Raw genomic sequence first — 72,089 nt, 5'->3', positions numbered from 1 at the left:
GATCCAACCAATCCATCCTAAAGGAAATCTATCCTGAATATTCATTGGAAGGACTGATGCTGAAGCTGAAACTCCAATACTTTGGCCATCTGATGCAAAGAATTGACTCATTTGGAAAGACACTGATGCTTGGAAAAACTGAAAGCGGGAGGAGAAGGGGACGACAGAGGATGAGATTGTTGGATGGCATCACCAACTCAATGGACATGAGTTTGAGTAAACTGCAGGAGTTGGTGATGAACAGGAAGGACTGGTGTGCTGCAGTCCATGAGGTCTCAAAGAGTCAGACACAACTGAGTGACTGAACTGAAATGAACTAAACTGATGAAAGGTGGGGGAAAAAAACATGTTCAGGGAACCGCAAGTCAAGGATGATAGTTATAGTAAAAGACATAGTGACCATCTCCCCCTCCCAGTGAGATTTGTCCTTTCACATTTTAGCTTCTGAGGTCATCTATCACCATGAGAGGATCCGATAACCAAAAAGTCACATGCAGAAGTGCATCCAGGAAGAGAAGTGAAGGCAGAGCTCGACTGAAACGATGCCTCAGGTTATCACGCTTGGAAGCACATTTGCTGGCAGGTCATGAAAGTTGGTGAAAAGATATGTATGTTTAGTTTCTCAGTCATGTCCGACTCTCTGTAGCCCTTTGGACTGTAGCCCATTCAGGCTCCTCCATTCATGGGATTTTTCAGGCAAGAATGCTGGAGTGGGTTGCCACTTCCTTCTCCAGGGGATCTTCCCAACCCAAGGATTAAATCTGCATCTTCTGCGTCTCCTACATAGCAGGTGGATTCTTTACCATCCATCAGGCCATCAGGGAAGCTCTGAAAGTGAAAAGATACACGTGGTGTCATTCAGGTCATTTGTGCAGGACAGACAGCCTAGGCTGGGAGTAAGCTGCTAGTGTACATGTGTATATTCTGCTTTCTGGCCACTCTTCCTTTCCCTTTTTTTTTTTCAAGTACTTGTTGAATTGAACACCCACCATGTGAGTAGCCCTGAAGGGAATGATTGTGAGAGAGGTTGTGGGGACTTGTTCACCAAACAACCTGATTACTAGGATGAATTTTTAACCATCCTGGAGATTTTACATTGTGTTCTTTCCAAAGGTGGTAGTGAGGCTGATAGGGAAGTTTAAGCTAGATTACCCAAATCTCTCTGATATTTTGATAAACATTATAGTTCTAAGAAGGTCTTTCTTTCAAGACAGATTACACAAACCCTTCTGGGCATGTAGAGAAATATCAGCAAAATGAGTCATCATTAATGCTTCTCATCATCAGAAAAATCATGGCCAATAATCCTATAAGGGATGGAATGTTACAGGGTATGGTGGAGCAGAGGGACATTTTGCAAAAAGATAGTAAATTTTGTCCCCAAATTCTATAAGTCTAAATACAACTGTGAATATATTTTCATAGCAGTTTGTGTTTCCCTCCAGGAATCAGCAAGGGATGATCCTCCTGCTTTATCTTAAAAGAAACTGAGTGCTGAGATGAATTCACTGCTTTCTGAAAAAGACATGAAAAACCCAGGTGGCAGCTTGTGGTTCTATCAATGTTCTGCCATGACTCCTCTCCAGGTCTATATTTAGCGTGATCTGATTGAGTGAGATCACATGCTCAGAATAAACTAAGCCCAGAATATCAGCTATGATTTACTTCCAGAGGCAGTAATAAATCTCCCTCTTGAAATTGTGTTTGTTTGCTGCTGGCTAGGTTCCTGCTCCACTTGTATTATGCCTCAAAGCTATAAATATATAAAATTTTAAATGGACAAGAGATCTATCTGATAGATATTTGCCCCACTGATTGCATCCTGTAGGCACAGATTAATTTCTTTAAAATATTATTATTTATGACCATTTCTTCAGGGATCCATCTATACAGTTAAAAAAAATACCAACTTCTGGTAATCACCTACCTCACAGTGGATTTCTTACTAAGAGAAATAAAGTCTGAATTTCTCTCAGCTATTGAAAATCGCAATTTCACCACCACAACAGGAAAATAACCCTAGTAGGCAAAGATATTTGAGCCAAGCTAGACTTGGAAGCATAGTGCCTTGGTCTTGGGATTAGGTCACAGAAAGTTAGCTCCTTATCCATTTATGGTGACTGAATTTGAGCTGGGTGGAGTTTGTGGGCACATCTTAGAAGAGACAAGGTGGATATTTGCATTCCAGTGATCATAGTCTGACATATCCCAGGTGAGGCTGTGTGGTGCCCTTCTGAAGACAATAGGGTCCTTTGCTGCCTGGGTGAGCATGTTCACCTCATAATTCAGGAAGGGCAAAACAGGAGATGGTCATGTAGAGCCTGGACTGGATGCAGCCAAGTCATTTCACTGGGCTCCTGGAGTTGAAGTTTTATGCCTACTCAAAATCAGGCAGCTGTTTCTTCCCAGGCAGACCAGCAGACTCCACATTTAACTTGGGTACTCTCACTCCCACTCCGGAATGAGGAGAAAAGTCAAACAAAACCAGTCCAGAATTGACACACGTAAAAGAAATAACAGAAAAGAACATTAAAATAGCTAATACATATATTTTCCTCCTGATTTCAAAGTTGAGACTTGAAAAATATATTTTAAAAGCACTCAATTCAAGTTTTTTGACAGGAAAACAATAATTTCTGAGAGGAAAAAATAAACTAGATGAAACTAACCAAAGATTAGACATTGCAGGGGAAAAGATTAGTGATTTTAAAGACATGGCAATAGAAACTATCCAAACTCAAATTGTAAAAAAATAATAATTTTTTTAAAAAATGAAATCCAAAAGTATCAGTAAGTTGTGGGACAACTTCCAAAGGCCCAACATACATTTAATTGGAGGCCCTGAAGAAGACATGACTGGGGGAACAGAAAAAAATGTTTGAAGAAATGGTGGACATTTTTTTTCAAACTTGATGAAAATCCACAGATGCTTACAGACACAATGAAATCCAAGCACAAGAAACATGAAGAAAATCAAACCAAGATACATCATAATTAAATTACTTGAAACTATTGTCAAGAATAAAACCTTCAGTCAGAAGGGGAAAAACAATATGTACAGAAGGAAAAGGTAAGCATAAAAGCAAATTTATCACCGAAAACTATGCAGATAAGAACACAGTAAAATAACATCATGAAAGTATTGAAGGGGGGAAATATCTGTTAATCTAGAACTCAATATCTATCAAAAATGTCTTTAATTTGATTTTTGGGAAGACCTTTGTTATGGCTGTGTGCTCTCCACCTCTGCTGGATCAGGAAGCTGGGGACACGCCCTCAGATGCCGCAACTGGTCCCTAACTGTAGCCCCTCCACTGCCCTGTGGCCTTTTAAATGATTGAATAATGATGAAAGTGGGTCCAAAGTGACTTCTCTGCTGAAGCAGAATATTCTTATTACCTTCCATTAAGTCAATTTAGTATTCCGGAACAGGCAGAGCGAGCGAAACACAGAAAACTGAAGAGAAGAAAACCTCACTTTGGAACTTTATCCATGACTGTTCTTAAGCTCTGCCATTCTACTTGTTTTCATTTTGCTGTGAATTTATAAATAGTGAAGAAACATTTGGGAGCTTTATACCAAGAAATTTTCCTTGAAAGCTGCTATTCTTGGAGGAAATCATATCAAGTTCCTGTCTATTTTTTTTTAACAAGGTTTCTTATGGCCTTAGATTTTGAAGGATATAAACTCATACCTACAGACTATTTTTAGCAGCCAGGTAAGAATAATGAGATTTGTAAATTAAGAGCTTTGTAATGTGGATGGATGTTTTGCTACCAGAGTTGACTACTCAGAAGATCGTTTATAGCCCTTCAATGTTTTATTTTTGATCTATCACTTCAATGACATTATTTGACCAAAAAGATCAAAAAGGTCTTTCTAAGCTATGACCTTGCTATGAACAATATTTGCATTCACTGTTCAAATGTCTATGTATTATATATCTAAGCAACATCATACTGCCATCACTCAAGGAAGTTGAAAGAGCTGAATATTGATATAGCTCTTTCCCCTTCCCCCCATTTTTTAAATGTAACAAATACTTTGTATGTTCCCCTCTATCTCCCCTTTTCCCTTCCCCTTTGGGAAACATGTCAGGAACTAGATAGTTTAAGATGAGCAGTTGAGAGGACTGAGAGATTGATCCACACAGAGCCTGGCTTCTTTGTGCTTCATCGTAAGGCATTCTGCTGGCCAGCCTAATTAAGTACCCTCTTAACAAGAGAACCTCATGGAAATCCAGCTGGCAACTCAAAGAAGTTCAGGAAGCAGTACCACAGAGATTATACTCTGGGATCCTGGCCATGAGGTTGGAGGCCTCACCTTGTTGAAAAGAGACACTGTATTTAAATAGTGTAGCATGACTTTGTTCCTGCTTGGCTAAATTTCTCAACACCACAGTCAGCTAAGTCCCCTATAGTGACTTTCAAAAAACATGGAGAGCACCTACCCCAAGGAGATGGTAGATTTGGAGTAAACTGTCATAGACATAATTTCTCTGATGGCTTTTCAACAATGGACCTCTTTGAATGACAGGCGATTCTTGGCACCAGCCCTCCCTGTTCCGCCATGATTCTGTGGACTCTGGTGTCTCTAAGGGAGCATATGCTGGAATCACAGGGAACCTATCTGGTTGGCATGGCTCTTCACAAGGTCATGATGGTATGAGCCAGCATAATGGGCATGGCACAGGAAACCATCGCCACTGGAATGGCAACTTCCACTCCCAGAAAGGCTGTGCCTTTCAGGAAAAGCCACCTACAGATATTAGAGAAGAGAAGAAAGAAGATAAGGTGGAAAAGTTGCAATTTGAAGAGGAAGACTTCCCTTCTTTGAATCCAGAAGCTGGCAAACAGAATCAGCCATGCAGACCTATTGGGACCCCCTTCTGGAGTGTGGAGAAAACCCACCTAGTGCCAAGCAACCCTCCAAAATGCTAATCACCAAAAAAGTTTCCAAAGAAGATCCTGCTGCTGCCTTCTCTGCTGCATTCACCAGGATCTCATCATGCAAATGGAAACAAATTGTCAACCATGGTTTCAAGTGTCTATAAGAACCTGTTCCTAAGCATGTACCACCACTATCCAAGGCCAGTGCTTGGAAAGCTAACAGAATGGAACACAAGTCAGGACCCCTTTCCTCTAGCCAAGAGTCTGCTTTTACCAGTCCAATCTGTTATCAAACCAGTGGTACTGGCTGGTGGTGTAGTTTTAAGCTCTCCCAAAGAGGACCCCACCAGCACCACTCCTCCAATTGAGATCAGCTCCTCTCGTCTGACCAAGTTGACCCGCTGAACTACTGACAGGAAGAACGAGTTCCTGAAGACTCTGAAGGATGACCGGAATGGGGACTTCTCAGAGGGCAGCGAGTGTGCGAAGTTGGAAGATTCGGAGGACGATAGCACATCTGAACCAAAGGAAAACGGACAGGAAGGCTATCATCAGAACTGGCTTGCTCTCCCTGTAGAAGAGGAAGCGGGGGGGGGGTCCTCTCTCACTCTTTGGAAGCAGAGCGCAGGTTACTGAAAGCAATAGGATGGCAGGAGTATCCTGAAAATGATGAGAATTGTCTTCCCCTCACAGAGGATGAGCTCAGAGAGTTCCACATGAAGACAGAGCAGCTGAGAAGAAACGGCTTTGGGAAGAATGACTTCTTGCAGAGTCGAAGTTCCAACCTATTCTCCTCTTAGAGGAGCACTTTCAGAGCAGAGTTGGGAGGACTCAGATGCAGAGACAAGTAGCCGTGAGACATCTGATGACAATGTCTGGGAGTAGGTATATAAATGCTCACAGTTAAATCTGACCTAGTAAAGTCAGCTTGTGTGTTTATGGATTATACAGAAGAAATCGTTCTTTTCCTTTCCTTATGTTATTGGTGAATTCTTCATGCACAGGAGAAATAACCATATCCCAAAGAGAGAGTGAGCAATTGGCTTGTTTAGCTTTTGTTGTTGTTCTTCCCTGTTATCTGCTTAATAGAGAGAACTTTGTGTGGTGGGAAAGATTTTTAAGACACACACACATACACACAGTATATATGGGGCGATGCACAGGTGGGCACTGGCAGTGCAGAGAGGAGACGCTGGTCTGCGCAGCAGTTTCTACTACCAGCCCTTGGGGCACTCACCCCTGTGCTCAAGCAACCGCTGTCAATGACGAAGTGACTGCTGAAGTTATAACTGTATTAAATTAATGCTAATAATTTGGATATTTTTTTAAGGGAAAAAAATGTTATGAGGGCACACTGATTTTGCAAATGCCACATATTTAGGAGAAGAGGTAGTGGACTGCTTCCAAGGCTTACACCAATAAAAGAAACTTTCCTGCCACTGCATATTGCTCCAAAGGTAGACACTTCATAAAACGACCAATTTCTCTAAATGCTAGGCTAGTAACATTCAGAGAAACTATTACAGATATTACAGGCTTTGGAGGAAACTTAGAACAGCAGAAAAGTATGCCACCATATCTAAAGATGTTGAAGCTTCAACATAACCTCTGCTGCTTAAAGCTAGACACAGATGCCTTTTACTATATAGGATAGAAAAGGTGTTAAGAGTCCCTCTTAGTTTGAGAAGCTCATGACACTGATTTGTCCATCTAGTACAAATGCCATGAAAAAATAACTGTTAGATCTAAATTTTGCTAACCTCACTTTCCCTTCTCCTCCCTATTCACTTATGTGCAAGGCAACGTTGTTTTATATCAAAACAAATACATTGTTAACCCATTGTTGTCTCAGTGGTAGTGACGAATATTTGAGTTAGATCATGCAAATTCAGGTCCAACAAGAATACATCATCAACATGGATATTTTATTTTATTTCTGGCTGCTCAGGTAAGGTTAGCCCTTAACCAAGCATATGTGTTTTTTCCCTTTTTTTTTTCTTTCTAGGTACAACTGTAAAATATTTGGATATAGGAAGTGTTGTGTTATTCTTGCAGCCTTGATATTCAGGGTAGGTTGTAGAATATAAATTTTTGTGAGATTTCAAAAATTAAGATTACTTTGATAACATTATTTACAGATTTTAAAGATGTGGTTATCACAGGTCTGTTGAGAGGGAAAACTACTGCATAAAATAACTAACTTGGAATAAGTATTTTGCATCAGTTTGGGGGAAAGAAAAGCTTTAATTTCAAAAAGCAAAATTCAATGTACTTCAAACTTCCAAAGGCTCAAAGAATTTCTTATAAGTAGACCTCGAACCCAGGTCCCCCCCCATTGGAGGTGGATTCTTTACCATCTGAACCAATACGGAAGCCCACCAGTAGACTCATACATCAAGAAATGTTAAGGGGTTGTCTCTGCAAGCAGATAGGTGATCAAATCAGATGAAAACAGGATAAAGGAACAAAGCACCAGAAATTGTTTCTGCATGAGTGAAAATATATGGTTTCTTCTTATTGTTTAAACCCTTTTAAAAGATATTTGCTTCTATAAAAATGAAAACCACAGATTTTGAGATTTGTAGTAAGCATTAGAAACTGTATGGTGACAAATCTATAAAGCATAGGAGGGGAGGAATAAAAGCATACTACTGTCGCTTTCTTATATTATATATGTGGTGGTCTAACATCACTTGAAAGTAGACCATGACAAGTATACCAGAAACCCAAAATAACCACTAAAACAACAAAATAAGGTATTTTTCTTTAATTATCCAACTAAAAGAAAAGACATAAATTGCCAGTATCAAAGATGAGAGAAGTGACATCATCACATTCCACATATATTAAAAAGAATTAGAAGGGAAACTGTGAACAACTTTCTGTTAATAAATTTGATAACTGAAATGAATAAGTTCCTTAAAATTCACAAGCCGCCAAAGTCATTTAAAAATAAAGAGATAACCTGACAGAAATAAAATAAATAAAAGCAATATAGTCAATACAAAACTCAGTATTCTGAGTAGGTTCAGAGACTTCGATTCTCTGCAGTTTGCTCAGAATTACACAACATGATGACTGGTTTCTGCATTAGCTTACTGTTTAATTTAAATCTTGAAAGCAATCCCACTGTCATGAAAGTTGGTCAAGGCACTTCCATGCGAAGAAATTCAATTTGTGGTTAAAACAATTTCCACAAAGGAAACTCCAGAAAATTAAACACAAAGGAGTATATCCTAACCTATTCTATCAGGCCCGCTACCCTAATTCCAAAATCAGATAAGAATATTACAAGAAAGTAAAACTAAACCAACATTCTACATTAGTATGAATGTGAAAATTCTAAATAAAATTTTAGCAAATCAGGGACTTACGTGGTGGTCCAATGGCTAAAAATCTGCCTTGTAATGCAAGGAATAAGGATTTGATTGCTGGTTGAGAAACTACGAGCCCACATGTCACAGAGCAACTAAGCTTGGGTACTGCAACTACTGAGTCCAGGATGCTCCAGAACCTGTGTGCCACAATTGGAGAATCTGTGTGTCTCAACAAAAGATCCCACATGACACAACAAAGATTTCATGTGCAGCAACTAAGATCCAGTGTAGTCAAATAAACAAATTTTTTTTTAATGTAGCAAATCAAAGTCAATCATGTATGAAAGGGAAAATACATTATATCAATTTGGGTTTACAAGGAAAGCAAGGTTGGTTTAACATTTTAAAAATCAATGCAAATGAACATAGTTATAAACTTTCAAATGTAAAAGATTAAATATAAAAAACTAAATAATTACTTCCAAAGATACAGAAAAAGCACTCAACAAAATTTCACATATATTTCTCTTTTTTGCCACAGAAATAACTTACTGGAAAATCCATCAAGAAATTATTTTTCCTCTATGAAAATGCTCAATACAATAAATGGGATCCAGGAAGCAATATGACCAATAAAATAGAGTCTGAGGTCTTATAGACTTTAATACTATTTTGATAACAGATGATATTCACCTGCGCAAATGAACCAAATTGTTACTCAGCCAAATAGCCATAAAAATTTATTTATTTTCTTTCCATTAAGGTAAAAAGTAGGCTTTCCATATCTATGCCATCAGGTCTACCTCAATATGTGATAAAATACTGAGCAAATGCATACCAAATAGATAGCTTCTGTGTTATTACCAGGCACTGAGTGAGTCAAACATCAGTTAGCAGCAGCTTGGGACACAGGGCTCACAGGTGGCCTGAGTGAAGGTTGTGAGGTTGATGGTTTCCAGGTCTGGGGTGGGCTGGGTAGAGTTGAGCATGAAGCAGGTGGGCACACAGGGTTGAGGAATGTGGCAGGGTTTGGGCAGCTGTCACAGCAGGTTGTGTCCAGTAACCAAACCATATGTGAGCAGGTGCTGGGCAGGCAGACTCATGCCCAGAATTTGTCAGAGGAGCAGATGGTAGTGGCGGGGCTGGTGGGAACCCTGCAGCAGCGGGGAGCACAGCAAGCCATGGCATTGGGAACCTGGTTTGCTTTTGGTTTCTTGGAGTGAAAGATGAAATATCTAGGATGAAATGTCTCATCTCACTTTGGGGCTCTTTATACATCCCCTTCATCAGGTGTTGGTCCACCAAAAGGCTTCCTCTTGTTTTTATTTATGCCACCATTTTCCACTGAAATTCTCTAATCAATTTGGCATTTACTTGTCCATTAAGAGTACCTGCCCTTATTAAAGTAATTATGCTTTTGACTCGTTGATTTATCACTTTTTGTCATAAGATGATCACATTTTATATTCACAGGGTCCTGGAATGCCAAATCTTACAAGAATTATGGATAATTAGTCCAAAAGACAATTCAGCTATAGTTTCAGAGGCTAAATTCTTCTCATTTTTCTCTTCTTAGTTTTAAATAATGTGCATAATTGATATAATTTTTAATGACTAATTTTAGAATATGCAACTCAAATGATTAATTGGATCAACAAAGGCATGGCTAGCTACAGATGAATGTTGCATATGACTATATGCATCTCAGATGTATTTGCCTTATTTACTGATGATATAATTCAATTTCTTTTGAGCAAGCAAGGTGACAGCCAGAATGAAATAAGATGAAACACTTTTCACTATTTTTTAAGCTCACATCTATTTCTAATTTTAAAAAAACTCAGAAAACTACAGCCATAAAGGTACTTATTCAATCTGATAAAAACACCTACAGAAAACCTAGAGCTAATGTAATACTTAGTGGTAATGATTGAATGCATTTCCCCTATGATTCAAGAACAAGACAAGGATGTCTGCTCTCATGATGTCTAGTCAGCACTGTACTGGAGGTTCTGGCAGTGTAAGCAGGAAAGCAAAAGAGATAAAAGACATTTAGATTGAAAAGGAAGAAATAAAATTGCTTTATTGATTTATGATCATCCCTGTATACTATACAGAGTGAAGTAAGTCAGAAAGAGAAAGACAAATACTGTATATTACCGCATATATATGGAATTTAGAAAGACAGTGCCAACAATCCTACCTGCAGGGCAGTAAGGAGACACAGATGTAAAGAACAGACTTTTGGACTCAGTGGGAGAAAGTGAGGGTGGGATGATTTGAGAGAATAGCATTGAAACATGTACATTGCCATAAGTAAAATAGATGCATGAAGCAGGCACCCAAAGCTGGTGCTCTGGGACAACCTAGAGGAATAGAATGGAAGGGAAGAGGTTCAGGATGGGGGGATACATGTATACCTGTGGCTGATTCATGTCAATATATGGCAAAAAAAATCACAATATTGTGAATTAATTATCCTCCAATTAAGATAACTTAATGAATAAAAAATCTTGATAAAATCTATTTTTAAAAAATTGCTAGAATTAATAAGTGAATTTAGTAAGCTGCAGGATTTGAGGTCAACATACAGCTGTTAATTCTATTCCAATATACTAGCAATGAACAGTAAGAAGCTGGAATTATTAAGATAATGTGTATGGGTGTGGGTGTATGTGCACGCATGCGTGCACACAGTTTGTCATTCAGTCATGTCTGACTCTTTGAGACTCCATGGCTATGGCCAACTAGGATCCTATCCACGGAATTTTCCAGGCAAAAATACTGGAGCAGGTTGCCATTCCCCACTCCAGGAAATCTTCCTGACCCAGGGATCTAACCTAGATCTCTTTCAACTCCTGCATTGGCAGGTGGATTCTTTACCACCATACCACCTGGGAAGCCCATTAAGATAATACCATTTATAACAGCATCAAAAAATACAAAATACTTAGGGATAAATTTGACAAAAATGTGTCAGACTTACAACTTACAACTATGAAACTTAACTCACAACTATGAAATACTGATGAAAGAAATTAAAGAATACCTAAATAAGTTGAGAGATATACCTTATTCATGGATCAGAAGGCTCAATATTACTAAGATGTCAGTTCTCTCCCAATTGTTCTGTAGATTCAAAGAAATCCCAACAAAATTCCCAACAGCTTTGGTTGGATAGAAATTGACAGACTAATTCTAAAATTTATATGGAAATGCAAATTACCTGAAATGGTCAAAGCGAACTGTGAAAAAAGAACAAAAGCTGGAGGTCCGACACTATCTGATCTCAAGGTTTCTTTTCTATTAAGCTGTAGTAATCAAGATTGTATGGAACTGATATCAAGATAGAAATATAGACTAATGAACATAGTAAAGAACCCCAAAACAGACCCACACATTTATGGACAACTGATTTTTTTTGCAAAGATGTAAATGCAGTTCTGTGGGAAAGAATAGCCTTTTTCAACAAATAGTGCAGAAATAATTAGATATCTTATGTAACAAGATTTAAACTTTCATCCATACTCCATACCATATACAAAAATCAACTCAATGGTTCATGGACCTAAGTGTAAAATGAGTTTTCTAGAGCAGCATCTGGGATGCAGGAATTTGAGAGAGGAATGATTGTACAGCCTGGTGGAAATTCACAAACAGATTTTCCAAGGCCTTTCAAAAGGTCATCATCATGGCCTGAAAGGCATTAGACCATTTTTATCGTTGCCAAGGGGCAGTAGATTGTGGATCCAGTAAAGAAGATTTATAGGGTTTCTGTTTCCCCAAACCCCTAAAAAAAGAAAAGCAAAAAACAGGAAACTAATCCACTATTAAAAGAAACCACAAAAAAATAATAAATTGACTGACATTTTACTACACTACATTTTCTCCTATAAAACATGGGACATTCTGATGTATCTTCAGAAGTTTAAACAGAAGTTTTCCGGGTTGTAGATTCAAGAAATTCAAGCAGTATAGTCAAAGCAAAGAAAACTCATTATTCAGTCTGTCTGACTCTTTGCAGCTCTGGAGTTTGCCTGGGAAGTCAGAACACAATGACTGGATTCTGCATTAACTTTCCATTCTATTCAAATCTTGAAAGCAAGCCCCCTTAGGTGGAGAGGAGCCAGAGCGTACTCAGGTTGTGTGTGTGTGTGTGTGTGTGTGTGTAAGTTGCTTCAGTCGTGTCTGAGTGACCCCATGGACTGTAGCCCACCAGGCTCCTCTGTCCACGGATTCTCCAGGCAAGAACACTGGAGTGGGTTGCCATGCCCTCCTCCAGGGGACCTTCCCGACCCAGGAATGGAACTGGGGTCTCCTGCATTTCAAGCAGATTTTTTACCAGCTGAGCTATTACTGAGCAAATATTAGCCTCCTCAAGGAGCAGCAGGGAGGGACAGTTTCCAGTTTCCCACCAGGAGCATGAGCACGGGCCACAGCTCTGCACCTTCCAGCAGTCACTCTCAGCAACTAAAGGCTGCACCCCCCAGCCCCACAAGCACCTTACCTTCCTACAGGCCATCTGAGCCCACTTCCTTGCTCTGTTGATGATGAAACTGTAATTAAAACATGTTTAGGGACTTTCCCGGTGGCCCAGTTGTTTAGAATCCACCTGCCAATGCAGGGGACTGTGGTTTCATCCCTGATCTTTGAAGATTCCACATGCCATGGGCAACTAAAGCTGTGTGCCACAACAACTGAAGCTTGCATGCCACAACTACCGAGCTCATGTGCCTAGAGCTGTGCTCCACAACAAGAGAAGTCATCACAATGAGAAGCCTGTTCATCACAACTAGAGAGTAGCTCCCGCTCACCGCAACTAGAGAAAGTCCTAGCAGCAACCAAGACCCAGCACAGCCGAAATAAAACATTTAAATTTAAAAATAAATAAAATAAAACAACATGTCTGAGCATCAGAATTTAACAAGGTGTATCAAGGTGGTTCTGGAGAAGACCCTTGAGAGTCCCTTGGACAGCAAGGAGATCAAACCGGTCAATTCAAAAGGAAATCAACCCTGAATATTTATTAGAAGGAGTGATACTGAAGCTGAAGCTCCAATATTTTGGCCACCTGATTCAAAGAGCCAACTCTTTGGAAAAGACCCAGGTGCTAGAAAAGATTGAAGGCAAAAGGAGATGGGAGCAGCAGAGGATAAGATGGTTCGATAGCATCACTGACTCAATGGACATGAATCTGAGCAAACTCTGAGAGACAGTGACAGGGAAGCCTGGCATGCTGCAGGCCTTGGAGCTGCAAAGAGTTGGACATGACTTAGCAGGTGAACACACACATCAAGGACATGAAAAGTTCTTTAAATCTTCTGACCTAATCATCCCACCTCTAGGAATATACTCAAAGGAAATCAAGTGAAAAAGAGACAAAACTGTATGTCTGCAGATGTTACAATAGTGTTATTTCTAATGATCAAGAAGTGGAAACAGTCTAAAAATCCAACAGCAAACTATGTCTGAGCCTTGTGGCTCAGCTGGTAAAGAATCTGCAAAGAATCTGCCTGCAATGTTGGGGACCTGGGTTCGATCCTTGGGTTGGGAAGAGACCCTGAAGAAGGGAAAGGCTACCCACTACAGTATTCTGGCCTGGAGAATTCCTTGGACTGTATAGTCTATGGGGTAGCAAAGAGTTGGACACGACTGAGCGACTTTCACTTCAAACTATGCCTCCGCAGTAGAGTATTACACAGCTGTTAAAAAACAGTTGTAAGAAGGGGCAGGGTTTTGACAGTGCAAATTGATGGGGAAGGGCTTTGACAGCGCAAACGCTAGAGGAAACTGAAGGAAAAGCAGACTGTTTATGGCAGTGGACATGGGAAAGCGGTTTTGATTTTATTTCCTGCACTTTGCAAAATTTTTCTCCTGGGGTGTTCTTAACCTGGAGTTATGGGCCCCCTGCTGGTAGAAGATCTCTAGGAATCCCCAAACCTGTATCCCAGTATTGTGTGTACGTGCTGTTTTTCCACTTAGGAAGCAAACTCCTGAAATGATGAAGTATATGGTTCTGACCACCAGGAAAGTTGAGTCATTTTTTGAAAAGAAAACAAAGAGCATGAGGCTCTAAATATTCTCCTCCCCTACACAGAGTCCACTTCCTGGGGCAAAGGAAAACCATGTGCTGCCTGCCAATCCCACCTCCCGGAGCCTCTGGGGATCCCAGTGCTCGAGGGATCTGACAGCAGTGGCTGAAGAAGCTGGTGGTGGGGCTGGAGGGTGGGAAGGAAGACCCACTTTCCCTTTTATATATACACTCTTCACTCAAAGGCCTTATCTTTTTGGGGTGTTTTGGCAGGGGTGTGGGGGGAGTTGTCGTTTTTTAGGTATTTTTTTCAAAAGGCAGGAAATTTTCTGGCTCACTCCCCATCTGCCTGGACAGACATGTCAAAAGATGCAGGAACATGTACATCCACCCCTGATGCAGATTCTTCCAGTCTGGGCCTGCAAAATTCTCTGCACTTCTTCCTGCTTTGCAGAATCACGGCATAAAAGTTGTCATGGCTGATTCATGTCAATGTATGACAAAAACCACTACAATATTGTAAAGTAATTAGCCTCCAACTAATAAAAATAAATGAAAAAAAATTAAATTAAATTTAAAAAAAGGACAACGTATTCCTTGTGACTCAAAAAAAAAGTTGTCACCAATCTTGTCTTCTTGGACTTTTCATCACTTACTCTCAGAATGCCCCAGGCAGAGGGTATTTTGTGTCTCACTCATGTGCTACAAATAATCACAGAAAGGCCCCCCACCACTTCTGCACAGCTGAGGGCTCTTGGCCTGGGGAGCTGAACGGCCAGCCAGATCAAAGCCACGGGAGTCGCCCAGGGGACACACAGCCCCCAGCATCAGTCAACAGACTCAGCAGGATGCCCGATGGGTCTTTCTTACTTTCTTTTTCCTCTGTTCTAGGTCTTTGTTGATTTCCCTACTTGAGGAGAGGGGGGCTACTCTTTGTTGAGGTACACAGCTCTAGACGCGCAGGTGTCAGTAGCTCTGGCTTGCAGACCCTAGAGCGCAGGGTCAGAAGTTGTGGCGCACAGGCAGCTGCCCTGCGGCATGTGGGATCTTCCCCGACCAGGGATCGAACCCACGTCCCCTACAGTGGCAGGCGGATTCTCATCCACTGTGCCACCAGGGAAGTCCTCAGTGGGTCATTATTACTATGGCTTTCAACTTTTTGACCCCAGAATGCCTACATACCTGAGTTTCCCTGGGTGCACCTCCGTTCCTGGAGAGAAATTATACAGGCATATGGAGAGAGGTCCCACATGCACCATATTGTCCGGGGCCACTGTCACTCCACACACTGCTGCCCAGAGGGGTCACAGGCTCCAAACGCAGCATCTCAGTTCTTCTCCAAACACCCAAGTGCTGTGTTACATCCACCATTAAACACATCAGCTGGGCGTGGGGGGACTCCAGGCCTCCTGACAGCCAACCTCCTTGCTCTCCAGAAGCCAGGTTTATGGAGGGTTGATGGGACAGCTTTACATTATAAGAGCACACACCTCTATCTGTTTGACCTGTTTACTAACCAACACTGGTATTCCCTGCTCTACAAAACGGCTCACACTCCCCCCTCAGGCCAGCAGTTGAGTCCTGGGAGGGAATATCTTGGGAAACACTGAACTGCTGACCTTTCCCATGGTTTCAGGGCCTCACTTGTATTTTTACCAACTCCAGATCATGGTCCTGACCCCCTTGGGGTTAGAACTCCTTCCTAAATCAACAAAATCACTTTGAAACATACCCCCAAGTGCCAGTACCATCATCGCCATTTCCCGCTTACTTGAGTCACAGTCAATTTTTAAATTGTATTAGAAGGCTCTGGGCAGTAACGCTCTCTTCAAGCATCAGCCACGTTACGGTGGAGAGTTGCTTCCGCTGGCAGGGGACGCTGGCCCCAAGGTGCCTGAACGAGGGAGGGCAGCCAGCGTGAGGAAGCAGTTTCCTCCGGAAAGCCTAAACTTTACTTAACATGAAAGTATATAAATTTTATATGCAATATATAATTTTGAAATCACTAAGAGTATAGCTGCATCATATTCTTGTGATTCTTGTGAAGACATAGTAAGTAAAAAGGAAGAATCCAGAAGCTAAAATCCCATGGGCACAGAACAGGCTTGGTCCACAGATGCTGGTTCACACACAACAGGGACATCATGGCCTCATCCTCTGCCTGCAATCAAGGAAGCTATTTTGCTGCTAATGCTAAGACATATCCTAAGTTCAGAATCATGAAAGAATCAACAAAATCCTCTTGCAGGAACCCATGAAGTTGATATGGAGCCCTCCCTTGGCCCACTGCATGTACTAGCCCTTGGAGATCTCTGAGAGTTGGCAGTCAGAACTGCCCATGGGGCCCAAAGGTTTGGTAGAGAATTACTTTCTTTGTTGAATTACTTTCACATAGCTGGTAATCAGCATGCCCAGACCTATTGTTCGTGGCAGATTTGTTCTATGTGTGTCCTGACTGGGACAGCCTGGGTGAGACTGCAGGGGCACAAACCTGCCAGAAGTGAAATGGACGTGTACTGAATCCATAGTGTGTGTGTGTGTGTGTGTGTGTGTGTGTGTGTGTGTGTGTGTGTGTTCTGGGGCAACACGACCTAAGTCCAAAGCAAGAGACCCATGTTCCTAGGGTTGTTACCAAACCAAACTTGCATCTGCCACTGACACAAAGGTTGTGGTTAAGGAAACTACAGTGTTTATTTCAAGGCACCAAGCAAGAAGAACAGGTAGCAAATGCTCAAAGGACCCAACAGACAGAACAGGGAGCCCTTGGAGCCAATGTATGGCTTAAGTTATGGTTGTGACTCAAGCAGACTTATGACTGCTCTATCTTTTTTTCTGCATTCCTTTGTTTCTCTAATCATCAGCTGCTACGGCTTGTTTTCTGTCTCCACTCATAGATGGCCTAAGAGGCCACAGTATATTCCCATGGTCTTTTTCCTAATCATCAGGAAGCAAAGGGCTTGGGGCTGGGGTGGGGGGTGGGGGGGTTCTGTCACCGGGAACCTCATTGGATGGTTTAAATAAGACTCTTCCTAGGTCTGCTTGGTTTCAGGGTGACATCCCCTTGCCTATAGGCTGGCCACCCTCCCACCAGTCCCCAGAGCAATAGAAAAGTCCCTTCAGTGTCCCTTCACAAATACCTTATAACATGAGGGAAATTTCTGGAGTGATGGAGATGTTCTGTAACTCAATGATGCTTGAGTTATACACGTATAGGTCTTTGTCAAAACTCATAGGAAGGTGTAGATAAGATTTGTGAAGGAGAAAAAGTGACAGCTGTAAAGTACATGTATGTTTGATGAAGTGCTGGGGTAGAATGACTGGATGTCTGCAACTTTCTTTGAAAAGGTTCAAAATATGTGGCAGATCACCACAATCCCACTCCTAGGTATATACCTAAAACAAAGGAAAGCAGGGACTTGAATAGATATTTGCCCACCCACGTTCATATCAGCATTACTTATAATAGTCAGAAGGTGTAAGCAACCCAAATGATCGTTAGCAGAGGAATGGATAACAAAATGTGGCATATACTTGCAATGGAATATTCAGTTCAGTTCAGTCGCTCAGTCATGTCCGACTCTTTGCGACCCCATGAATCACAGCACGCCAGGCCTCCCTATTCATCACCAACTCCCAGAGTCTACCCAAACCCATGCCCATCACGTCGGTGATGCCATCCAGCCATCTCATTCTCTGTCATCCCCTTCTCCTCCTGTCCCCAATCCCACCCAGCATAAAGGTCTTTTCCAATGAGTCAACTCTTCACATGAAGTGGCCAAAGTGTTGGAGTTTCAGCTTTAGCATCAGTCCTTCCAATGAACACCCAAGACTGATCTCCTTTAGGATGGACTGGTTGGATCTCCTTGCAGTCCAAAGGACTCACAAGAGTCTTCTCCAACACCATAGTTCAAAAGCATCAATTTTTCGGCACTCAGCTTTCTTCACAGTCCAACTCTCACATCCATACATGACCACTAGAAAAACCATAGCCTTGACTAGATGGACCTTTGTTGGCAAAGTAATGTCTCTGCTTCTAAATATGCTCTCTAGATTGGTCATAACTTTCCTTCCAAGGAGTAAGCATCTTTTAATTTCATGGCTGCAGTCACCATCTGCAGTGATTTTGAAGCCCCCCAAAATAAAGTCTGGCACTGTTTCCACTGTCTCCCCATCTATTTCCCATGAGGTGATGAGACCAGATGCCATGATCTTAGTTTTCTGAATGTTAAGTTTTAAGCCAACTTTTTCACTCTCATCTTTCACTTTTATCAAGAGGCTTTTTAGTTCCTCTTCACTTTCTGCCATAAGGGTGGTGTCATCTGCATGTCTGAGGTTATTGATATTTCTCCCTGCAATCTTGATTCCAGCTTGTGCTTCATCCAGCCCAGCATTTCTCATGATGTACTCTGCATATAGTTAAATAAGTAGAGTGACAATATACAGCTTTTAAGTACTCCTTTTCCTATTTGGAACCAGTCTGTTGTTCCATGTCCAGTTCTAACTGTTGCTCCTGACCTGCATACAGGTTTCTTAAAAGGCAGGTCAGGTGGTCTGGTATTCCCATCTCTTTCAGAATTTTCCACAGTTTTATTGTGACCCACACAGTCAAAGGCTTTGGCATAGTCAATAAAGCAGAAATAGATGTTTTTCTGGAACTCTCTTGCTTTTTCAATGATCCAGTGGATATTGGCAATTTGATCTCTGGTTCCTCTGCCTTTTCTAAAACCAGCTTGAACATCTTGAAGTTCACGGTTCATGTATTGCTGAAGCCTGGCTTGGAGAATTTTGAGCATTACTTTACTAGCGTGTGAGATATTACATCACCTTAAAAAGGAAAGAAACCATATCACATGCTAGCAACATGGATGAACTCTGAGGACATTATTCTGAGTGAAATCAGCCAGTCACAAAAGGACTACAAGGGACTCATATAAAGGAACTTGAGTAGTCAAATCATAGACACAGAAAGTAACACAGTGCTTAGTAGGGGGGAGAGGGAATGCAGAGTTAGTGTTTAATGGGAACAGAGTTTCTGACCGGGAAAATGAAAAAGTTCTGGAGATGGAGGGTGGTAATGTTTGCAAGGCAACATGAATGTACTTGATGCCACTAAACTGTACATTAGAAAATGGTTAATGTGGTAAGTTTTGTATTATGTATTGTTGTTTCTGTTGTTGTCTAGTTGTTAAGTCATGTCTGACTCTTTTTCGACCCCATGGACTGTAGCCTGCCAGACTCCTCTGTCCATGGGATTTCCCAGGCAAGAACACTGAAGTGGGTTGTCATTTCCTTCTCCAGGGGGTCTTCTTGACCTAGGAATCAAACCTGCATCTCTTGCATTGGCAGGCAGATTCTTTACCACTGAACCACCAGGGAAGCCCCTTTTATTATGTGTATTTTGTCACAATCTAAAATTTTAAGCATCCAAATAAAGTGTAGAGCTTATTTAATTAAAAGTATAAAACAGATCAATATAGAGATGGATGGCTAGATATGCAAAACAAAAACAAAAGAAGTTCAGTGTTTTTGTAGAATCCAGTGGTAGGTGTCTGTCCCTCACTATCTCCTAGAGCTTGCTCAAACGCTTGCCCATTGAGTCACTGATACCGTCCAACCACCTTGTCCTCTGTCAACTCCTTCTCTTTCCCATCAGGGTCTTTTCCAGTGAGTTGGCTCTTCATATCAGTTGGCCAGCGTATTGGAGCTTCAGCTTCAGAATCAGTCCTTCCAATGAATATTCAGGATTGATTTCCTTTAGGATTGACTGATGTGATCTTGCAGTCCAAGGGATTCTCAAGAGTCTTCTCCAACACCACAGTCAAAAGCATCAATTCTCTAGCACTCAACCTTCTTTGTGGTCCAACACTCACAATCCTGCACCACGTCTTATTTCTGGCATGCGGTATCTTTAGTTGCATGTGGGATCTAGTTCCCCAACTGGGATCGAACCCAGGCCACCTGCATTGGGAGCACAGAGTCTTAGCCAGTGGACCACCAAGGAAGTCCCAAACGGGACAGAGGGGGCTCATTTGACCATCATTCCCAAGGGCACTATAGCAGTAACTTGATGAAGAGCCTTCTTTCCTACACTTCACCAAGACCTATCACTTTATAGAAAGGGCCCTAGACTATCAGCACACTTAGCACGACTTCCCATCCTTTGCCCATAACAAACACTCATAATGGAACCCAGAACTGCATCCAACCATGTCTCAGCGTCATTTTAGCACAGAGCTGTAAGCTATCACTAGTGATCAATCCACACAGGCTGTCAAAAATAGAAACTATAGCTGTCCTAAGGTCCAGACACTGGGTTCCAGAAGAGACAGGAAGCCAATAAAACATGCTCTAAGAGGTAAACGGGTCAAGCAAGCTTCCACCAGTGCTGAAGCAAGGGGCCACCGCTGCTCTGGGCAGTGGGGTTAGAGACACAGAAGGTAGCTTTTGGAGCAAAGGAAGGAGAGAATTAATGTTTAATTTTCAGGTATACCTAACATTTTGGGAAGCAACCACATTTAGTTGGCAGTTTTTCAGCAAAGAACTTGCCTTCATCCCTAAGCTATTGCAGAAGTGAAGGAATGAGATCCTAAAGAAAGCATATCTGGGACAGAGCAGACATGACCTAAACAGTGAAGGGCTCTCACTCTCCACAACTCATCATGTTTGGTCATGAGCTCAGGGAACCCCAACAAACATGAATCAGGTCAGCTACTGCCCTGAAATAGCTTGGTGCCCCATAGCTATCCAAGCACAGAGACTGCAGCAGAAGGCTCTGAAGTCAGATGCCTCTGCTGTGTGACCCACAGAAGTCACTAAACCTCTCTGAGCTTCAGTGTCCCGTCTGTGAAATGGTGAGTATGTGTCACATGGCTATTACGAAGACTGTATGAGTGATCTTTGGAAATGCTAATTAAGTACCTGGTATACAGTGGTGTTTAATAATGTTGGGTGGTGTTGGTTGGTTAGTGGCAATGGAAGTAGATTTGTATTAGTAGCCACAAGAAGCCTGTCACTATCCTCCTCCTTCCCTGTAACCTAAGTGGCAAGTGAGGTACGGAACAGGTCTTTCTTCCTGCATCTCTTTGTATGAAGCCACAGAGATCTCCCCCACTACTACCATGCTGGGCCCAGGAGGCTCCTCTTCACTCCCAGAATCTGTCCCTCCTCAGAATGCAGTGTCCCTTTTTTGAGGGGCATGTGACTCAAGTACTCCAAAGCTATCCAAGCTCCTCTAAAGAAGTCAGCATGGCTGGATAAGGCATGAGGTCTTGTCCAACCAGGTCACACACTTTTATTTCACCCTCAGGTGAGTGTGTAAAGACACCTGAGAATTTCTACTTTAAAAGCATCCTACAAATAGATAGCTGCTGGGAAATTGCTATACAACACAGAGAGCCAAGCCTAGTGCTCTCTGATGACCTGGGGTGGGGAGGGGAAGTAGGCTCAAGAGGTAGGGGATATATGTCTAACTGTGGCTGATTTGTGTTGTTGTATGGCAGAAATAAACATAGCATTTTAAAGCAATTATCCTCCAATAAAAATAAATTTTAAAAATGTTTTAATAAATAAAAGCATCCTGCATTTTCCACTAAAGCCAGAACTGTTTCTCATCTTTGAAAGTGGAGGTCACCCTCACTGGCTTGGCCCAGGCTGCAGGTCTTCACAATACAGACGGTGTCTCCAGCTGTCCCCCATTACCACCTTTCTCCTTTCTCCACTGTCCCCCATCCCCACACACCCCCTTCTATTCCCTGGAGGTGCCATTAGGAGGGAACCGCCCAGAAATCTGGGATCCACACAGGAAAGTTATCGCAGACAATTTACTCCCGTTGACACGGAGAACTGACCTCTCAGGGAGAAGCTCCCAATGTTGGCGACCCACAAGGAGGCACTTGGTGAGACATCTAGTCTCCTGTGGCTTCAGACACTCAGCGTGCCCACCTCCTTGGATCACCTGCAACCCCTGCTTGGCAAGAACCGAAAAAAAGCATGACCCAGGATCACTGGAGACCTGTGCCCCCACATTCACCCAGGACGTGTAGACCAGGCCTGGCTGCCTTCATCTGTGAGCTTGGAGATCCTGTTTCCTTCCAAGAAGCTTCAGGGAGAGGTCTGTCTATCTGGGATACATGCAGAAGACACAAGAAATAATGTCTGGGGAAAATCATCTTACAATTTCTTCTAGTGAGAGAAGAGACTGTTCTCTGCCTGGGTTTTAAATGCATTTGTGAAGCGTCCTTCTGAAGGTGGCTTGTGTTTCACGGGTCAGAGAATGGATTTTTTAAACTCAAAATTAGAACTAATTTGATGCCATTATACAAACCAAGTGTTTCTTTCCCTCTGTCTCTCCCTCCAACACTGGACTGGGACCTGACACCTGCCTGGCAGCCAGGCTCAATCACTGGGAGGGCGGGAAGGACCTGCTCAGGAGAGCCTCCTCATACCCCACCCTCCTGGGCCGCTCTGTTCTCCTTGCCTGGCTCCGGGCTCCCCTCTCCACCGCAGATCCACAAAGGGTGTGCACACCCCTCACCCAGATGCACCCGCATGCCCCGGTCCCTCCATGCACCAGGTCACCGTGTGCTGTGACCCAGCAGGGCTGCGCCCCACCCTGGTCAGGTGGCCAGCAAAACTGAGAACAGAAACACGAGCTGCTGCAATTCTTCAGGTTGGTTCAGAAATGGACACGTCATTCCAATTTAAAAGGGGGAAAGCAATAATCACAAAGAGTGGGTAGCAACACTCTCTTAACAAAAATAGCAGAAAAAAAGCTGCTGAGAAAATAACAAAATACTGTTTTTTATAAAAGGCAAAGATATGCTGGATGTCATGATAGGCAGGCATCATCTAGGTAGAGCCCTTCAGCACTGTGAAGACTGACCATTCTGAATCATCATGCACTGGCTCCGTATTGAAGCAATCAGGCGACTGGTTGCATAAACAGGGTGGAACCAGAAACATCCGTGAATCTGTAAGTTTAGAATTAAGGCTTACATATAACACTGTGTGGTGAGGTTCTTATGTCATCTTATGTTGGTAAAGATCCTAATGTCTAAAAAATTCTGAAGAAAAATTATTTTCAACTTGGAATTATAAACTCAGCAAAACACTAGTCATAAGTAAAAATAGACTAAAGACATTTTCATTCATATAATGAATCTCAAAATTGATTTTTCTTGCACCTTCCTTAGGGAACTACTAGAGATAATCTCTGGCAAATTTAGGAAGACAGGGAAGTAAAGAAACAATGTGTCCAACCCCAAGAGTTGGGGGAAGCTCCAGGTTGGAAAATGTGCCCTGGGCCTAGACGGCAAACAGTTCAGATTTAGTGGGTTATAGAAGTATTTGGAAGGTAAGACTCATGGGGGAAAAGGAGAACAAATGATAAAAAAATTATACCTTTGGGACAATATAAAAATATGTGAGTAGGAAATTAAACAAGTAGAAAAAATGAAACAATTACAAACTTCAGGAGAAACAAAAACTCTCACAAGAAAGGAAATATTCACCTGGAGCCTCAAAGAACAATACATAGCTATACTAGTAACGTAAATATTGATTATTAATCCACCTCTCCTAGACGATGTCACAGAAGACATGGAAGAAAAACCTCTCCTTGGAGAAAGCCCATTGACAATGCCTAAAACTTATCAAATCAAGAAATATTGAGGGACTTCCCTGCTGGCCCAGTGGTTAAGAGTCTGCCTTCCAATGCAGGGGATGTGGTTCGATCCCTGATCAGGGAACTAAGATCCCACAGGCCACTGGGCAACTAAGCTTGCACAGTGTAACTACTGAGCTTGTGATCTAGAGCCCAGGCACTACACCAAAAGGTCTCAGACACCACAAGGCATTTCTGTGCTGCATCTGAGACCCAATGCAGCAAATAAATAAAATGCAAAAATTTTTTTAATGAAAGAAATAATGGTAAAGTATATTGTCTGGAAGCATGGAGGTGAGGGCCAGAAGAAACAGCTAAATAGAAGTTTAAAAGTGACTGACCTCTGAAGAATGGGGCTGGGGTACAGAGAAGGTGACCAAGAGGTCTATTATTTTTATCTTGAGACTATCGGTTCTGTTTAACACTTTCAATCACAAGTATGTTTTACATTAATAAATGTTTATTCATTTCAATAAATAAATATTCTTAATGATGAACAATATGAAATATGTCTGCGAAAGAGCAGAAAGAGGAAGGGCAGCAATTAGGGGTAAAGGCAATAAATTACCTTTACAGAGGCCAGAGGGCAGGACCTCCAGAAGACAAGTGAAGACAAACTCTTGGAGACAGGCACAAACCCAGGTAGGAGGGAGAAGGTGAGGGCTGATAACGACACCTGGAAAGGTTTATATCAATCTTGGTAATGATTCAAAATGAAATGTCTTGACTTCACTCTTTTATACTTTTCTAGCCAATGCTGGGAAATATTTTTTCCTAGTATTCCTAGACACCTGATAGAGAGGAGAATTTGTAATGCACTGCTGCTGCTGCCGCCACATTTATGCACAGGACTGTGATAATGTTCAAGGAAACCTTCAAGCAACAAAAACCCAAGAAATGAAATTCCTAGCCATGAGAATAACATGGCCACTGGAGAAAACTGTGCATGCAACTATTAAGTATTTTCTTGGGTTCAAAACGATGTTAATACAACTTCTCAGAAAAAAAAAAAAAGAAAACTACCTAGGATAATTGCACAGAATTGACTAATTTTCCAAGACAGTGGCAGAATTTTCTTCTTTGTCTAGGTTTTAAGTGATGCTCCAAAAACTTAAGGAACTAGTTTGTCAGTGAAAGTCTTTGTTGATATGTTAGGTTGTTTCTCTATTTCCAGCGTGCATACACTTGAGAAAGGATAGAGCTATGGAATATACACATGAATGAAAAGTGAAAGTCGCTTAGTTGTGTCTGACTCTTTGCGACCCCATGGACTATACAATCTATCAAATTCTCCAAAATACTGGAGTGGGTAGCCTTTCCCTTCTCCAGGGGACCTTCCCAACCCAGGGATTGAACTGGGGTCTCCTGCATTGCAGGTGGATTCTTTACCAGCTGAGCTACCAGGGAAGCCCCATAAAATGAAGAGCGAATTGCTTTCTCATTATTTTGTTAACAATTTGGTGCTTAATGCCCTATAAGCAGTGATGTTTGTTTCTCACTTATGGGAAATGGCTTGCAAACATGGCTGATAATTTGTCTCCGTGTTCACACCCTCAGGCAGCCTCCTCCCACACTGACTTTGGGTAGAGCCATCAGTGGAAAGATAGCAAATGTGATGCAAACAGACTTGACTGAGTTGCATCCGTTTGGCATCCCCGAATTCCCATGGGAACGAATTCAAGTGAGCCTGCTGGGGGATTAGCCGCCACAAGGAACAGAACCACAGTGCCCGGATGCCCGCCTGCCCTCTGACCACAGATACAACCACTGAGTTGGCCCCACAGTCTCTTAGACTTGTAAACAGTAGAAAATAACTGCTGCTTTATACCTCTAAATTTTGGGATGCTTCTTGTGCAGCAAAAGCTAACACTGCAATTACCTTGCTTAAACTGCTCCTCTAATGAGCAGTTCAATCTTCACCTCCCTCCCCAAAAAAACAGTCCGTTTCCTTTTAGAAAGATATAGCTACAGAGTCACAAAGAGCAAAACTCTCACAACTCAAATATTCTTCCGGAATCCAGGTGAGGGAATGACAGAACCAGTGAGTGAGAGCTCAAAGGGAGCTCTTGATTAACAGGAAAAGACGTCAGGGCCTCCTATACGGACATATGCCAAACACCAATGTCCTCCACAGGTTAACGTTTGCTGACACCAACCACAACCATTGTCATCCTGATCATGGTTAGGAATCACCTGTAAAAAAAAAAAAATAGCACCTTCTCAACTGTAAGGAAGACTCTTGAGAGTCCCTTGGACTGCAAGGAGAACAAACCAGTCAATCCTAAAGGAAATCAATCCTGAATACTCATTGGAGGTACTGATGCTGAGGCTGAAGCTCCAGTACTTTGGCCAACTGATACAAAGAGCTGACTCATTGGGAAAGATTGACCTGATTCTGGGAAAGATTGGGGGTAGGAGGAGAAGGGGATGACAAAGAATAAGATGGTAGGATGGCATCACCTACTCAATGGACATGAGTTTGAGCAAGCTCCAGGAGAGAGTGAAGGACAGGGAAGCCTGGTGTGCTGCAGTCCATGGGGTCACAAAGAGTCAGATTTGACTGAGTGACTGAATAAAAACAACAACTGAAGAGAAAAGCTTATGTGTCACCAGGTGCTATGTGCAATGAAGTCCGTTCAAAATATGCTTTTATCAGTTTGGAAACAAGGCATTCACAAATAAATGAAATAATAGAAGAGCTGAAAGTTAAGTCGCTCAGTCATGTCTGACTCTTTGCAACCCCATGGACTGTAGCCCACCAGGCTCCTCCGTCCACGGGATTCTCCAGGCCAGAATACTAGAGTGGGTTGCCATTTCCTTCTCCAGGGGATCTTCCCAACCCAGGGATCGAACCCAGGTCTCCCGCATTGCAGGCAGATGCTTTAACTTCTGAGCCATCAGGGAAGCCCAAATAGAAGAGTCACCAAATTTAAAATCACCAACACTCACTATTAAGTTTAAAAAAAAATGAGTGACACTATTGATTTGGCCAAAAAGCTCATGTTTTTTCCATAAAATGTACAGAAAACTCCAACAAACGTTTTGGCCAAACCAACATTTGCTTGTATTGTCTTTGACTCCCCCCGACTCTGGAGCTCATTGATTAGGAACTGATCACAAGCCGCATCCCGCCCAGGCCTCACCCACTTCCTCGCTGCTCCAGTTGCCATCCTCCCCTCCCTACAGGGCTTGAAGACAGAAGGTTTTCCAGAAGGGATGGGCAGTGGCAGGCCTGGAAAACTAAACTGTCAGATGGTATAAGTCAGTGCATTTAAAGGCCAGTGTTGGGCTTGTGCAAATTACAAATGTGCAGATAACCTCAACGAAGAAAGCCTGGCAAGCCCACCTTAACAGGTGATCCGAGTTGGCACCAGTGATGTGACTTCGACATCGTGGGACTCACAACGTGATGCACGGGGGAGGATACTGTCTTGTATGATATTCTCACCCAAAATGTATGACATGAGTTGAATTGTGAGAAGACATCAGACAAACCCAAATTGAGGGACATGTGACAAATCCCAGCCATTGCTCTTCAAAAGTCTAAAGGTTATGAAAGACAAAGAAAGGCAGAGGAACATTCCAGACTAAACATTCCAGACATGTGCCCAAGGACACATGATGACTAAATATAACACGTGAGACTAGGCTGGATGCCAGCCCAGAAAAAGACATTTACAGAGCCATGGGTGATGTCTGAATGAGGTTCATGAACTTGTCTCACAGTGCTGCATAAGGGCAGAGTCCCTGGTTTGACCATTGTCAGGGACTAATCAGTTCTCAGTTGTATCTGATTCCTTGCAGCCCCATGGACTGTAGCTCCTCTGTCAGTAGAATTTTCCAGGCAAGAATACAGGAGTGGTTTTCCAATTCCTACGCTAGGGGATCTTCCTGACCCAGGGATTGAACCCACGTCTCTTGCATCTCCTGCACTGGCAGGCAGACTCTTTACGACTGAGCCGCCTGGGAAGCCCCACACAACTCACACAAAGATGCTAACACTAGGGGAGCAGATGGAAATTCTCTGCTCTCTTTAGGCAACTTTGAGTCCAAAGTCAATTCAAAATAACGTTTTTAAAATTTTTAAATAAAATCTCTCCAAATTTTAATAAGAAGAAAGGAGAGAGGAGAAGGGAGGGGAGGAGTAACAGAAGGAGGAGGGGAGGAGGAAATGGAGGAAAGAGAGCCATGTTCAGCTGCATTTCATCCAATGAAGCAAAGTGAAGGAAGACCAGCTGACTCCCCAAGGTGTCCGAGTGCTGAGCTATGGAAAGGCAGCGTCAGTGAGGGTGGAGATAGGAGGGGACAGAGACACCTGTGTGTGTCCCCCAGCTTTGCCTTCCGACAGGGACGAATGTATCACAATTGCCTACTTGCCCAAATCTCGATGATCCTAACCCCCTCCCCACATACGTAGTAAGAAATCCAGTCTTTGGTCCCCAGGCCCCCTCTTTCCTTCCTCAGTTCCTGGGCGGGGATGTAGAGACTGTCCTGCCGAAGCAGACTTGGATTGCCCACCCACTGTTCTCTGGGCCTAGCTCCGTGTACACAGGCCCTCTGCCCTGCCCACCATTGTCCCGACAGTCTGGATGAAGCTCCCTGGGGAGGTCCCCTCAAAGCCCTGGATACATTGGGTTCCCTCCATGGATGCCAGATTACAAAGCTGACCCTCTGGACTGGCTCCTGGCCCTGAAGCAGAGGTGATCTGTATGTGCCTCTCTGAGATGGAGGTGGCTGCCCCTGCAGGGGCCACCAGGGGGCAGTGTGAACACATCGCAGGCCAGCCCTGCTACATCCTCAGGTCACGCCTCCAGACTCTCCACACTGGAAGCCGGCACACCCCGAAGGAACAGCACCGACGTGCTGGCCAGTGGTGGGCCTGCAGTTTGGGTTTCAGTTCAGTCGCTCAGTCGTGTCCGACTCTTCACGACCCATGGACTGCAACACGCCAGGCCTCCCTGTCCATCACCAACTCCCAGAGTTTACTCAAACTCATGCCCATTGAGTCGGGGATGCCATCCAACCATCTCATCCTCTCGTCCCCTTCTCCTCTGGCCTTCAGTCTTTCCACACTGCAGGTTATTTCGATTCTCCTTCTGTCCTCTTTTGTATTTTCCATATTTTCTATCATTAGTAAATAACCTTCACAACCAAATCAATTTCAGGCTAGGTCAATAGAGGTCCATTTCTTATTTTTGCATCATGCATACGCACATGTTTCAAATTCACACGTTCCCCATACAAAGACCCTGAGTGGGGCCGTGGGCACTACAGACGTCCCCCCCAAGGGGAGCTGCACCCCTGAAGCGCTGTGCCCTGCTGTCCTGGGCCAGCTGGATCCAGGAGCCCTTCCCGTGGCCAAGGTTGCTCTGTCCCCACGTGCCCAGTTACCCTGTAGATGAATCCCATTTCTTCTTATAATTTAAAACACCTGCCCTTTGCATTCTTGAGGATTTTTCTGGAGACTATTCTACCCAGCTTTCCTTCAGAGTAATCAGTTCCCAAATTCTTAGTTATTTTCTGAGTCTTCCCAATTTCCCGACTTCCACCTCAGCTGTGAAGACAAGGCTGAAGGCTGAGCCCCATGTGGACTGGACGGGCCGTGGTGGCCATGCTGGGATGCCCCGAGGCTCTCACAGCGGTCTCCTGTGCGGCAGCCGGCCCTGCACTCAGGGTCACCGGGTCCCCTCAGGCCCTGTGTCCTCCTCGGAGGCCTCACACCAAGAGGCGCCCCCAGTGTCCTTGTGGGGCATCTGTGCCCCTGTCCAGGTAGGCACCAAAACACCCCCACACCCGCTGGCCTCGTGGGCTCTCAGGGCTGGGAAGGAGCAGGAGGTTCATCCACCCTTTCTGGTCTGGAGCCCCGGTGCCCCACAGTGCCCCCCAAGATCACCTGCATACCCCATCCTCACGCAGGAGATGACAGCTTCACCCCGGACACCAGGTATGAGCTCAGACCCACGTCACTGAGTGTACAACCAGCCTTCTCCTCACACACAGGCAGGGGTGGGGTCCCCTGCGCTTTCAAAGGCAAAACCGTCTCATTTCCCCTCCGAAATAACACAGTGCTGATACAGAGACGGTGCTCAGGCTGACTTAAACTCTAACTTAGACCTTGAAGCTGCAGTAAGCCATGAAGTGTGGGGGAAAGCCATTAACAGGGGAAGTAAGCACAAAGGGAAAGAACCTTAGAGTCCGTTCTCCATCCTAAGGCCAAGAACTGCTCAGAAATCCATGCAGTTCAGTCTCTCACTTCTAGAGCGGGGATCCCGGTGAGCCTGAGTACTGGGGCTCTTCACAGGAAGCCACTGTTGAGGACCCTGACAGGCACGCCCCGTTACGGGTGCAGCTGTCTATGTATTTCAACATGTTTCCGCACAACTGTCTCCTCCTCTCCTCCCCTCCCCGCTTCCCCATCCTTCCCTCTTTCTGTCCCCATTTGCTCTCCCTCACACCCCTCTGCATCCATCCTTCTCTCCTACCTCCCTCTGTCTCTCCTGGTCCAGGCTCCTGGTCCCCAGGCTCTGGTCCACCTTCCCGCCCTCCTGCCCACCACCACCACCACCCCCCGAGTAACATCTCAGCTGCCTCTGGACTATGCAGTGTGGGTCACGCAGCCCCTACCTCAGCATCTGCCCATTAGGTCTCGGCCACAAGCCTGAATGCAGACTCATTTCAGGTGGGAAGCTGGAACCCCGCCCACTACTATGTGAGGGGACGGTTGACCCTTCTTTGCTGAAACTCTTTCCATGTGCCCAGGTCAAGAGGAAGCCATTCATGGAGACACTCTGGCAGGGTCATGACAGGATGCAGTCCTGAGGAGGCCCGCAACCCCAGACGCCTGCATCTAGGCAGCCTCAGAAATAGAGCAGAGGCCACCCTGCCTCCCACAGCCCAGGCGCTCCAAGTCGCCCACAGTCCCACAAAGAACAGAACTCTGCCTGTTTCTCATTTCTGGGGGATGCCCCCACACCACCAAGAAGTCATGAGTTGAATGGAATCCTCCAAGGGCACCTGGGACTTCTCCACACACTCCAGCCAGCAGCCTCCAAAAGGAGAAAGGAGGAGCCAGCCGCTGAAGAAGGTATGAAAGCTGAGACCAGGTACACCCCAGCCCCACCTGTGGTACCCTCTCCGGAGGGCCGAGTGGGCATCGATAGCATCCCTGGCCAGGGGGTTCGGGTGCTACCTAGGCCAGCAGTGGGAGGGCTCATGCTTCGCCTCTTCTTCCTTCCTCACTCCCTCGCCGGAATCACGAGAATGAAAGGGGAACTTACCAGCAAATCTTTCGGTAATCTTTTTTAAGCTTCAAATTTTTAAAAATCAATGAAGGAATTCTACAACGAAAAAAAAAATGGTTTCAAGTAAGTCATCTGACATGAGTCAGGCGTGACCCAGAACACCAATAAAATCTCTGTCTTTGGGGTCTTGCCCTCAGGTGAAGACATCTGCGCTTAAACTACCCAGCCCCTGTCAGGACCTCCACTCCAGTTTGCAGAACACATGGGGCGTCTCACCCAGCCTTTGCAGGAACTCTTTCAAGTCCAGAAAACACCCCCACCAGCCTGACAATTTCTATCCATTCAGATTAGCCAAAAACTCTTCTTCTCAGGGACTCCGCCCTGAATAACTGTTTAAGGAAACCACTATCCCTCACACCCTATTTCCTTTATTTCACTCAACATGATGGGCAACTGTTGGGCTTACTTACTGCTTATTATTGTACAATCACTACCTCTCCGCTATGAGCTGCCAATTGAGGGCTTTTTCTCTCCCCTTAGACCTCCAGCAAATCAGATAAATAATGACAATTTTTTTTTTATTTTTTAGTTTAGTTTTGTTTTTAACAGCCTTATTAAGATACAATACACATACTATATGATTCACCCACTTAAGTATACAGATCCATGGATTTTAGTATATTCACAAAGACCCAATTTTTAGAGAATTCTGTCACCCCCAAGAGAAACCTTGTATCCATTGGCAATCACATCTCAATTTCCCCACATTCCCTTTCCCTATCCCTGTCTTAATAAACCACTTTATTTCTGTCTCTACAGATGTCAAATTCTGAACATTTTACTGTAAATGAAATCATACAGTATAGTCTTTGACTGGTGATCTTCACTGAGCATGTTTTTAAGGTTCATACATGTCTTATCATGTGTCAGTACAGCAATCCTTTTAACTGTTGAATAATATTCTGATGTGCACATATATTAATACCACATTTAATGGTCTGATCATCAGCTGATGGGCCTTTGGGTTGCTTCCAAGGGCTGGCTTTTACGAATAATGCTGCTATGAACATTTGTGCACAGGCTTTTCCATGGACATGTTTCACTTCTCCTAGGTGTGTACATATAAGTGGAATTGCTGGACCATGTGGTAAACCTATGTTAACTTTTTAAAGAAACTATAAGCTGTTATTCAAAGAGGCTGCATCACTTTACACCCCAGCGGCACTGTGAGCTTTCCAGTGTCCGCAACCCTCCCCAACCTTGCTGCTAACCACCATCATCTATTACAGCTGACCTGGTGGCTGTGATTTACAGTCCTCCAGTGATGAGTCACATGGTGCCTTTCCATGTACTAACTGACCCTTCGTCTATCTTCTTTGGGCTTCCCTGGTAGCTCTGTGGTAAAGAACCCACCTGCCAATGCAGGAAACTTGGATTCGATCCCTGTGTTGAGAAGGTCTGCTAGAGCAGGAAATGGCAACCCACTCCAGTATCCTTACCTGGAGGATTCCATGGACAGAGGAGTCTGGCAGGCTATGGTCCATGGAGTAGCAAAAGAATCATTCCTGACTTAGCAACTAAACAACAACAGTGTATCTTCTTTGGAAAAATGTCTCTACAGATCTTTTGTTGTTTTCATTGGGATAAAATATTCTCAAGGTAAAATGTACCACCTTCGCAAGTTTTAAGGGTACAGCTCAGCAGTGTTAAGGATGTTCACATTGTCCTGCAATGATCTCCAGAACTTTTTCATACCCATTAAACAACAAAACCCCATTTCTCCTTTCTCCGGGCATGGCAGCCTTCATGCCACATCCCCTTTCCAGGAGTTTGACCCCTTGCTCGTGAGTATGCTAACTACAATTCCCTGAGTAGCATGATCCTGGGTAAACCACTTCCATTTTACTATGGAACGTTTCTGGGCATTGACCTCTTTATAGGAGCATTTCTCAGACATTACCCAAGACATCAAGGGTATTTCATACATCAAGACTAAGTCCTTCAGTCATAAGGGCAGTTTCAGTTCATGCCCGGTAGCAAGCTAGTCATTGCCCCTCAGATGGCAACTCTCTAGTGCAAAGTCCCACTAGATATCACTGGTGGCACAAGTGGGCTTTTGTCATAAGCCCCAGCCTACACCCCATACAAGGCTACTCAATCCACAGAGAATTGTTCACATCAGCACTGTTCTACACTGTTTGAAATTAACAACCTGTGATGACTCAAGCCATCTTATTAATTCCCATTGACATATCCAATTAGTACTGATAGAAGGACAGATGTACCCACCTTCTGTTTTATAATTCTAGGGAGAGGCAATATCCATCCCCATCACACATTCAGATGAAGAGATATAGACATTTCATAAAGAGCCCATGCAGACAAGCTACACTTTGTCCAAATCTTCATCTTAATCCATCAACCTTTGCATTCCTGACTACCAAACTTCACCAACAGGATTTGGCTTTACGATACCAGGCAGGGGAAGTGTTCCCCAGCTAGACATGATGTCCATGCCCAGAAAACACTCAGGTGAAGGAGATACAACTTCTTCACATAAAGCCTATTAAACAGTTAAACATTCCTGTTTTGTTTTGTTTTGTTTTTCTTTTCTCTTTCTTTTTTTTTTTTTTTTTTTTTTTTTTTTTTTGCCTTGCTGCACAGCTTACAGGATCTTATTTCCCTAACCAGGGTTCAAAACTGGGACCCCGGCAGTCAGAGCACTGAGACCTAACCACTGATGGCAAGGGAAGTCCATATTCATATGCATTTCGCTTTGGGTACCAGCAGGAGACTGAACCAAGAGACTCTGGCCTTTTTGTCACTCTCTTGATTCAATTACAGAACCATCACCACAGGTTAACCTGGTGGTTCAGACAGTAAGAATCCGCCTGCAATGCAGGAGACCTGGGTTTGATCCCTGGGTTGGGAAGATTCCCTAGAGAAGGGCATGGCAACCTACTCCAGTATTCTTGCCTGGAGAATCCCATGGACAGAGGAGCCTGGCAGGCTACAGTCCTTGGGGTTGCAGAATCAGACACAACTGAGCAACTTTCACTTTCACCACAAGTGACAGCTGACATGGTTTTTTTCTGTTGCCATTTTTGGCTTGGACCTTTCCAAATTCCTCCAAACTGGAGTATATAAAGCAGTTTTGTTTAGGGAACCAGCAGGGGCTCTCATTGGTTCAGTCACCCTCCAAGAGTGCTGCAGAAGATCTTCATTTAGACCACCAATAGCTGTTTTATTCACCCCATTTCTTCATAACTGTTCCAGGATTTCCACTCCATGGCACAAGTCCTGTGGCTCACCCCTCATCTATGCCCCTTCCTTTGGCCATCAGCCTCACCTTCCTTGTCATGTGCTATTTCAGCACACCTTTTTCCCTTGGAAATTGCTCTGAGACTAGATGCAATAATCTGAGTTGGGTCTGCATCTGAATCCCCAGCATATCCTCCACTGAGGGCCCTAAGACAAGAGGCTGCGGTTTCCCAGCCATAAACTAAGCTTAGCCTTTTCATTTTTAGTTCTTGCATAGAACAATAACCAAGGGGTTGTATCTTTTGGTCTTTTCATATTATTTTGCATTTCCTTACAGATCCACTGAGCCAACTCCCCAGAATTTGGATTCATCATCTCTAAATTCCACTGGGAACTTCTACCTCCAGAAACTTACATCACCACAGCAGCTGCTCCCTACCACAGGCAGAGACCCCCCCAGCCACTCAGGAATCAAAATTTCTCTTCCCCACCCTCCTATCCTCTCTCCCCCAAAACCATATTTTTCAGTGATTTGAATCATGCTAGCTAATTCCACTTTTTCTGAGCTTTAACCCTTCTGTCACCATCCCACCTGGTACACCACAATTTGATTCCAACACTAAACAACCAGGCTCCAAAATCCCACTACATGTCCCTGGGTGGCACAGACCCCACAGATTAGAAGGCATGGTTCTCAACAAGACTACCCCTTACTTCAGAATTCCCCAGGCCACCTAGCAGTTCAGTTCAGTTCAGTTCAGTCGCTCAGTCATGTCCGACTTTTTGCCACCCCATGAATCACAGCACGCCAGGCCTCCCTGTCCATCACCAACTCCCAGAGTTTACTCAAACTCAAGTCCATTGGGTCAGTGATGCCAACCAGCCATCTCATCCTCTGTCGTCCCCTTCTCCTCCTGCCCCCAATCCCTCCCAGCATCAGGGTCTTTTCCAATGAGTTAACCCATTGCATGAGGTGGCCAAAGTATTGGAGTTTCAGCTTCAACATCAGTCCTTCCAATAAACACCCAGGACTGATCTCTTTTAGGATGGACTGGTTGGATCTCCTTGCAGCCCAAGGGACTCTCAAGAGTCTTCTCCAACACTGCAGTTCAAAAGCATCAATTCTTCGGTGCTCAGCTTTCTTCACAGTCCAACTCTCACATCCATACATGACCACTGGAAAAACCATAGCCTTGACTAGACAGACCTTTGTTGGCAAAGTAATGTCTCTGCCTTTCAATATGCTACCTAGGTTGGTCATAACTTTCCTTCCAAGGAGTAAGCGTCTTTTAATTTCATGGCTGCAATCACCATCTGCAGTGATTTTGGAGCCCAAAAAAATAAAGTCTGACACTGTTTCCACTGTTTCCCCATCTATTTACCATGAAGTGATGGGACCAGATGCCATGATCTTAGTTTTCTGAATGTTGAGCTTTAAGCCAACTTTTTCACTCTTGTCTTTCACTTTTATCAAGAGGCTTTTTAGTTCCTCTTCACTTTCTGCCATAAGGGTGGTGTCATCTGCATATCTGAGGTTATTGATATTTCTCCCGGCAATCTTGATTCCAGCTTGTGCTTCATACAGCCCAGCATTTCTCATGATGTACTCTGTATATAAGTTAAATAAGCAAGGCGACAATGAAAGGTTGTTGCTGAACAAAAAGACTCCGAGATTCTTGGCCTCCAGAGGAGAAGAATTCAATCCAGGGCCAGAGACGAGGCTTGATCCCTCAGAGCTTTTGTGTAATAAAGTTTATTAAAGTATAAAGGAGATAGAGAAAGCTTCTGACATAGGCATCAGAAGGGGGCAGAAAGAGTACCCCCCTGCTAGTCTTCAGCTGGATGTTATATAGTCACTCGAAGTCTGTTAATGAAAGAAAGGAATGTCTTAAAACTCAGAATGGCACCAGGCTCCTCATCCATAAGATGCATTTCAGGATAATCTTGGCACCGGATGATTCATCCCAGGCCATAAAACTATTGACTTCAATCTTGTAGAAGGGCAGATTACCATACAAATAGTTTCATTTACGTAGATTAGGGGAACAGTATCTGAGTATAACATACTGGTTTGTCAAGTAGGTTCTGAGCAATTAGGCAGAATCGACTTGAAGACAGAGTCTGGGGTAAATGCATAGCACATTAACATAGCTTAAGACAAACATTTCCATAAGAAAAATGCATTGGTTAACTCAAGGTTTGAAAATAGTTAACTTCAAGTGAAACCAGTATTATGGCAACACAGTATTTTAAGAGAAACCTCCTTTTAAATTTGTATAGAGGGGAATTCCCTGGTGGTCCAGTGGCTAAGACTCTGCGCTCCTGATACAGGGGGCTGAGTTCGATCCCTGGTCAGGGAACTAGATCCCACATGCCACAACTAAGACTCTATGCAGCCAAATGAATAAAAATAAATGTTAAAAAAAAAAAAGTTCATTCCTAAAAAAAATAAATAAATAAAAATAAATTTGTATAGAGAAGGAAAAAAATAATGCTAGTTTGTTTCCTCCTGCCACTTAAGAGGCATAAAAATGTCTGACACTTGCAGTCTATTTCCTCCATTTGGAGACCCCTGGCCTTCCTACCTGTTACCCTCTCAACAATATACAGCCTAGACATACTCTTTTTCCTATTTGGAACCAGTCTGTTGTTCCATGTCCAGTTCTAACTGTTGCTTCCTGACCTGCATACAGATTTCTCAAGAGGCAGGTCAGGTGGTCTGGTATTCCCATCTCTTTCAGAATTTTCCACAGTTTATTGTGATCCACACAGTCAAAGGCTTTGGCATAGTCAATAAATCAGAAATAGATGTTTTTCTGGAACTCTCTTGCTTTTTTGATGATCCAGTGGATGTTGGCAATTTGATCTCTGGTTCCTCTGCCTTTTCTAAAACCAGCTTGAACATCTAGAAGTTCATGGTTCACGTACTATTGAAGCCTGGCTTGGAGAATTTTGAGCATTACTTTACTAGTGTGTGAGATGAGTGTAATTGTGCGGTAGTTTGAGCATTCTTTTGCATTGCCTTTCTTTGGGACTGGAATGAAAATGGACCTTTTCCAGTCCTGTGGCTACTGCTGAGTTTTCCAAATTTGCTGGCATATTGAGTGTAGCACTTTCACAGCATCATCTTTCAGGATTTGAAATAGCTCAACTGGAATTCCAACACCTACACTAGCTTTGTTCGTAGTGATGCTTTCTAAGGCAACCTTGACTTCACATTCCAGGATGTCTGGCTCTAGGTAAGTGATCACACCATCATGATTATCTGGGTCGTGAAAATCGTTTTTGTACAGTTCTGTGTATTCTTGCCACCTCTTCTTAATATCTTCTGCTTCTGTTAGATCCATACCATTTCTGTCTTTTATCGAGCCCATCTTTGCATGAAATGTTCCCTTGGTATCTCTAATTTTCTTGAAGAGGTCTCTAGTCTTCCCCATTCTGTTGTTTTCCTCTATTTCTTTTCACTGATCACTGCGGAAGGCTTTCTTATCTCTCCTTGCTATTCTTTGGAACTCTGTATTTAAATGGGAATATCTTTCCTTTTCTCCTTTGCTTTTTGATGTATAGGTCACCTATACATCAGTCCAACTGTCTATCAATCTGAGGACTTCTCAATGACCCCCACCCCCAAGTCTGGTAATTCACTAGAAGCTCATAGAACTCAAGAAAATGCTACACTTCTGTTTAAGTTTTATCATGAAGGATACAGATCAGGACAAGCCAAATGAAAAGATGCATAGCATGAAGTCTGGGAGGGTCCCCAACACAGAACTTCTGTGTAACACTCTTCCTGTATGTCAAGCTACACCATGTCCTAGCACATCCATATGTTCACGCACCAGGAAGCTTTGATGACCAGAGTTTTCATTGGAGTTTAGTGACATCATCATGACCAGTTGAATTGTTGGTCAGCCAGGTGGTTGAAACCAATCTCTAGCCCACTCCCCTCTCCCTGCCCTGGAGGTTGGGAAGTCTGGCTGATGGCGGCTCTAAGCCCCAACCCTCTAATCATGTGGTTGGTGCTTCTAGCTTGACCACCCCATACTGAAACTATCTATATATCCATCATGAGTTGCCTTGGTAACATAAACTGATATGTGGTCCAAGGGCTCATTACCAATAAGACACTCCTATCCCTCAGGAATTCCTAAGGGTTTAGAAGCTCTGTGCCAGGATCCCAGGACAAAGACTAGATGTATCCTTTATTATACAACAGGTACTTACCCCTAAGGGCTCCCCTGGTGGCTCAGTGGTAAAGAACCCGCCGGTCAATGCAGGAGAGGCAGGTTCGATCTCTGGGTCGGGAAGATCCCCTGGAGGAGGAAATGGCAACCCACTCCAGTATTCTTGCCTGGAAAATCCCGTGGACAGAAAAGACTGGCAGACTACAATCCATGGGGGTCACAAAAGAGTCAGACACGACTTAGGGACTAAACAACAGCAACTTACCCCTAAACCCAACCAGTTCATGGGGTCGCAAAGAGTCGGACACGACTGAGCGGCTGAACTGAACTGAAGCCCAACCAGAGGGTCTGCAGCCACAGAAACTATCCAAAAAGGCTGCTGCCTCAGCCTCATGAAAACATTTCTCTGTGACTAGACATGATCTGGCTGAAGCCTGCGAGAAGATGTGTGTAGGTGGGATGTGATTCTGAGGGAATCTGTGGCCTGCAGCTCCAGGCAGCAGTTTATCTGGTGTGATGTCCCCTACGTACTCAGGGCTTCCCAGCTGGCACTAGTGGCGAAGAATCCGCCTGCCAATGCCAGAGATATAAGAGACCTGGGTTTCATCCCTGTGTCGGGAAGATCCCCTGGAGGAGGGCATGGCAACCCACTCCAGTTTTCTTGCCTGGAGAATCCCCATGGACAGAGGAGCCTGGTGGGCTACAGCCCATAGGGTCTTAAAGAGTCAGACAGAAGTGAAGTAACCTAGCACGTACACATGCCCTGCGTGCTCAAGGCTAGACTCCGAGGTGCCACCAGATGGTTCAGAGCCCTTGATGAATTTTCCAGGACAGGACTAAATGCGCTGACCTGGGAGTTAGCCGCTGAGTTAACTCGACCCTTGCCTGGAAACAGCAATTCTGCCATGGCAACCACCACAGCAGGTCCCACTCACCGCACTCACACCCAGGTTACCCAGGCAGCCGACAGCCTCAAATGGTGGGAGGACAGAAGAGGGTTTCAACCAGCAAGGAAACACTTGTTCCAAGTCTGCTGGCTAGCTCAGCGGCTTCTACGAGTTTCCCACCCGCAGGCCTCAGTGCTAGACTATATGAGCGGCCCTTTCCCACACACATCCAGCTCTGAGCATTTAAAGGCATCAAGCCAGCACAGGGTTCCTCTAGTTAATGTCCTCCTTGACATTCTTTGAAGAATGAGAGAATTATACTGAATGAGTATTATTCATTTATTAACAAATGAATAATAGCATTGGTCAAAATAATAGCAAGCCCTTATATAATATTTATTGTTTACTGGATGCTGTTCTTCCAAGTTTGTGTGTATTGTTCATCCATTTAATCCCCATCGCCTTATAAAAGAGGTGTGGTAATATTGCAATTTTACAAATGAGAAAGGTGAGGCCTGACAAAGTGAACAAAGACACCTAAGAGGTTCTGTCTAAATACAGATTTTAACCCCAGGCACCATACTCCCTGGGGCTTCCTAGGTGGCGCTAGTAGTAAAGAACCCACCTGCTAATGCAGGAACAAAAGATACTGGGTTCGATCCCTGGGTTGGGAAGATCCCCAGGAGGAGGGCATGTCAACCCACTCCAGTATTCTTGCTGGAGAATCCCATGGTCAGAGGAGCCTCTCGGGCTACAATCCACAGGGTGGCAAAGAGTCTGACATGACTGAAGAGGCTTAGAATGCACACCACACTCTCTACTTGCCAAAAGAAAAGCACACTTTGATAAGTATAAAAGGAGCACAACTGAGTCACCAGTATGAGAAGCTGGCCCATGTACACTGCCTTGGAGAGTGGCACGTTCGCAGGTGGCATGCTGCTGGGCAGGGCAAGATGCAAGAGCACAAAGTGAGCAATCTTATGTGTGAATATCTCTGCAAATAGCCTCAATAAAATATTAACAAATTTCATTCAAAATGCTCATTAAAATAATAATAAACCACAGCCAAGTAGGATTTACCCCTCAGGAATGCAGGGATAATTCAAATTAGGACATCGATTCACACAACTGACAACATTAGCAAGTCAAAGAAGAAAAACCACATAATTATCTGCAGAGAAGCTAAAATGATATTTTAGAAAACTCAGCATCCATTCCTGATTAAATTTTTAAAACACTTAACAATAAGTGAGTATTTTCCTATTATGATTTAAAAGCATATCTAAAACCAAAAATAAGTACCAATCTTTATAATGAAATACCAGAAATATTCTCATTACGTAAATATTGGTTTAAGGTAAGAGGAACAGAAGAGCTGAAAACAGTGAAGGAGGCAAAGCTGAAACCACCACCACGTGCTCGGGAAATCCAGATACAACTGAGCCGTCGTAAAAGCCGTAAGCTGGTGACAATTTCACATGCTGTGCGGGCTTCTCTTCTATGTGTAGATAAAAACCAAGATGAGGGAGAAAAAAAGGAAGAAAGAATTCCCTTTCCAAAGGCAACAGCAACAAATACATGTGAAAAGAAGCAAAACAGAGGCAGGACTACACAGGAAGAACTAAGACAGCAGCAAGAGACAGAAAACAAACGAATAAAAGGCCAAGCAGATGTCATCCCCGGATTGAAGCTCAACAATGGAGCAGTGTCAGTTCTCATCAAACATATAAATTAAATGTGGATGTTCTCATGTTCCAGAAAGGGAGGCATCTAATCTTTATGTTTAACATGGACATTTGTTACTTCCGGTCAAGAGTCAGAGACACTCTTTCCTTTAGTAATTAAAGCAGATATACAATGCTTGTTGGCTAGGCCACTAACAGGTTGTTTTAGTTAGCATAATGTTCAAGTTAACTCATGGACAAGCCAGAATGACTTCACCGTACCTCAGTATGTGAGGGTTTCTTTTATCAGGGTGCATCAGTGTCCAGTGCCACTCACAGGCGGTAGATCACCCATCCTGTATTCTGACCCCAGCCCCCCATGTGGGGAGCACTCAGTCTGTGTGTGTTTTAATATTTTGTCAATAAGCAAAATTTCCTGGGTGATCTCTTATTATTTGCCCTCCTATGATTTAAACTGACTTGCTTTTCTTTGTCTTACTCTTCTTCTTCCTTTTTACTGAGAGCTAACAGAAATGCACGCTTGTTGGAGTCTCACAAGGTACACAGTGTCACCAGCACCCCAAGGGTATCCTTGAGTCCCATTTCACTTCCAACCCCTCTGCCTGGGCAACGGCCATCCTGATTTCTAACCACTCAGATCCATTTCACCTGTTCATAGCACTGTGTCAAAGAAAACATACGTCTTACTCTCTGTGTCTGATTCTTTTCACCTCTTACTAACTGTTGAAATGCATCATTATTCTTATGGGCAATTGCACATCCTTGCTTTGTAAATGTATCTCCAAGGATTATCCATTCTGCTATTGATGGGCCATGAGCCTCTCCCACCTTGGGACTGTTAACAACAGTGTTGCTATGTACATCCTAGTTTGTGTTTTCTGGTGATATATGATCTCTTGGGATAGACCTTGGCATCCCTGAGTCACGGGCTGTGCGAACTTTCAGCTTTAGCAGAATCAGTCAAACCAGATCAGTGAAACGACTGCATCAATCACACTCCTCCAGCAGTGCTCCCTGCTCTTGAAGTTTTCCGTCTTAGTAACTTAGTCATCCTGATGGGTATGGCTGATGTCGAACCTTGGATTTGTGCATTTCATCTTTTATCTTTTGAGCAGAGGTCCATGTGCAGTGCCATCACTGGCTAGCATGCGACTCATCTCTTATTTTTTTATTTCTCCCATGTTTATGCCCCCTTTTAACTCCACACCCCTCCTCGATAACCAGGAACTCACTCTGTGGGTCTTATTGTTCATAATTTGTTTGCATGTGTTTTGGGACGTGTGTGGGGTTTTCTCATGTGTGTATGTTCAATGACATAAATGATAATACTGCTTACCCGTCTCATAATTCACTCTGTATTTTATTTTCTTCACTCAATGTGATGTTTTTAATAGCCATCCATGCTGCTTGTACTCAGGTCACTGCTGAAAACGTGTTGGAAACTGACCACCTGGTTCTCAGGTCAAGGCCGGAGTCCTGTACGTGATGCTGATTCCAACACAAGGTGACCTGCAGCAACATCCCCCGGCATCACTACTACATCATCTTTCTGCTCTTCATTCTTCCAAGATCTGCAGAATCAAGGTATCCTGCCATGTGGAGTGTGATTTACCTATTTGAACCTCTAATCTGAGGCCTCCAGCTGCTGCTTGTCCCACCCTGGTGCCATTCACCATGTTGCCCCTCCACACTGTCCCAGCGGTCTTCCAAGCCCAGCTGGGCTCTTGTTTGTATCTGATGACCGTGGGGGTTAATGTCTCCAGAGGGGCCTGTGAGCCTCTTGATCCCCTCTTCTGTAAGACATCCACTCATGCTTTTATCATATTTTCCATGTGCCACTTTCTTGTCACTTACAGGAGATTCACAGACAACGTGGGGAGGAATCTCATGTTGGATTCAACCACTGCAAACGCCTTCTCTATTAATCACTTGCTCACTAGTTCTGTCACAGAAATATTCATTTTTTATGTAAACCAGTTGTGTGTGTATGTGCTCAGTCGTGTCTGGCTCTTTGCAACCCCATGGGCTGTAGCCCACCAGGCTCCTCTGTCCATGGCATTTTCCAGGCAGTAATACTGGAGTGGGTTACCATTTCCTTCTCCAGAGGATCTTCCCAAACCAGTTACTGAACCTGCGCCTCTTGTGTCTCCTGCATTGACAGATGGATTCTTTACCACTGCACCATCAGGGAGGTCCAAACTTGTCATAAGAGCTCTATTTATCATCTGTGTTTTGGGGTTTGGGGACTTCCCTGGTAGTTCAGACAGTAAAGAATCTGCCTGCAATGCAGGAAACCCAAGGGCTATGCAGTGATCAAGGTTGCCACACCTGAGAACCTTTGCAGTCAAAGATGAAGGAAGGAGCCTATGGCAAGTGGAAGACGGATGAGAGTGGGAAGTTCATCTCTGTAAGGACAATGGGGCCAGAGGGACAGCAAGGCCAGAGCTGGCAGAGAGAGGCATCAAGCTGGTCCAGGAGGGGCCATCATGCAGAAGGTGACAGGCTTTTTTGTAACATCGGCAGAATTCACACCACTGAGTGAGGATCTATGTTCAGATTTCCAGATGCTGAAAGAAAAGGAGACTGTGCAATGATTACTGAGAAGGCCACAGTCCCCTTTTCTGCTCAAGTTTTCTGCTAGCTCTTTCCTCTTTAAAATCAGTGGTCCTTACACAGGTGCCCCCACATCTTTTTAAGGGCCTACAGAAAGCAGAGGGGAATGCATCGTTCTGGGAGGTCTCACTGGCTTTCCTAGGTCACCCCCAAAAGGTCTCAGACTCCCTAGTCTCTCCCACCTGCATTCTCAGGATGTGGCTTTGCTGGACATGGGGACCTAGCCAGGAGAGCAGCCCAGGGAAGGAGCGAGCCCTGCTCCCTGCGAGGAGGATGAACAATCTTTCCACTTACTCCATTTATTTTGCCATTTCAGGTGGAAGGACTCACATCATCACTGTTGCTCTGAAGCTTGAGTTTAAATGGACTGAGCAAGTTGCATGAGGTTACACCTGGCGAGAAGTGCAGGGCATGGAGTGTGGATTCTACCATAAAGTTGGGGCCGGGAGCTGCTGCGGGCACTAAGGGGGAGGAGAGCACAGGAGTGAACGTTCATGGGAAGGAGCAAGCCCTTTGCAGTTACGGTTACTGCTGTCACTGTTGTTGGGTGAAGGAGCAAGCCGTGGAGGGCAGCCAGTCATGGAGGACCAGCCTGGTAGGTGGTAAGGCACCAAGTCTCTGGAGGCTCCCCCATGGCAGCCATCTCTCTGGGGTCTCAGTAGAGTGTGGTGTCTTGGGTTAGCCACAGTTAGCCTCCAGTCTCCAGAGAGCCACTATTGCTCCTGGTGGCGTCCACGCACTGGCCATATTACCTGCCAGCCACAACATCCACCTGTCTGGCCCCAAGAAGAGGCCTTCCAGCTCCTTGTCCTACACCCCAAAGCCCAGCTAAGGTGGGCAGCACAGGAGAGCTAAGAGTCCTGAATGGAAAGAGGTCTCTGTGAGGCTGGCTGGACCCTCTCCTCTCCACCCCCCCATTGTTTCTGGGTCATCTGTGCTTGTTGGAAAACTCAGAGCGTATTTGCTGAAGCAGATATCTCTGCTCAATGCAGAGTGCTTTCAGGAGGTTGAGTGCTGTTATGAGCAGACTTTGCATCTTCCCAAAATCCATATATTGAATTACCCTCAGTACTGCAGAACATGACTGTATTTGGAGATAGCGTCTTTACAGAGGTGATTAAGTTAAAATGATGAAGTGAGAGTGGTCCTAATCCAAAATGACTGGTATCCCTATAAGAAGAAACTGGGACACAGGCACCCAGAGGGAAGACCACCGAGGATCCAGAGAGAAGGAAGCCATCTACAAGCCAAGGAGAGAGGCCTCGGGAGAAACAACCCTGCCCACACCTTGATCTTGGACTTCCAGCCTCCAAAACTGTGAGGGACAAATGTCTGTTGTTTAAGCCAGTGTGTGTGTGCCGTTTTGTTATGCAGCCCAAGCTGACTGGTACAGGTACCAAGAGGTTGAATGTAGAGACAGGAAGCCCTGTGAATATGGAGTGACCTGGGAATAGAGGGCCTGTCTCCTCCCATTCTAACCGAGGTCCTGGGAAGCCCTGGCAGGGACAAAGAGGCACTATTGTTTTTCCATTGAACAAGTCCTCAAATGACCTTTGCTCACACTGAAGCGAGGGTGGGCAAATAACCGAAGGGCAGTTCCTGAAATGCGGAAGGGAGAACTTTGCCAGTGGAGTTTATTATAAAATGCGAGGGTGAATTTACCCCTCCTATAAATTTTCTTCTTCTGGCTCAAAGGTTCTTGAGTGGGGGCAGACACCATTGAGTTCCTTGTTCACTGGTTTTCGCCTTACTTGCTTTGGGTGGGTGAGGCTTCAAAGTGCATCTATAACCACACAACCAACTGGGGTCTGTTTTGGAATAAGGTGGACACTCTGGGGCTGGGTGTCCCCCCTCATCTCAGGTTATTAGTCAGACTCTTCCCACCTGCACACAGGGAAAGTGGAAAAGCACTTCTAAGCCACCGATTCCACAAATTGGGAGGAACTATGACAGCAAACGTGGTTTGTTTATGTATATATTTGTCTGTATAATCAGCTTTAAGAACATTCTTACAGTGTAAGTGCTCCAGAAACCCTGATGCAAGCAGCCACAGAGCCAGGAACCTCACACAGAGGCTCTTGAAGGGAGCTCTGTCTGACACCAACCTGGACGGGGAGACACCTAAGCCTGCGGTTTCTTGGGTCTCTTTTGAAGCTGGGAGGGGGAAGAAAAAAGAGGAGCCTTGTCAGCTGAGATGCACAAAAACGCAGCCTGCAAAGATATTCACTGCGATTAAAAATGTTGCCTCTCGGGACTTCCCTGGTGGTCCAGTGGCTAAGGATTCACACTCCCAATCCAGGGGGTCCAGGTTCTATCCCTCGCCAGGGAACTAGATCCCACATGCCGCAACTAAGAGTTCACAAAAGATCCTGCCTGCTGCAGCTAAGACCCAACACAGTCAAATAAATAAATATTTTTTTTTAATGTGGCCTCCCTTCTCCTGCAATCTCAAAGCCTCACACAGCTTTTGCCACAAAATCTGTTTCATGAACCCAGAAAATCCCCAGCCTGTCCCCCTTGTCCTGTCAACCCGGGACTGACAAAGGATGCCTGGTGAATCTCTCTGTTATTCCACAGCCAAAGAGAAAATGTTCTCTGTACTGTACCCTGTAAACTCACCACTTCCTACAGCCACCAGGAGTCCTCCAGGTCAGCAGAGATTCCAAGTGAGGAAAGGCAGAATCTGGAGAACAAGGAAGGCGATTCGAATGGAACCAGTAACAGACCATATGAAACTGAGAGGGAGAGAGCAGAGCTATGGGGAACCAGAAGTGTGGGACTGGGCAGGAGATTTTGGAGGGAGCTTTGGGGAGCAGAGGCAAGGCGAATTTTCCATGTATAGCTTGGGCCTTTGGAAAGGATCTCCTTAGTTACTTTTCAATGATGTCAGAAACGAGTGGAATTCCTTTTCTTTTTTTTTTTTTTTTTTAATATTTATTTATTTATTTGCCTGCACCCGGTCAGGTTTCCCTGATAGCTCAGTCAGTAAAGAATCCTCTTGTAATGCGGAAGACCTGGGTTTGATCCCTGGGTTTGGAGGATCCTCAGGAAAAGGGAATGGCAACCCACTCTAGTATTTTTGCCTGGGGAATCCCCATGGACAGAGGAACCTGGCAGGCTACAGTCCATGGGGTCCCAAACACGGCTTAACGACTAAACCACCACCACCACGTGCCGGGTCTTCTTTGCAGCATGCTAGACCTTGGATCTTCATTGCAACATGTGGGATCTTTTTAGTTGAGGCGAACTCTTAGCTGTAGCATGCAGAATCTAGTTCCCTGACCAGTGATTGACCCCCAGTCCCCTACATTGGGAGCATAGAGCCTTAGCCACCAGACCACCAGTGAAGTCCCCTCCTTTTTAATTACTATTGCCTACAAGCAGTTGTTCTTTGAAGGAGAGTCTGTGCCCACAGGATACTGGATTACAGATAGCTTCCATATGGAGTAGTGAGCTTTCATTCAGGATTTTTAGACCTAAAATTCACATCTAGCTTCACCTGGATTAAAATCATCCTTTTAGATCCTAGCCCAGGGCACATCATCATGGCTTCCATGCATGGTGTGAAGTGTCTGGGTCCAACCAGGCACAAGTGTTTTCATTCTCATGCTTCAATGGCAAAGGCAGGGAGGTGTTGTAGAAGTAATGCTGGACATGCAATTACAACTGTGGAGACATTGTCAAACTTAGAAATTCATGTTGAAAGCAGATAGCTAGATTTATACAGCATTTTTTCAGTTCACTAAATCCAATAAAAATTTCAAAGAGATCGTCCTGGTGGCATCACAAACTTAAAATGGACACTTCTCAACTCTGAGGCAAACAGGCAGTTTGAACACCTGCATATAATTTCATTCCTTGACAGAGTCATTAAAATGACACCAAAGGGGTTTTTTAAATGATGGAAATACAAAGAGGGAAAAAGAAATGTTTGGAAGCTCTAAGAGTGACAGGGGTGGTGGCTGCCTCTACAGACACACACACACACACACGGAGAATCCTGGCCAGCTCTGGGGAAGCAAGACCTGGTTTTAGCCGGGAGTCCTGAAGACCTAAGACCTGGCAGCTCCAGAAACCCCTTGAGGTGGACACACAGTGCCCGTGAGGACTGGGGTCTATACATGAAATCAGACCTAGATTCCCTTCCCTGCTGGCTCATATGGTAAAGAATCTGCCTGCACTCTGCCTGCAGGAAACACTGGCTTGATCCCTGGATTGAGAAGATCCTATGGAGAAGGGGCTGGCAACCCACTCCAGTATTTTTGCCTGCAGAATTCCATGGAGAGAGGATGGGGTCATAGGGTCATGGGGTCATGGGGTCACAGAGTCAGACACAACTGAGGGACTAACACAACAACAGATTACCTCTGCACGCTGTTACCCTGGGTGTCCGACCTCACCCAGAGGTCCTTCACGGTGGGAGAGGCACAGTTGAGGGCGGGGTGCTGAAGTGAACTCCAGGAAATCAGGGGAAAGTGTGTTCTCCCTGCCAGCCCCCAGTCCTCTCCTGCCAGTGGGGATGGGAGGGTGTTACCTGATCAATGTGACCAGCCCAGGAAGAAAGTCTCCCTGGCAAAATGGCCCAGGAAGATCACTCTAAGGGGAGCTCAAAGTTAGCAAGCCCACTGGGGTTCCGTCTGGTCCCCCAAGCCCCATCAGTGTCCTGCGAAGAGATAGGAAGATCCTGCTTTCATGGAACTAGAACAAAACACTATGAAAGAAGGAGAGAAAGGAAGGAAGGACAGAAAGACTCAGAAAACAAAGATGATGTGAGTATGGTATGTGTGTTTGTGGTGTGTGTGGTGTGAATGTAGTGTGTGTGTGTGTGGTATGTCTCTGTGTGTAGTATGTGGTGTTTGCATGTGATTTGTTTGTGTGTGGTGTGTAGTATGTGTGTCTGTGGTGTATATGCGGTATGCTTTTTGTGTGATGTTTGTGTGCTGCTTATGGTGAGTGTGTAGTGTGTCTGTGTGATGTGTAGTATGTGCCTGTGGTGTGGTATAGTATGTGTGATATTGTGCATGACTGGTGTACATGCGTGTGGTATGTGTGTGTGGTATGTGTCTGTGTACGGTGTATGTAAAGTGTGTGAAGTGTATGTGGTGTATATGTGGTGTGGTGTTTATGTGTTGTATGTGTGTGTCCGCATGTTCCCCCAGTGGTTGCCCCACACAAGCACACAGTAAGCAACGTCTTTCTCAAGTGAAATTGCTGTGGAGACCTCCTGGGATTTGCACATGGTTCTGCGCAGAACTGAGTGGCTCCCCAGCCTGCAGCTAATACTTCCTGCTTATCGGGCAGCCCAGGTGTGAGAAAAGATGCCACAACTATAGGCTCAGTGTAAATGATTTCAAAAAATTTAGTAGACAGACACCTCATAGAGCAATGCTTCTGTAAAATCAGCATACACACAGAGACCCAGGAATTTCAATGGGATGCAGGACTAGGGTAGAGCCACTACTGTGGTCTGAATATTTGTGTGCCCCTAAAATTCACATGTGGAAACCTAACCCCCAATGTGCTACTTTGGTGCAGCTGTGGGGTGGCCTCTGCCGGGACCCCTCCCTCCCCCGAGGTGCTGAATGCTCACCACACACACAACCCCATGCAGCTCCCAAGCTGAAAGCAATGTGATGCTCCAGCCTCAGGGGTAAGCACAGTGCTTGGGCTCCGTCATGGCAACTAATGAGCATGTTTACCAGGAGGAACTTACCTACACTTTTTAAGAAGTCTGATTGTGGTTAACACACACACACAAACATGCACGCATATGTGTGCACCCACCCACCAGGATGTTACACCTACAAGAGATGCCCACACACACACCTCCCAAAATGCGTGATTTGAATTACTATAATCCGATCTGAAATGATTTCATCACAAAAAAAGGCAGTGGTAACCATTGTTGTTGCTGTTAAGTCGTTCAGTCATGTACGAATCTCTGCGATCAGATGGACTGCAGCACACCAGGTTTCCCTGTCCTTCACCATCTCCCAGAGTTTGCTCAAATTCATGTTCACTGAGTAAGTGATGCCATCCAACCATCTTATCCTCTGTTGCCCCCATCTCCTCTTGCCTTCAATCTTTTCCAGCATCACGGTCTTTCCCAGTGAGTCTGCTCTTCGCATCAGATGGCCAAAGTATTGGAGCTTCAGCTTCAGCATCAGTCCTTCCAATGAATATTCAGGGCTGATTTCCTTTAAGATTGACTGGTTTGATCTCTTTGCTGTCCAAGGGGCTCTCAAGAGTCTTCTCCAGCATCACAGTTCAAAAGCATTAATTCTTCAGTGCTCAGCCTTCTTTATGGTCCAACTCTCACATCTGTACATGACTACTGGAAAAATCATAGCTTTGACTAGATGGACCGTGGTTGGCAAAGTGATGTCTCTGCTTCTTAGCCTTTTGAATAAGATCAAGTGGTAACCATGTGATATGATAAAGAGAGTAGCTAACACTATGGTACTGGGGAGAATGCCAAAATTAAGTGAAATATGCCATCTTTTGTTTTGAGAAGAAAACTGCACTTCTATGCTTTATTTCTGGGGCAAATAATGACCAGGTTAGCTTCATCAAATACGTCTTCAGTAAACCCATGGGGAACTTGACTGATGGGTGGGAGAGCACATCAAGGTGACTATGCCATGGAGCTCCCTGGCCCTGATACAATTAAGCCAATGACACAGCCTCACCCTCTTGGATTCAGCTCTCACATCCTGGGTTACCTGAGCAGCCCAGCTGCCTTCTTCACTTCGCCCAGCATTGCTCCACAGAGGGCCTCCTTAGGGAGTGTGGGGGTTCCTGGGTCCTATGAGGGACAACTTTGCTCCAGATTCCTGGTGAGGGACCCCGTGAGCCAAGTGGGTTGGCAGATGGGAACCAGGCTAGAGGTGAAAGCCTGGTATTTCACAATTCCAATCATGTGAATCAGATCACAGCCGGCCACCTCCAGCAGACAGGCACTGCACACATCCCTCCTGTTATCAGCAAAGATACACACAACTGCATATAAAATAGATAACCAACAAGGACCTACTGAATAGCACAGGGAATTCTACTCAATATCTTATAATAACCTATAATGGAAAAGAATGTTAAAAAAAAGAATATATATAACGCTGGGCTGGAGAAAGCACAAGCTGGAATCAAGATTGCCAGGAGAAATATCAATAACCTCAGATATGCAGATGACACCACCCTTATGGCAGAAAGGGAAGAAGAACTAAAGAGCCTCTTGATGAAAGGGAAAGAGGAGAGTGAGAAAGTTGGCTTAAAGCTCAACATTCATAAAACTAAGATCATGGAATCTGGTCCCATCACTTCATGGCAAACAGATGGGGAAACAGTGGCTGACTTTATTTTTCTGGGCTCCAAAGTCACTACAGATGGTGATTACAGCCATGAAATTAAAAGATGCTTACTCCTTGGAAGGAAAGTTATAACCAACCTAGATAGCATATTGAAAAGCAGAGACATTACTTTGTCCACAAAGGTCCGTCTAGTCAAGGCTATGGTTTTTCCAGTAGTCATGTATGGATGTGAGAGTTGGACTGTAAAAAAGGCTGAGCACCGAACAACTGATGCTTTTGAACTGTAGTGTTGGAGAAGACTCTTGAGAGTCTCTTGGACAGCAAGGAGATCCAACTAGTCCATCCTGAAGGAGATCAGTCCTGGGTGTTCATTGGAAGGACTGAAAATGAAGCTGAAACTCCAATACTTTGGCCACCTGATGTGGAGAGCTGACTCACTGGAAAAGAACCTGATGCTGGGAGGGATTGGGGGCAGGAGGATAAGGGGACAACAGAGGATGAGATGGTTGGATGGTATCACTGACACAATGGACATGGGTTTGGGTGGACTCTGGGAGTTGGTGATGGACAGGGAGGCCTGGCGTGCTGCAGTTCATGGGGTCGCAAAGAGTCAGACATGACTGAGCAACTGAACTGAAACTGACTGATGTATAAATGAATCACTCTGTTGTACACCTGAAACTAACACAACATTGTAAATCAACTACATTTCAATAGAAATTAAAAAAACAAAAGATTGTGTGTGAACTTTTGTCTACCTGGATTAATCAGCACCTTTTAGAAGATGGGGAGATTTGATCTTGAAGATACAAGTATGCAGCCTTGAAGTTTTCTTTTCTTTCTAAGATATGATCCTACTAAAAGTAAGTGTAAGAAAACAAAGAGAAGAAAAATTCCCAAGAAGACCTGTAATTAAAAACTATCCCTTTGAAAAACAAAACAAAGTGCTTGAAAATGGAATTTCTCGAGTGCTTCACTTTCCTCATAAGGGCACTTGGTTTGCCAGGAGAAAGAAGGAAATTGGAGGACTCCAGCTGCAGATACGTGTGTTTATTAAAGCAAACAGACTGTGCAAATTTTAGTAATAAATACAGTCATGAGAGCATATCATTAAAATAAAGACATCTCTTTTGAACCTCCCTCCCATTTCCCTCCCCACCCCACCCATCTAGGTTGATACAGAGCCCCTGTTTGAGTTTCCTGAGCCATACAGCAAATTCCCATTGGCTATCTAATCTACATATGGTAATGTAAGGTTCCATGGGAGGCAGGTTCAAAAGGGAAGGGATATATGTATACCTATGGCTCATTCATGTTGAGGTTTGACAGAAAACAAGAAAATTCTGTAAAGCAATTATCCTTCAATAAAAAAAAGTAAAGAAAAATAAAAGACATCTCCAGAAAAATGTACCAATAAATATGCCATTTTACCTGAAGAGCTTGTATAAATACATGTTTTGCATAGATTTCCAATAGCTCATTGTGAACACACTTAAGCTCATGTGGAGAAAACTATGCTAAGAACAATAAAAATAACTAGCAACAAAGCTAGAGGGAGGGCATTCCCTGAGCAACATTTTCTTTCCATCACAGATGAGTGCCTCTGCTCTGAAAGAAACCACCAACATAGAGAGACAGCATGCTCTTCTTCTCTGCCGGGTGGAAGCTGCAGCAACAGGAGTGACTGCACACCGGTGCAGGCCCCCCGGAGACCGGCCCCCAGCTCAACCGGAGAAATTCTGGAAGATGTCGGCTGCCTCCACCCAGTTCTGGAAGCAGGCCAGCCCCCGCTCCCGGATCTGCTTCCGCCCTTTGTCGGTGATGACCTCCCCGCTGGGTTTCAGGATCACAAGCCTGGGGATGGCCGTGATGTGGTACCTGGTCCTCAGCTCGCTGTGGGAGAGAAGAGGGTGGCCGAGGGTCAGCGCGGGCCAGGCCAGGCCGCTGCAGGTCTGCAGGGACCGGCGCCTCCCCAGAGCCAGCTGAGCCCGCACAGCCTAGCACCCCGCCTGCCCGGCGAACCCTCCCGCTGGGCGGAGGATTCCTGTGGGCTCTTCTGGCTGCTAGCTGGTTCTCAGCCAATGCTGCCCCAGAGGAGCATCCGGTGATGGAGTCGTTCTGCATCTGTGCTGCCCAGGGTCATCGCCACGGTCACCCGTGATGACTGAGCACTTGAAATCTGGCTGGTGGGCCTGAGGAACTGAATTTTTGGCTTTAGTTCCTTTATTTGTTTGTTTATGTATTATTTGGTTGTACCAAGCGGCTTGCAGATCTTAGTTCCCCAACCAGGGACTGAACCCAGCTATGGAAGTAAAAGCACCAAGTAATAACCACTAGACCTCCAGGGAATTCCCTATTTCAGTCTATTTTAAATTTAAGTAGCCACATGTGGCTAGTGGCTGCCAAATGGCACAGTGCAATTTCAAACTCACAAGTAACCCAATAAGTTTGGATCCTTCCTACATCTCAAGAGGTTTAAATACATTAGGTACCTATAATGGCAAAAGTTAAAATTCCATAAGTTTTAGACAAAAGCAAAGGCTTACTAGACTTTCTACCCTATAAATTCAAGGACATGCTGATTGACATTATGGGTGAAACATTTTACCGTCACATGTAATAACCCCTTGTGTGACCATTTTACAAAATTATTTGTATTCATTTAGGGAAAGGAACATCTGCCTTCTTAGTTTTGCAAATCTCCCCATAATCTTCACAGGGATTATTGCCCTCAAGATAGGACAGCTGGGTGCAAATCCCGTCCTATTACCGCCAGCTTGCCAGGGCCTCAGGTTAGCAGTAATCTGATTTCCCTTATTTGTCGCCTTCAGGGTTGTGAACCTGAATGGAAGAAGAAATGCATTTGAGACCTTCCTGTTACCAAACCTTCCCTGTGACACCTCCATCAGGTCCTTCCTGCTGCTTTCTGATATCCTGCTCCAAGACAAATCTTAATTCAAATGAGGAAAAAAAAAAAATCCAGTACCTACACCCAACAGAGAAAATATGTCTTGCTTTCCAGGCATCTATGAAATTGTGACAAAACCAGCCAAGGTGCTGGTCATAAAGGGATCTTAATAATCAAATAATCAGTGCAGATCGCTTAGTCAGACCATAACATAATGGAACTGGAAACCAACAAGCAATAATTTTTGGAATGAGTTAAAAACTAAATAACCATATGTTATCTATGAAATTGTAAAGCAGACTTACAAAATAATTAGAACAGGGCAATATGGAATGCACTATGGGTCCCAAGCTATAGGTACAATTAGACACAGAGAGTTATCTTACATATTCTTGTCCAAAACTAAAAGGCCTCTATATAGATGAATTCTGCATTTAATTCAAGAAACTAGAAAAACAATGATGAAGCAATTACAGAGAAAGTAGAAAGAAGGCAAAAGAAGACAGAGGACAGAAATCACTGGACTAGGAAATGAATCCACATAGGGTGAGCAACAAAACAAAACCTGGTTCTTAGACTAAAAAACAGAGAAAAGCTCTATCGAGATTGAGAAGGAAAAAGGGAAAACAGGGGGACATCAGGAGTTGGGCAGGCCTTCAAGGAATGAGGAGGTCTGAAGACATTTCATTGCTCCAGCCTCTCTTCAAAGAATCTCCCAGTGTGGACCCTACATCCCCACCCTGGCAGCCTCTGCCTGGTGACAGGTGTTACCCTGGAACCATGAAGTCATCTCTGTCTCCTCTGGGAGCTGTGTCCAGAGGGAATAGACAAGCCTCAGAAAGGAAAGAGCCTTGCTGCTGGGCAGAATGAAGTGATAACTCAGCATTTTAACCATTTCAGGGAAATTCGAGAGCCCATTCCCTCCTTACCCTGCATGCAGTTACAGCAATGGCTCCCTCCCTTCATCTAAAGCAGCGCATCCTTATCCCTGGCACAACTGCTTCTGGGTTGCCATGGCAACTTCTGGCTCCAGTCTCTTTCCATCTCAGCCACTGGTAGCCAGGCTGTTACCGAGCAAATCTCTCTACTTGCTTCAAACATCCATCAAACAAGTGCCCTGCAGGTGCCAAGCCCTGAACAATGTCTAGTTCAACCTCTGGGACTACAGAGACCACTGCCCCATCAGACACACACTCCAACAGGAGTGGCGCTGGCTCGAGCTATGGCAGGTATAGGCCTCAGGGGCCAGACATGCGCCTGGTGTCCCCAGGGGCACAAGGGAAGAGCTACTAGGAAGAGAAGTGGGAGGCTCCAGGGTTGGAGGATGCCACATGAGTAAGACCTTTGAAGGTGGGAAAGCGTGTGGAGTATTCTGGCATATTAGTTGTCAAGTCTGACCAGAACACAGATGTAAAGGAGATAACAAGAAATAAAATGAGTGAGGGTCAAATACTGGAGGGGGATGTGTGAGACATGGACTGAACGGGTATCGCATGCCTGGCAGCACGCAACAGAAATTCCTGCTGGCAAAGTCAGGGATTTCTCTTTATTCCTTACTTGGCTCTTTGGCTCATAAAAAAAAAGGGAGGGAAGACAGGACAGAATATGTCTTCAATGCTGCTCCCTTGCTCAGACCTCTCACCCAGCTGCACACACAGGCATCAGGGCAGGACCTGAGAGCCTACCCTGGCCCCCCACTGCCCTTGGCTATAGGGATGTCACTAGATATTTGCCTCTCTAGGCAGAAGGGTGGCACTCGGGGTCGGGTCTTGTGTGCACTCTTCACTGGACAGCCAAGATCTGAGCAACCTTGAGGTGAGCGGCTCTAGAAAGTTTCTTCTTGCAGTTGCATCTGCAGCGTCACCGCCTCCAGCCATGCCCAGGGTAAGTTTAGCGGGGCGGAGTGCCTCTGTGGTGACCTACCACCTCCTGAACCTAAGGCGGACCTTCCCAAGTGGTGCTAGTGGTAAAGAACTGATCTGCAAATGTAGGAGATGGAAAAGACGTGGTTTCAATCCCTGGATTGGGAAGATCCCCTGGAGAAGGGAATGGCTACCCACTCCAGTGTTCTTGCCTGGGAGAATCCCCTGGACAGAGGAGCCTGGCAGGCTATAGGGTCGCAAAGAGTCACACACGAACTGAAGCGACTTAGTACGCATGCACGCATGAGCCTCAGGCAGGTCATCAGAAAAGCAGAGGACAGCAGATGACCCCTGTAGACCACTGAAAAAAGACAGCCTGGGTCCCTCACCTTCTCACAGCACCAAGAAGAATGCTATGCTCTGCATATATTGAGAACTTCTCAAAAGGCCTCCGGGAGGCTTCCTACATTCTTTAGTTCTCCTTGGTGGCAGTTACTTCCATTTTTGCTCACGATCTGATTTCAAAATGCAGGCTGGGGTAAGCAAAATTTAGGGTTTAGCTCCAAGAATTTCCCACAGAATACCACATTTCCTAACTTATAAATTGCAATGACAGGATTAACAAAGTTCAACCTGGGAAGGGCAGGCCCCAGGAACTAACTTCTCCCCAAACTGCTGCCTCCCTCCCTCCCACCCCACCCTGCCCCCCAGATCAAATTCCTCTTAGGTGAGGCTGGCAGCCAGAGATGGCCAGGGCCTAGTGCAGCCCCATGCCAAGCCCTAAACAGCTCAGCACCTGCAGTGGACCAAATGGGCCTTTGACCAGTTAATCCAGGAAGCAGAGAGCGTGCTGTAAGCCCCTCCAACCCCACCCTTATCCCCACCGGCAGCAAGGCTGTGCTGAGGCTCAGTGTCCCCTGGGAGAGGAAGCTGGTTCAGAAAAGAATGGCTCCAGAGCCAGGGACACCCATCTCTGCACTTCAATAGTACATCTGTGAAATGGGCAACACAGAAAGTGCTGCTACCCAACCAGCTGGCATAGCTCTGAATTCGTGCATCAGTGCAGTTCTCATCCATCATGTGCCATGTCATTATACTCAGCAATTAAATACCTTGCCTACAGTCACCCCACAAATAGATCCCACAGCTGGACTCTGCCCAGGGCCTGAGCTCTTTACTTGATTACTAACACTGTCACTTTCAAAACTAAGTGTATTCTTTCAAAAGCAGTGTGTAACTTGAACGCTAAGCAAATCAAAACTCCTTTTACAATCACCACTAGATGTGAAGCTATAGAACTTTCAACCAAGTAAATCATGGTCATTTGGATGTATCATGGATGACTTTCTCTAGTCCTGCCTTGAGTGAGGCCTTGGAAAGCAGGTAACCTCCCTTGAAGGGCCTGGGCCTCACCTCTTGCTTGGCATCAGCAAAAGCATGTGCTGGGGAAAACTACTCCTCCAGGGAACTTTCCAAAGTTAGCTTTAATTTTTAAGTGTCTAGAAGGAAAACCATTTCAGAATAATTAATTTGGGGGAACGCCACAACTGAATACTAATTCCCAGAAAAATGTACTACATGGTGCTATAAAAAAAAAAAAATCCAGAAATCCACCTCCATATCTGTTAAGGGGATGGTGGGGTAATGCACTTGGTGAAGAACAATTAACCTCAGTCTGGACTCCTACACCACAGGTGACCCCAACATGCCAGACAATCGGTGCCTGTACCCCACTTCCCTCTTCCAATCCTCCACAAAGTCCTCCTATGTCCTCTCTCTTCCCTAACACCCCCCTCCCACCTTCTCCTCCTCCCCTCCATAGATCCCATGACCACAGCCAACAGAACACCAGGGTGGGACTTCCCTGGTGGTACAGTGGTTAGGATTCTGAGCTTCTAGTGCAGGGGCTGTGGGCTCAATCCATGGTTGGGAAACAGATTCCACATGGTACACAGAATGGCAAAAAAATTAAATTAAAAAAAAATAGAGCACTAGGGTCAATTTCTAGTTTTCACAATTTCCGAAATCCATGTCACATATTTTTCTAAAAGCAAGGGTGGGGCAAGATCCCTTCAGAGAGCATGGATTTTTGTGACCTCTGACATCTGTCTCAGGAGTCCAGGAAGCTGCTTCTTCTTACAGGTATAGGAGTAGAAGACACCTTTATGAAATTTCGGTCACTGCCAATAAAACTGAAATTGCAACGTGGCTGCAGTAGGTTCCTCCAGGACTTGAGTCCTGACCCTTCTCCCCAGCACCTGGTACCCAGGCCCAGGCTGCTGGGACAGGGTGGTCCACCCATAGTCTCCAGTTCTGACCTGAGCATCCATTCTGGATCTCCCTCTCCTACTCTCCAGATAAGGGTGGGTGTCTTCCCTATGCAGTGCCAGTGTGCTCAATGCTGTGTCCGAATCTTTGAGGACCCTACGGCCTGTAGCCCGCCAGGCTCCTCTGTCCATGGGATTCTCCACGCAAGAATACTGGAGAGGGTTGCCATTTCCTCCTCCAGGGGATCTTCCCGACCCAGAGATGGAACCTGCAGCGATTGTGTCTCCTGCATAGGAAGGCAGATTCTTTACAGCTGAGGCACCTGGGAAGCCCTCCCTGCAAGTAGGGTGCAGCACCTCAGGACTGTGATTACTCGAGGGGGCTGCCTGCCGCAGAATAATCATCGCCAGAACTTATACATTCAGATTCCCAGAGCCTCAGACGCACTGAGCCAAAGACGAGGGTGGACCAAGGTCCGCACCCACCAAGTTCCCCGTTAGTCAACGCTAGAGCCTCCCTGGGAAGCCAGAGCAAAGAGGCTCAAACACGACGGGGTGGGGATGGAGGCTATCAAGGAGGCCCTGCGAGTTGGGAGAAGCCCAGGAATGAGGGATTGGGGTGGGGGCTGGTGTGGGAGCTCCCAGCACGTCCCACACACACGGTCTCCACTCACTGCCGGTAGGGGTCATGGAAGGGCAGCGCCAGCCAGGCGCCGTGCAGCTCCTGCATGAATTCCAGCATTTCCTGCGCGCTGCCGTCGGCGGACACAAAGACCACCTCGAAGGGCGCGGGCGGCCGCGCCTCGTCCACGAGCTCCTCGTAGAAGTCGCAGAGCAGCGGCGTGAAGTCACGGCTGGGCGCGCACCGGCCCGCGGCGAAGTAGAGCGCCACCACCTTGTTCTGCAGCGCCGCCTCGGCCTCCACCCACGCGCCGTCGCAGGTCACCAGGAGCCGCCCGCCCAGCACGTCCACCATGGCCGGGCGCGGGTTCACCTGCGGGGGAGGACACCTGCGGCACAAGGACGCCCGAGGGGAGAGGCGGGGCGGTGAGCGCGGGGCACGGATACTAGCGGAGAAGCGGACAAGGGTGAATGAACGCAGGCGGCTGACCCCTTGAAAGTGAACGGTCACCTGCGGGCGGGCAGCAATATCTGGCTCCCTTCGCACCGCCGGGCGCCCGGACCTCGGCACCAGCTTGAGCCTCGGCCTCCGGAGGGAGCAGGGGCGTCCGCGATAGGTTGAGGGGGAACACTCACAGACACCCGCGACCCCAGGTGTAGCGGCCGTAGCACCAACAGGCACTGAACCGGCCTCCAGGGAACCGAGCCGCCCCGCCCCTGCCCCGCCCCGCCCCGCCCCCTCCTGCCCCGCCCCGCCCCCTCCTGCCCCGCCCCGCCCCCTCCTGCCTCTGTACCGCCCCCTCCTGCCTTGGCACCGCCCCCTCCTGCCTCGGCGCCCCGCCCCACGGCTTGTTCCGCGACCTTCTGCACGTCCCATCACCTGCGCAGCTCTCTGTCCCGCGCCGCTCGCCGCCTCCGCGCTCCTGGGCGACGCACTCTTCTCCGCCACCCTCGCATGCCCTCCCCCTTCGCACCTCCCCTGGGCCCCGCCCGCCGCGCCCTCGCCCTAAGTCCCCGGGGCGCTCGCCCCACTCGGCGCTCAGTCCCTCCCCACCTGTCCCAGGGGTCCCACCAGCGAGGAAAGATAGAGCGGTTCGATCTGTAGCGGGCAGGGACCCAGCGTTGGGGAGACCTGGGCCCTATTCTTTCCCGGGGGTTGCCCCCGAAGTACTGCGCCCTGGCAGAGAGGGTCCCTGCAAGAAATTAGGGGCGGTTGTTAAAGAATGTTTTCTTCGGAGAACCAGAGTATTACTGTGCCCGGCACTGGGATTCAGCAGCGAGCAAAACAGTTTCAACTTCCTGCCCGGGATGGTTGAGTCTTCCACACGGGGCTCATTTTAAAAGATTTAGCGCCCCCCCCCAAAAAAAAAGTTAAGTGGTCAATTTAAATAGTATTCTGATGTTAATGCAAAAAAGTTTGTGATGAGCAAAACATCAAACATGTAAGGACAGGATCCCACCCTGCCGTTGGACGCCGCCCGAGCTCCTCTCGTTCTGAGTCCTGATTCGCCTCCTGCCTCTCGGTGCTTACGTTCCCGCGGGGACAAGAGGGGGAAAAAAAAAAAAAACCAAGGTGAATGAGGAAAACAGAGCCCTTGCGACGGTGCGAGAAGGGAAAGGAAGCGCGGATGGTGAAGGCGGGGTCGCCCGCAGATGAACTTCCTCCAGCCACGCGCTGCCCCCTCGGCTTCCCAGGGAAATGGGACGAAAAGGCGCAGTTTTCACTACGAGCCCCACCTCCTCGGTTGGTCGTGTACGTGCGCTTGGCACAGCCAGGGCTAAGGGAAATTCTGTCCGAGGGTTGATCCTGTTCCATGAAGAGTGCTGCCAAAGCCCTGATTCACTGTCCTCTTGGAAGAAGTGGGGATTTATAGGCGAAACGTCGGTGGGGGGGTGGGGGGCGGTTGTGGAGATTTAGAGGAACAACAAGCACCATAAATCTTGCATGTACAGGTCCCTGACATTTCTTAAAACTCAGAACTAAGATGAATGTAGTGAAACTAAATATCGTGAAGACTGTATTTTCATCTGTTTGGCTTGTCTTCGTTTATCACCATAGCGGGGAAAGTAGGGAACATTCCTTTTAGTGATGATGCCACCTGCCCACCGACACATTCCCGATTTTTGGTATAAGTACTGTGTGCCCTCCGAGTCCTGGTGGGGGGGTAGGTGTCCCTTCCTGGGAGCACAGCCCACTCAGTTATCATGGTGAAAGGGGCACAGCCCTCCAGGGGAGAGAAATCCTGGGGAGAACAGCAGGCCGGCACCTCTCCGCACCTAGGGACCCTCCTCCTGTGACTGCTCTGAGTGTGTGTGTGTGTGTGTGTGTGTGTGTGTAAGCTGGGGACCCCGCCCTCAAGAGGAACATAGGCACAGCTCAGCTCCCCTCCAGCTCTGCATCTGCTGGGTGTTCTCAACCAGCCTGTGAAGGGACTTTCCCAAGGCCCCTCCTGAGCCGTGATCCTGTGTCATTTGCTTCTGACCCATCACACTGGCTGGTCCTTAAGGTGGGAGAGGACTGCAGATGCTATGAGAGGAAGCCCAGGACCTTGCCTCTTCTGGAACCAAGTCTCCTACCCCTTTTCCTTCATTGAGCACAAGAACAGCCATAAATGGAGTCCTGGAAACAGGATAAGGTGACTAACCCCAGCTGGGACAGGCAGCATCCGTTCATACCTGACTTCCTTCCAGGGCATCGAAGGGTGGCTGGATTGCTGGCCTCTGCTAACCAGCTTTATGTGTCCTGGATAATCTCAGCGGAACTGAGCAACATTCTTACTCCTGATGCTTGAGAGCAGCTCCATGAGGGCCTCCTCACACCTGCCTCCCTCCCCTGCCCCCTCTTCCAGACCCCTGCCATTACTCTAAAAATAGCTTACTGTTCACATACTCTACCTTATTACCCACTTCCCACCTGAATTTAAGGGCAACATTTTCTGCATTGTCTCCTGTCTGATAACTTCAGTTCTGTTAAAGGCTTTCCTCGATCAAACTTTAGACCGGCTCCTCTTGAACCCTCTTCTCCACCAGGCCTGTCCTCATGATAAGTCTAGAGTAAGATAGTCAAATAACTAGTTTAAAAATCCCACTAGGAAATTATAAATGAGGGGGAACTTAGGGGGCTTTGAGAGACCATTGTAAGTTAATGATCATCAAGAAAGCAATCAGAAAATTGTTAAACAAAGCAGGCTTGCTTAACAACAAAACTGTAGGTCAAGTCAGTGACACCTGCATCCTGCTGGTTGAGGTCAGTAAGTTAATGACTGCTAGGACATGTTCCTCTGTGTATGAACTAAAAACAAAAATAGGGCTTCCCTTGTGGTCCAGTGGTTAAGAATCAGCCTGCCAATGTAGGGGACACAGTTCGACCCCAGGGTTGGGAAGATGCCACATGCCTCAAGGCAGCTATGCCTGTGTACCACAACTACTGAGCTCATGCTCTAACACCTGAGAGCCACAACTATTGAGCCCATGCACCACAACTATAGAAATTCAAGTGCCCTAGGGCCTGTGCTCCGCAACGAGAGAGTAACCCCTGCTCTCCTCAACTAGAGAAAGCCCTCTTGCAACATTGAAGACCCAGAACAGCCAATAATTAAATAAATAAAAATTTTAAAAAATATGTATATATAGGGGAAAGGTGACATTCCAAAGTAGAAGACCCTTCAGTAGAAGCCTGAGATGATTAACCATATTTTAGCATGTGTTACCACCCTTCTGCTGATTTGATTAGCACCTTGACAATCCCAGTCTGACTACATAGCGATCAAAAAACTGTACCACCCAGGGTGGAGGAGAAGCTGATGATGCTAGCTTGATGTCTATTCAAGAATGAGGAAGAGGGGACTTCCCTGGTGGTCCAGTGATTAAGAATCTGCCTTGCAGTGTCAGGGGCACAGGTTCCATCCTTGGTTGGGAAACTGAAATCCCACATGCCACAGGGCAACTAAGCCCATGCACCACAACTGGAGACAGCCCACGTGCCTCAACAAAAGATCCTGCATGATGTAGCAAAGATCCCAAATGCTGCAGTTAAGACCTGTGGCAGCCAAATCAATAGATGAATACTTTTTAAAAGAATGAGAGGGCTTTCCTCGTGGCTCAGTGGTAAAGAATCCACCTGCCAGTGCAAGAGACATGGGTTCAATCCCTGGTCCTGGAAGATTCCACCTGCCCTGGAGCAACTAAACTCTGCATCACAGCTACTAAGCCAGTGTTCTAGAGCCTGGGAGCCATCTTCATGAGCCCATGTGCCACAAATACTAAAGCCCACACACCCTCAAACCCGTGTTCTGCAACAAGAGACGCACTGTAATGAGAAGACCACGTACCGCAACTGGAGAGTAGCCCCTGCTTGCCACAACTAGAGAAAAGCCCACACAGCAGCGAAGACCCAACATAGTCAAGAGTTAATTAACTGATTGATTTTTAAAAAGAATGAAGAAGAGATGGTCTTCTCCCCATCCCACTTTTCCTTTGATTGTAAAAATGTAGCCTACTAAGTTCTCAGAGCAGAGCCCTTTTACCTGCCCATGTGTATCCTTCACAAGCATCCTATACAAATAAATCACTTCTTTTAAAAAAAAATCATTGTATTTTTAATTGAAGGATGATTGCTTTACAGAATTTTGTTGTTTTCTGTCAAACTTCAACATGAACTAGCCATAGGTATACATATATCCCCTGAAATAAATCACTTCTTATCTATCACTTGGCCTCTCCCTGGATTCTTTCCACGCTGAAACATAAAGAACATGAGAGGCACTGAGCTCTGAAATGTGTTCTGTGGTCTCGTTCAGGGCCCATCATCGGCCTGCCTCAGCCAGTCCTCGCCAAGAATCCTGCTGTCATCCCTCACCCCCGAACTGACCACTGTGGCCTGCCTTCAGCAAGAATCCTAAGTAGATTTAGCAAGAGTAGCTCACCCTTGATGTCTCCTCTCAGTAGTTTTCCATTTGATAACTCTTGGTGGTGGACAGGGAGGCCTGGCATGCTGTGGTTCAGTGGACCCGACTGAGCAACTGAACTGACTGACTGACTGACTCCCCTTGCTTAGCCATAAATCCCGACTTGTCCCTGCCTTAGGAACTGAGCTCAACTCTTTCCCCTTATTGCAGTAGTATGAATAAAATCTTATTTGCCTTCAACTAGGGTCTGGCTCTGTTTCTTTTGAACAGTCATCAAAAACTGTGACACCTCAGTGTGCTTATAACCATGACAGAGACTGACAGGCAGAATGTTTCCAGAGCTAACTCCTGGCTGGCTGGGTATGTGGGGCCTTCAAAGGCTCTCCAAGAAGTGCTCCAGTAAAATCATTGGTCTGCCTTTCTGCGTTCAGCATGCACACTCTCTCCACTTCTGAATGAGGCCATTTCTCACTAGAGAAATTCCTTTTCTAAGCAGGAATGTTTGAGAAGTTCCCATCAGTGCACTTCTGCTCTGTCCTGTCTTTTGTTGACACGCTGAATTGCCCTGCGTGACAAAAGAGGAACGTGTGAAGAACATGGTACCCTCGGCTGCTTGACATAAAGTTGACTTTTTCTTTTCATTGCCAAAATGTACAAATGATGGTTGATTTCTGTGTACTACTACTTATGAATATATAAATAGAACTATGAGAACTTTTTTCTGCTCTGATCAGCAGAGCAAACAAATTAGATATCCCAGTGTGCAAATATTACATTCTGAATTTCCCGGCTTTAAATATTCATGCTTACTTATTTTCCTGTATTTCAATATTTGTTCCTAAGGGTTGGTGTCATGAGGTTTTCATGACTCATTTTTCAAAACAGTGGTTGGCCCATTGCTGGGAAAGGATGTTGAAGCGACAAACGGAAGCCTGGGTTTACCAATAATGAGCTTGTGCGGCCAGGGCAAGTCATCCTCAATGCATACCAGCTTCTCAGAGATGACAATGTTTAGCAGCTCAAACAGGCCTCGTGATGGACAAGGAAGTGCTCCTTAGTCCCATTAGTTCTTCCCAGTGATGCTTTTAGATAATTCTAGAAGCTGTTGGATTGCTCCACCAGATGGCTTAGAACAGGGGAGTGCAGGTGCAGAAGATGGCATTGTGTCTCACTTAGCTTGGGCTACCATAACAAAGGACACGTCCTGGGCAGATCAAACAACATAAAGGCACTTTCTTATAGTTTTGGAGTTGGATGTTCAAGTTCAAGGTTCTGGGGAGAGCTTCCTTCCTGGCTTTTCAGCCATCTTTTCACTATGTCCACACATGGCAGAGAGAGGTGAGTGAGGAGAGAGGAGGAAGAGATATCTTCCTTGATTTATAAGGCCATAGTCTATTGGATTAAGGCTCCTTAATCCAGTGACTTCTTGTGATATTGTTTTTAATAACAAAAAAAATCTTTATTTGTCCCCCAGTCCTGGTGCAGAGCTCCTAAAACCCTTGGGATTTCCTAAGTGATGAGAGGAATAAAGGTATCTTTTTTATGTTAATGAGGTGATTTTTTAAATGCTCCAGAGGACAGGGCCTGGTTACCAGAGGAATTAACCAGGTGCTTAGAAGGTTTGAGCTTTCAATCCCAACCATCCTGTCCCTTGGGGAAGAAAAAGGGAATGGAGGTTGGATCAATCACCAACAGCTAAAAGTTTAATCATTCTCTCAGCAAGGTGGGGGTGTGACCAACTATATGGTATTACTCTCAGTTCCCACTGTTGTTGCCACCAGGATGAAGAATCAGATACTGGATGTTTCAGCTAATTGAATCATCAGGACAGAGGGTCATTGTAGTCACTGTTGCCAACAGTTGGATCAGCATCATACACATTGGATGTCAATCATTAATTTTGTTAGGTTGTCCAATCCTGACAGATGTCATTTGAAGTGTGAGTGGCTACCAAAAGGTATTGAAAACCCTTGAGAGAATACAACAAACTAGACAGGTTAATATGATGAGAATGAGGAGAAAAATAGCCAAGGATTGAAAAATTCCCCTGAGCAGAGATTCCCAGAAGCCAAGATTTGTTTTTAAGCCAAAATTTCACCAATAAAATAACTTAGGTTATAATCAAATACAGGTTTTACTTGTCTAAGTCAATCTATATTATCTTTATTTATTTACCTAGATAAAGCATGATGTATTAGCAAACACACATCATTGTTATTTAGGAAAGGATGAACATGGGGATGTTTTCTTTCAAGAGGTGATGTTAGGTGAGCATCCACCTAAATTTGGCCTCTATATTATGTGGGCAAATAGGTATGGAAACAGAAGAAAAACAAAGGTTAAGAGTTTGAGCAAATTATAAATTCAGTTTCCAAGCTTGGAGAACAGCTAGTTGGGGAAATTTCTAGATTTGAGTTTGAATCCTCTTTAGATGATGGAGTGAGGCTGGCAGTTTCAATCTGATGGATATTCCTGGTTTGCAGTTTGACAGTCTTTAATCATGTCCTTACATGTACCATACAGCAACAGGAATGAAAGTTGTCCACATATGATCTGTTGTAGTGAGTGCTCTGAGGCCTGTAAGTGGTGATGAAATAAAATTCATATTCTACGGCAAGATGAGAAAAAAATTAAACATAAAATTTTTCTTTCCTTTTTTGGGCTCCTCCCTCCCTTTTAGTATGTACTGTACATCCGCATTAACCAGACCTCGTTAGGAGATAACCTCCTCCTTAACCCTGTAAGGGGCCATGATGACTCATTACACATAGCTGTGGTTGCATTAACTGTTAATAGTACTTCATTTAACATATAGCCCTCCATCTCAAGCTTTCCTAGCGGCTCAGTGGTAAAAGCTAATGCAGAAGGAGACGTGGGGTTCGATCCCTGAGTTGGGAAGATCCACTAGAGAAGGAAATAGCAACCCACTCCAGTATTTTGGCCTGGAAATATTCTATGGACAGAGGAGTCTGGAGGGCTACAGTCCATGGGGTTGCAAAGAGTTGGACACAACTTAGCAACTAAACAAGAACAACAACCTCTGTCTCAAAAGCTTAAATAACTGCGTTCTGACCTTTAACAGGCAGAACAGTTCTTGGAGCTTTCTGGGTGGCTGTTCCCATGTTATAACTCTGTTCGACTCAAAATTTTTCTTAGATCAACTGATCAATTTTTCATAATACATATGGTGTAGACAGCAGAATATCAGAGATATCCAACAGGGGACACCTGGAACCTACCTGGAACCAGCATAGGACCCATTGAATCCCACTACCTTTTTAGCATTGCTCAGGTGTTCTGATGAGTTCTCCTTATATTGCATCCTGTTGTTTGAGTGATGGTCCTGAAAATTTTATTCCAGCTGTTTTACTTAAGACTTGAATTTGTAATGGGCACCAGTGCATTTCCTAGGCAGGGACCTAAAGGCATCTGGGCAAGACATCGAGGGAAACATGGATGGCTGGGGTTTTGTTAAGTTTGTTTTAAACCAGCTGATATATGGTCTGAGTAAAACTTTTGCTGATGAAATGAGAAACAGAATTATTCAGCTCCAAAGAACAAGAGAGACTGACCTCTACCACCATCAAGTAAATACTGCTCATGGTGAGGTGAGGAGATTCGAAGGCTGAGACAGAGGCTGATAACCTAGCACTTGGAGCACCGATGGCAGTTTTAGACTGTCACAGGGAGAAACTGAGAAATATAGAGTTGAATTGACCCAAGGGTAACCCCTTGGGGATCTAGACTCAGAAGCAGCACAGATTTGATCTACCACACTGTCCCCAGAAAGTTGTTCAGATCATATCTCATATCTAAATTAGCGTACCAAATTAATAATGGGAAATTGTGCTCAAAAGCCAAATAGCTCCCATGCAGACAGTCACCTATGGGAATACCAGCTGGGTTTATGTATGCTTACAAGTACTTGATTAGAAATTAAAGGAAATCAGACCCTGAAATGGCAAGAATTGGGTTCTTCTGGCGCTCCAGAAATTTTTCACATAAAATTCTTTAGTTCTTGTTTAGTTGCTAGGTTGTGTCTGACTCTGCAACCCCATGGACTGTAGCCCTCCAGGCTCCTCTGTCCATGGAATATCTCCAAGCAAAAATACTGGAGTGGGTTGCAGTCTTCTGGATCTCTGTCTGCAGGGTCTACTGCAAATAATAGCGGTAAGTTTTTCTCTTTTCTAAAATTAGATTAGCAGAGGAAAATATTTGTAGGCAAGAGCTAGCTCCTTGGATCCTCTGAATTCAAAAGTCTTCAAATTGTTAAAATTTTAGAGAGCTCTTATTTCAAACCACTGTATCTATTTTAATTGGTATACAGAAGCCCCCGGAGGTGTCAGAATTCCAAAATATCCTCATGGAAAGATTTGCAGATGGTTAACTAAAGGTTAATGATATAAAAGGGACCAAAACTTGAACTCCTACTCCTTTTAATGCTCCTTTATTTGAGTACTTATTCTAATAATCCTCTCTCTCAATTGCCTTTCCACTCTAAAGACACTATTAAATGGCTACTTTTAGAAATGGGACTGAAATCCTGTAACCAACAAACCAGTTAGAGTACTTGTCATGTTGTCAGGGTCCTTTCATGAATCTCTTTGAAGGTGAAGCATTTTCATCTGTAGTTGATTGTAAGTGCATTCAGAGAAGAATAGAGAATGAAAAATACCTGTCTGTGAGTGACAAAAGGCTTAAAAATAGCCATGGTTAAAATTGACCAAAATAATAATAATAATAATAATGCAAATGAGAGGTAAATGTTTATTTTGTGTTGTTGGGCTTCCCTGGTAGCTCAGCTGGTATAGAATCTGCCTGCAATGCAGGAGACCTGGGTTTGATCCCTGGGTTGGTAAGATTCCCCTGGAGAAGGAACAGCTACCCACTCCAGTATTCTGACCTGGAGAATTCCATGGACGGTATAGTCCACAACTGAGCGACTTTCACTTTCAATACTATAAAATAATAACTGAAATTATGACTGATAACATTACAGCAGGATATATTGGATTTTTAGGAATTTCACATAATTTCTGAATTACTTATGTTAATATATAACCATGTAAATAACATCTAAGAAAGTTAAATAGTTTTTATTTTGATTATGTTTCCCATGTAACTTAACATGTCAAATAAGCCTAATCATGTAATAAATTAAGCCTAATAAATTATAGGGAGAGAGAGCAACTCTCTTGAGATCTTCCAGGGACCCTCCGGAAAAATCCCAAAGTGACTTTGGGACTTTCCTAATTTGATTTTGGGAACTGTGTCAAAAATGTCAAAATGTTTAAGACACTTGATCAAATAAGATCAGAGTTCACTGTAAAACAGCACTTCATTATTCATTCAACCAAAGTGACAATGACAAGATTTCAAAGGCAAATACAGAAAGTTATATACAGCTGACCCTTGAACAACATGAAGGCAGGAGCACAACCCTCTGTGCAGTCAAAAATCCACATGTAACTCTATAGTTGGCCCTCCAAATCTGCGATTCTGTATCCTTGGATCCAACTGTCAGGCGCATTTATGCGCGTCGGTTCTTGTCTTGTCACAACAAAGATTTGGAGTGATGGACATTAAAGCCCCCCTCCGCGTGTCACAGCTCTCGGGTCTTGGACAGACCGTTATAGCTCTCAGGTCTCAAATGGACCGTGTTATATCCCTTAGACAAATCAATGTTACCGCTCTATTTTATTTAGATGAGAGCAGGAAAATCCACCTCCGAGGCGTGAAAGCATGTCGATCCAAAGACACGAAGAGAAGAGTGCCCCATGGTGCAGGAGAGAGAGAGAGAGAGACCTTTGGCTCCTCTTTTTATATGCTTTTTTCTTCCCCCTGGGCCTTTTCTATGTAAATTGGGCTTCATCAGGAGCGCTGTTCTACCTGAAGTCCTCACTCTGGTCCTCAGACCTTCCTTTGACCTTCCTCTGTTCTATTTTCTTGGGCTTTTTCTTCCTTGTCTTTTAGCCACCACCATTTTGGACTCCTCTTCCCTATTCTAACTACCTAACACAACCAACCTTGGATATCGTAGTATCATAATACTTATCTATTTTAAAAATATGAGTATAAGTGAACCTGTGCAGTTCAAACCCATGTTGTTCAAAGGTCAGCTGTAGTTGTAAAAAAAATCATAGCTCTTTTAATAGAGAAGACTCAGTTTTCTTAAGTAATCAGACTCAATAAAGACAACATAAAGCACAGGAAATTATTTTCATAAACAACAGAATCTTTGTTTTCTAGGCAGACTACTTAAAAAGTGAAGAAAAGCCTTTCACAATCAGCAAGAGCAGACTAACAGTCTAACAAACCTTTGTCCTTCTAGCAGATGAAAGAACATTGTTTTAGTTTTACATAAGTACCCTATTTATTAAAGCTCATTTTTAAAAAAACCCTTGTATCTATTCAATTTTAGCCAGTTGTGACCTCACAACATAAAATTTATTTTCCATAAGCTTCCTGCAGTTTTCTATATCCATTTAGGTTTTGTCTTATTTTTTTCTCTTCTTATTCTGGAAGTCATTTTATTTTAGACAACATCCCTCTCTTTTAACAAAAACACATCCTATATTACTTGCATACTCTTCACGTAAAAATATATCCCATTTTCTTCCCATATGTTATATACAAATTTGTTTTCCTTTGTTCTTACTGTTACCAGTAATTCTATTTTTACATATTGATTATAAATTTTAACTATTACAATCTTTACTTCCCAGTGAAAACTAGGAAGCAGGCAGTTATGAACTATCACCTATTAACATCATGTAGTAAATTAGCAAATGTATAAATACAATGACTCCTCTGTATCCTTTAGGGATTGACTCTAGACCCCAGTGGATACTAAAATCAGCAGATGCTCAAGTTCTTTACATAAAATGGTGTATATCATGCTGTTGTTGTATAGTTGTTAAGTCATGTCCAACTCGGAGACCCCATGGACTATAGCCCACCAGGCTGCTCCATCCACATGATTTTTCCAGGCAAGAATACTGGAGTGGGTTGCCATTTCCCTCTCCAAACTGATGCATATTTGCAAAATCTACACACATTCTCCTATACACTTTAAATCATCTCTAAACTACCTATGATACTTAATGCAGTGTAAATGCTATGTATATAGTTGCCAACATGTGGCATACTTTCTGAAATTTTTTTCTGAATATTTTCAATCCACAGTTAGTTGACTCCATGCTTGCAGAACCCAAGGATGCACAGGGCCAACTGTACATAATTATAAAAATCTATACTTTGTAGAGACATGTTTTTCATAGTGTTAGAAAACGCCGCGGGGAGAAAAAGCCACTTTTAAGGACCGTTGGTGAAGGCCTTTATTGGGCGGTCGCTCTCGGGCAGAACTCCCGGTGAGCGGGGAGACAAAGGGAGTCTGCGGGGTATGAGGGGGTGGGGAAAGGTTTTATAGCCAGGGCAGGCGCTTAGGCGGGGTCTTTCGAAAGAGGTGTTGACTCCGACAGTGGTCAGTGTCCTTGGGCTCCGTGTCGATATTTGACTGGACCGTCCACATAAGGAAGAAAGCGCGGGCTTGGAACAAAGAGGAACAAAGCGCGGGCTTTTATGGCCCGCCCTCCGTGGGGGTCCGGTCAGACTGGAGCGCTCAACCTGTCACATAGCATCCTTTTTTAATGTGTTAAATGATATATTGATTACAGACCCAGATATCCACTGTCTCTCCATAAAAATTAAAAAGCTAAAAGTAGACAAACTTATGTTTAGTGACCAAAATCTCAGTATACTACCTTATTTCGACATGACCTAGATATTCAAAATATATCCATTATATAGTTAAACTTAGTGTAAATTTTATCTTATTTAAATTATTCTTAACAATTATGCCTAGATTAGACATTAAAGAGCTAACCATTATCTTAAGTTATTTTTCTTATTGACAATTTTGTAATGTAGAGGTAGCATGACCTAATTTGACTAGTAAACCCAGGTAGGAAAAACTGTATGCTTGTGTTACATTTAATGCTGACAATTCTGAAGACATTCCTGTTTTCTTAAACCAACACACTTAAACTAGATTTTATTTACCAAAGATTATCCCAGATCATGTGAACTTAAAAAATGTTTGTGTTAGATTCTATATTTCTGTATTTTACAAATACTTTTTATAAGCACATATTCTTCTTTTAGCCAATTAAATAGAACACTTTAAAAAATAATACATACATAATACAAATACTTAAATAGATACACATAAAAATATAGACAGACACAACAGAGACCTTATAGCTTTCATTTAAAAATTTTAGCCATGTCTCAGGTACAGTAATACAAAACCAAAAGAATAGCTGGATACTAACTGTTCCTGGCTGCTGAACTAAGGTAAGTTTACCTACTCAGGTGACCAGTTTTTTGCTAAAGTTTTTTTTGTTTGTTTGTTTGCATGCTGTAAGGATTCTTTTAGAAAAGATATTT

The 72,089-nt window shown here is 44.7% G+C and overlaps 1 protein-coding gene, 1 non-coding gene and 2 pseudogenes across 2 annotated transcripts; 1 reads left to right on the top strand and 3 right to left on the bottom strand.

Moving 5' to 3' along the window:
* Positions 1–5,774, top strand: part of LOC139032373 (vasculin-like protein 1 pseudogene) — an 11,987-nt pseudogene extending 6,213 nt beyond the window's left edge.
* A 951-nt stretch (positions 5,775–6,725) lies between these two features.
* Positions 6,726–6,810, bottom strand: LOC139032483 (small nucleolar RNA SNORD70). Its single transcript, XR_011485038.1, has one exon. It is a non-coding gene; the product is annotated as a small nucleolar RNA SNORD70 (small nucleolar RNA).
* A 2,286-nt stretch (positions 6,811–9,096) lies between these two features.
* Positions 9,097–9,389, bottom strand: LOC110139160 (keratin-associated protein 3-3-like; annotated as a pseudogene).
* Positions 9,390–52,111: 42,722 nt separating this feature from the next.
* Positions 52,112–59,434, bottom strand: NXNL2 (nucleoredoxin like 2). Its single transcript, XM_020896779.2, has 2 exons — positions 58,788–59,434; positions 52,112–52,969 (listed from the first exon to the last, which is right to left on the bottom strand). The coding sequence occupies exons 1-2, from the start codon at positions 59,087–59,089 to the stop codon at positions 52,801–52,803; spliced, it is 471 nt and encodes a 156-aa protein (XP_020752438.2). The 5' UTR covers positions 59,090–59,434; the 3' UTR covers positions 52,112–52,800.
* Between the last annotated feature and the right edge of the window lie 12,655 nt (positions 59,435–72,089).

Source organism: Odocoileus virginianus, chromosome 31 (assembly GCF_023699985.2).
Source record: "Odocoileus virginianus isolate 20LAN1187 ecotype Illinois chromosome 31, Ovbor_1.2, whole genome shotgun sequence".
NCBI classification, from domain to species: Eukaryota; Metazoa; Chordata; class Mammalia; order Artiodactyla; family Cervidae; genus Odocoileus; species Odocoileus virginianus.
This window is presented reverse-complemented; position numbering and strand designations above follow the sequence as displayed.

Coding starts and splice junctions, on each gene's coding strand:
- NXNL2 (XM_020896779.2), bottom strand. CDS start 59,089: ATGGTGGACGTGCTGGGCGGGCGGCTCCTGGTGACCTGCGACGGCGCG. Junction 52,970..58,787: donor TTCCATGACCCCTACCGGCA/GTGAGTGGAGAC, acceptor TCTCTCCCACAG/CGAGCTGAGGACCAGGTACC.